General features: G+C 45.2%; 1 protein-coding gene across 1 annotated transcript; it reads left to right on the forward strand.

The window, feature by feature from the left end:
- Window positions 1–2,568: 2,568 nt before the first annotated feature.
- On the forward strand, window positions 2,569–28,036 carry PTPN18 (protein tyrosine phosphatase non-receptor type 18). The gene is given in 12 exon segments (XM_036298933.1): window positions 2,569–2,580; window positions 2,973–3,074; window positions 4,163–4,291; window positions 4,518–4,601; window positions 4,815–4,887; window positions 4,890–4,935; window positions 5,533–5,616; window positions 5,692–5,778; window positions 5,863–6,066; window positions 26,932–27,191; window positions 27,477–27,551; window positions 27,777–28,036. Coding segments are annotated over 12 exon segments (1,224 nt in total). The 3' UTR covers window positions 27,845–28,036.
- The last annotated feature ends 43,732 nt before the right edge of the window (window positions 28,037–71,768 follow it).

Below are 71,768 nucleotides of genomic sequence, written 5' to 3' on the forward strand. Positions count from 1 at the left end.
AGGGTCCCTCCCGAGTGCACAAATTTTTGTGCACCGGGCCTCTAGTTTATATATAAAAGCCTAAGTGACCAAATGACCGGTCAACCAGTCACTCTGACGCACACTGACCACCAGGGAAATGACGCTCAACGCAGATGATTGGGCTCCCTCCTGTCTGGATCGGTTATGCAGGGATAAGGCTGAAGCCAGCTATCTGACAAGTGGTCCTGGATTGTGAGAGGACACAGGTCAGGCCGAGGGACCCACTGGTGCACGAATCTCTGCACCAGGCCTCTAGTCTATAATAATAAACATGTAACATGCAAATCGACTGAACAGCCAGACAGCGGAACGACCAGACGAAGCTGGGGCTGCGAGGGCCTACTCTTGCACAAATTTTGTGCATCAGGCCTCTAGTATGTATGTAAGTTGTTTGGTTAATCTCTTCCCAGCCCCACTCCACCTTTCCCTCTGAGATTCATCAGTCTGTTCCATGTTTCCATACCACTCCTGGCCTGCAACGTTTCTGTTGAGAAATCAGCTGACAGTCATATAGGTGCTCACTTGTAGGTTTTTAAAATTCTCTCTTTATCTTCAGTCTTTGGCATTTTAATTATGATGTGTCTTGGTCCCTTTGGGTTCATCTTTTTTGGGACTCTCTATGCTTCCTGGACTTGTATGTCTATTTCTTTCACCAGGTAGGGGAAGTTTTCTGACATTTTTTCAAATAGGTTTTTGATTTCTTGCTCCCTCTCTTCTCCTCCCAGTATCCCCAGGATGTGAATGTTGGTACACTTGAAGTTGTCTCAGAGGTTCCTTACACTATTTTCATATTTTTGGATTCTTTTTTCTTTTTGCTCTTCCGGTTGGGTGTTTTTTGCTTTCTTATATTCCAAATCTTTGATTTGGTTCTTGGCTTCCTCTACTCTACCGTTGATCCTCTGTAAATTATTCTTTATATCAGTTAGTGTATACTTCATTTTTGACTGGTCCTTTCTTATATTGTTGATGTTCTCACTAAGTTCCTTAAAGTTCCTTTTAAGCATTGTTTTGAATGATGTATCTGGTAGTTTTCTTCCATTTCACTTAATTTTCTCTGGAGATTTATTCTGTTCTTTCATTTGTGACATGTTTCTTTGTCTCTGCATTTTGGCTGCATCCTTGTGTTTGTTTCTATGTATAGGTATATCTGCTATGTCTCCTGGTCTTAGTAGACTGGCCTTATGTAGTAGGTATCTTGTGGGGCCAGTGGCACAGTCTCCCTAAATCACCTGAGCCAGGTGCTCCAGGTATGTCCCTGGGTGGGTTGTGTGTGCCCTGTTCTAGTTGAGCCTTAATTGTTGTTGGATGCCGTAGACCAATTCCAGCATGTCATAATTTTAAGAGTTTCATCAAAAGGTTGATGAGACTTGGGGACTCATTTCCCCAAACCTGAATAGGAAACTGATTGTGGCTGCCAGACAGTTAAAGGGCATCTTAATCTACATGTTATTGCCTCTTACTGGCCAAACACCTGAACAGCCGTAGGCTATTCCCCAAACTGACAATGCTTCTGTACCCTTTGAAACCTTACCTTTGGAAGTATATTATCTCCACCTTGCCTTCGGGCAAATTGTGTGAATAAAAGCAAGGGTCCTAGGCAAGGAGGAACTCTTCAGTTCCTTTAGCTGAAGGTCCTCTGACTCCCAATGCCTTTCAAAATTATATCTCGTCTCCGGACTCTTTATTCTCTGGATTCCTATGTCATCTACGTGCAGCCCCTTTCCAGATCCCTGAACCCTTCTTGATGCTGGGACATGAACCCCGGCATAAATAGATGCCCGAAGTGGGACTTTCTGAACCCTGGAAGCAGCGGCCATTGTCATGTCAGTGGACTGTATCTTTTTAATTATGATATGTCTTGGTGTGGGCCTCTTTGGGTTCATCTCATTCATTATAGCAGAGGAGCTGTTGCATAGGGGCTGATCCCATGGAACAGGATTCATTTTAGCAGGGCTCTGGTGCCAGCTGAGCCTACCCTTTGGTGGTTTCATTTGTGAAGGTGGTTGGGTAGTGCTCTGATGTGGTCTGAATCAGGCCACTGGGTGTGTTGGTTCCAGGGCCTCTTGTGAGGGACCAAATTCAGCCATTGCCTTTGCTCTGCCTGGGGCCACTTGTTATGACCTACAAAGTGACCTATAGATGTTTGCCACTTGTTCTGGGCTTAGAGGTGTCTGGGAGAACCTAAGCTGTGAACTGAGGCTGCCTGCCACTAGTGCTAGGCTTGGAGCTGCTTAGCAAGAGGAAGGACAAGGTGTCTACATCAATGATAACTTTTTTTCCCTCAGAAGATTCCTTTATTAAAACTGAGTGACATTGATAAGGGGACAGTGCAAAAAATTTTGGTCCAGGAAAAAAACAATCCTTATATAATAAAAGCCCCGTATGCAAATTGTTCAACTGGGAGTTTGACTGCTCACTATGATATGCGCTGACCACCAGCGGGTGGTGCAGAACATGGCATGTGTCGGTGGCGCAGCGCTAGCAGCGAGCGGCAGTGGAGGCACTGCCAACCCTGATGGGCCCTGATAAGAGTGGGACCTTGGTGGGATGGTAGAGCAGGTGAGTGGGCAGCACCAGACCAAGGCAGGTGCGAGCAGGCTCCCGATCACCCCGCAGATGGCTACCTGCATTAGTGGCAGGGGGTGGGGCCACTGCCTGGCTCCCAAGCTCGGAGAGAGCCGGGTGGGGGGCCCTGCTCCGACTGATCATCCCACAGATACCAACCAGTGGCTGGAAGGCACTGATTGCCTGATTGGCCCCAGGCCCCAGGTTGTGATGGAGAACTGGGGGTGGGTGGCAGCGACCAACCTCCCGCGGTGCCCAGGTGGAGGGCTGCAACCTCTCGCCAGACTACCTGGGGGTGTGAGTCCCTGAGACGGAAGTGCGGTGAGAATGTGGGGTGTCCGCCAAGCTTGCTCTCACTCCCCCTGCTACCCTCCCCTGGGACACAGGGCTCATGCACTGGGGAAGCCCCCGTACCCCGGTACCGGTCGCCTGTGAAGAGCCAGGCTGTAGCTGCCAGGACTGCAGGGGGCTGGTCGGGCTCCCCATGGGTACGTGCAGAAGCTGGTCTGCGAGGCCGGCCGGGAGACAGCGCGCTGCCCATCTGGCTTCCGTGTGGCATGGCTGGATGGTCCAGAGGCCCATGCTGTGCCCGGGCCCGTGGTGTCCAGCCGCACTCACCACATCTCCGCATGGGGACTTGGGTGCTGTGACTCAGGCGGAGGGGTGCGTGCAGAGGCCCGGGTGCTGCTCAGGGCCCAGAGGTCAGCTGGGACCTGCTCTTCCATGCCAGACACTCACACTTTGATCACTGGGCAGGCCTAGGGACTGCACCTGTGCACAAATTTCGTGCACTGGTCCTCTAGTACAGTTAAAAAGTTATCTTCAACAGGACACTCTAGGAATGCTGAGCTGCTTTCTCATGGTTCCAGCCCCCAAGAACAGAGATTGTCCAGTCACCAGGGAGAAGCTTTCAAGGAAGGGGTGGAATAATAGCAGGAAGGGGAAGAGAGAGAGAATATTCTGCTGTCCCCAGTGTGGAACTGGCATGTGTTGTAAATGTTTCCCACCATGTCCCGCGTAGTTCAGGGTTCAGGATCTGGAAGAGGAGCCGCACACAAATGAAAGAAAAGACAAGATAATTTGGGAATATTGGGGGGCCAGGCGGGTAAGTCCAACTCAAGAGGAAGGACTTCCACCGGTGCTCAGGCTGTACCAATCTTTTATAGTCAGAGGTAAACAAGGCAATGGTCGCCATAGTTACACAGTTCTTGTGAGTTTCACCTGTTTTGCCCATAGTTACACTTCCTGCACTTTCCTCAGCCCATTAGCCTCGCAGATAAGATCCAGGGAGTGTTATAAGGTCAAGCCTAATTAAGCTAAGAGGACTGAGCCCTCTAAGCTGGGACTTGTTTGTGACTTTGCCAGCAGGTCAGTCCGAGGCTCAATCCTATATTGGTTCCCCACAGCATGGATACCAAGCTGGGGGATGTAATCGCAGGAGCCTGAGGAAGGGGTGGGGAAGCATGGGCTTTATCAGGTCTATGGGTTTAGAGCCCCTGCCCAACAGAATTCCCCTTGCTGTGTTGAGTATGCAAGCCTGGGATTCAGGGAAGGGGTAGACTTTGTGGGGTGACAGCATAATCTGGGTAGTGAACTTGGCCTTTACCAAGGCACAGATGGAAGTCCGGACTACATTGCCACACAGGGACCCCTGCCTCACACCTTGCTAAACTTCTGGTTCCTGAATTAGGAGTTTGGGGTTAAGGTCGGCTTTGGGGGTGGGTCAAGTGTGGCCCTCCTTTTGCCCTGTTCCCTTCTCTGTCCCCAGTCTAACCCAAATTACCTCCCTCTCCTGTTACACCTCTTGTTTAGATGATCATGAAAAACATGTATTTGATTTTTAATCAAAAATGCTTTATTTTCTGTAAATGTGTCTTTTGGCACTCATGATCTTTGTTCTCCTCCTTCTTCCCACCTGCCCACATCCTCAGATGAGAGAGATGTGGCTGAATGCAGATATCATGCTCAGGACCCTCCAGATCACCTTCCAGAAGGTACTAAAAGGGGAGGAAGAGGCTCCCACATGGAGAGAGCTGTTTCCTGTCTGTTTTCTCATCTGTAAAGTGGGCATTAACAGCAATACCCATCTCTTCAGTTATTATCTGTTGGATTTAAATGGAAGGTGTTTAGAACTGGCTCTGACATGTAGTAGGTGCCCAATAAATGCTTTCTTTTTTAAATTCTTTGCACCACTTTTCTGTGTTTTAAATATCTCATGTGTATAACAGCTGCAGTATGTGTTCTGGCCAAACAGAGGGCTCCACAGCTATCCTGACTGTATTTTCGCCATGGTGGAGGATCTTGTTACCTCCAGGGATCTGGCCCCAGCCCCCTCTGTGTCCACTGAAGGTTAAGGAAATTGGGGTCTGGTGGGACAGAGGGGACTGGGAATGGGGAAAGGAGGCTTGGAGAGAGTCTTGCAGTTTGAATGCCTATTTTTGAGTAACCTGAGACCACACTTGTTCATATTGTATCAACTGAAATTGTTAGCATTTATTGAAGGTCAACTGCCTACTGGGGAGTAAACTCAGGAGTTGATGCTCAATAGATGTAAGCAATTAAAGAGTTGTCTTATTTTTTAAAATATATTTTTTATTTCAGAGAGGAAGGGAGAGGGAGAGAGCGATAGAAACATTAATGATGAGAGAGAATCACTGATCGGCTGCCTCCTGCCTGCCCCACACTGGGGATTGAGTGTGGGGCAGGCAGGAGGCAGCCGATCAGTGATTCTCTGCAACCTGGACATGTGCCCTGACCAGGAATTGAACCATGATCTCCTGATTTAGAGGTCGACACTCAGCCAATGAGCCCGCCAGCCGGGCAAAAGTTTTCTTCTTTTAAACTAAAATCTGGGGGTTCTGAAAATCAAAAGGCCCCCAATCCCAAATGCCCACTTAAAAGGGATTGTGGGCATGCCTTAACTGGGCTCTGATTCTCGCGTTTTAGCATGGGATGTGGATAAACAGGTGTCCTTTGTACTATGGATTATGTGAAACAGTTGCTCCTGACCCAGGTACAATGAGGGCATACGTGTATGCCTGTGCAGTGCAGTCTCCTGCCTCTGAGGGCCTGCTTGCTCTTGTGTCTCATCTCTCTGGCCCCGAGGCTCCCACCTAACTTCAGCCTCTCAGACCTGGTCCTCCCAAAGTGGTAGCAGCAGCCTGCAGTTGTGCAGGCAGAGCGCAGGTACAAGCTCAGGCTTCTCCTTTCAAGGATGCATCCCTCCTTCTCATCTTCCCTTCTCAATGACTTCTTCCCCTGTCAGGAGTAATACAGTTTCCTGTACCATGCTGTGGTTCAGATGGTCTTCTCAGAACTCCAAAACTTGAGTCCCCATTCCCAGAACCTCCAGGCAGTACCAAGGCGCCCTTTCAATCCACCAACACCATCAGACCAAGATCCAGAGCACAGGTGCATGACCACCACCATCACACATCCAGCTTCTGGTCTCCTTTTAGGAGCAGGGACTAACTCACTATGATGTCTACCTTTGTCCTCCTACTTGCTCCCTTCCAGACTATCTCCTCTTCAGCTTACCCCACAGAGCCCACAGTGATTCCATCAGGAGCCTGGCCAGTTTTCTTGAAGCCTCAGGTCCTTCCCTCCTGTCTTTCCCCAGAATTGTGGCCCACTCTTTGATGATGCCATCTTCCTCCAGAGTTTTCTGGCTCTTCCTGCCATGCCTGCCTGGCCTACCTGGTGTTTTCCTCATGTACCTAGCTCCAGTCCCTCATTCTTCCTTTTCTAATTTCTCATGCTGGGAGACTAACCCTTTCCTCATCCTTGAAACACCAGACTCTTTCTTGCTGTTCAGTTCGCTAAATTGATTCATCCTTTCTTTGAATTGATCTCTGGGAATCCATGCCAATATGACTCCTTAATCCCAGAGAGCCCATTGCCCATGCCTCAAAGGCTTGCCCAGTGGTCCCATGTTAGCCCTTTCCAGCTTCCTCAGTCATTAATCAGCACATATTTCTTTCTTTTTTTAATTTTGTTTTATTTCTTTAAGTATTAAAAAGGGTATTACATATGTCTCCTACCCCTCCGCCCCCCTTGGCATTCCCCGGGTCTCCCCTACCACCCCAGTGCCTTATGTCCATTGGTTATGCTTATATGCATGCATACAAATCCTTCGATTGATCTCTTACCCCCCCTCCTGCCCCCCAACCCTCCCCAGCCTTCCCGCTGTAGTTTGACAGTCTGTTCGAGGCGGCTCTGCCTCTGTATCTATTTTTGTTCATAAGTTTATAATGGTCTTTATTATCCATAAATGAGTGAGATAATGTATTTTTCTTTCATTGACTGGCTTATTTCACTTAGCATAATGCTCTCCAGTTCCATCCATGCTGTTGCAAATGGTAAGAATTCCTTCTTTTTTACAGCAGCATAGTATTCCATTGTGTAGATATACCACAGTTTTTTAATCCATTCATCTGCTGATGAGCACGTAGGCTGTTTCCAGATCTTCGCTATGGTAAATTGTGCTGCTATGAACATAGGAATGCATATATCTTTTCTCTTTGGTGTTTCTGGTTTCTTGGGATATATTCCTAAAAGTGGGATCACTGGGTCAAATGGGACTTCCATTTTTAACTTTTTGAGGAAACTCCATACTGACTTCCATATTGGCTGCACCAGTCTGCATTCCCACCAGCAGTGCACAAGTGTTCCTTTTTCTCCACATCCTCTCCAGCACTTGTTGTTTGTTGATTTGTTGATGATAGCCATTCTGACAGGTGTGAGATGGTACCTCATTGTTGTTTTGATTTGCATCTCTCGGATGATTAGTGACTTTGAGCAAGTTTTCATATGTCTCTTGGCTTTCTGAATGTCCTCTTTTGAAAGTGTCTATTTTAAAGTCCTTTGCCCATTTTTTAAAAAAATATATTTTATTGATTTTTTTACAGAGAGGAGGGGAGAGGTATAGAGAGTTAGAAACATCGATGAGAGAGAAACATCGATCAGCTGCCTCTTGCACGCCCCCTACTGGGTATGTGCCCGCAACCAAGGTACATGCCCTTGACCGGAATCGAACCTGGGACCTTTGAGTCCGCAGGCCGATGCTCTATCTGCTGAGCCAAACCGGTTAGGGCCTTTGCCCATTTTTTGATTGGGTTGTTTATCTTCCTTTTGTTAAGTTGTATGAGTTCCCTATAAATGTTGGAGATTAAACCCTTATCGGTGATAACATTGGCAAATATGTTCTCCCATGTAGTAGGATTTCTTCTTGTTTTGTTGATGGTTTCTTTTGCTGTGCAGAGCTTTTTATTTTTTATTTTATTTTATTTTTTAAATATATTTTTTATTCATTAAGATATTACATATGTGTCCTTATCCCCACGTTGCCCCCTATACCCCCCCGTGCCCCCCCCCCCCCCCCCCCCCCGTTGTACGTGTCCATTGGTTAGGCCTATATGCTTGCATATAAGTCCTTTGGTTGATCTTTCTCCCTTACCCCCACCCTCCCCTACCTTCCCTCCAAGGCACGACAGTCCAATCAATGTCTCTCTGTCTCTGGATCAGTCCTTGTTCATCAGTTTATGTTGTTCATTATATTCCACAAATGAGTGAGATCATGTGGTATTTATCCTTCTCTGACTGGCTTATTTCACTTAGCATAATGCTCTCCAGTTCTATCCATGCTGTGGCAAATGGTAAGAGTTCCTTTTTCTACTTCCTCTTCTTAAAGAATACCTTTCAGCATTTCATATAATGCTGGTTTGGTGGTGATGAACTCCTTTAGCTTTTTCTTATCTGTGAAGCTCTTTATCTGACCTTCTATTCTGAATGATAGCTTTGCTGGATAAAGTAATCTTGGTTGTAGGTTCTTGGTATTCATCACTTTAAATATTTCTTGCCACTCTCTTCTGGCCTGCATGGTTTCTGTTGAGAAATCAGCTGACAGTCGTAAGGGTATTCCCTTGTAGGTAACTGAGTTTCTTTCTCTTGTTGCTTTTAAGATTCTCTCTTTGTCTTTTGCTCTTGGCACTTTAATTATGATGTGTCTTGGTGTGGTCCTCTTTGGGTTCCTTTTGTTTGAGGTTCTCTGTGCTTCCTGGACTTGTAAGTCTATTTCTTTGACTAGGGAGGGGAAGTTTTCTGTCATGATTTCTTCAAATAGGTTTTCAATATCTTGCCCTCTTGCTTCTTCTGGTACCCCTATAATTCTGATGTTGGTACGCTTGAAGTTGTCCCAGAGGCTCCTTACACTATCATCATATTTTTGGAATCTTTTTTCTTTTTTCTTTTTTGGTTAGGTATTTTTTGTTTCTTCGTATTTCAAATCTTTGACTTGATTCTTGGGATCCTCTTGTCTGCTGTTGGATCTCTGTTTATTATTCTTTATTTCAGTCAGTGTATGCTTAATTTCTAGTTGGTCTTTTTTCATATCCTCCACGGTCTCACTAAATTTATTGGCGGTTTCCAGAAAATTCTTGATAAACCTTATAAACGTGGTTTTGAAGTCTATATCCAGTCGTTTGCTTTCCTCCATTTCTGTCATTTGTGATCTGTTTCTTTGTCTCCGCATTTTTTATGCTTCCCTGTGTTGGTAGAGTGGCTTTTTGTGCTAGGTGTCCTGTAGGGCCCAGTGGCTCAGCCTCCCCAGTTACGTGAGGTGTACACTCTTGGTGCACCCCCTTGTGGGCTTTATGCACAGTCTTCTTGTAGTTATGCCTTGATTGTTGTAGGATCACTGGGAGGAATTGACCTCCAGGTCAATTGGCAGTGAGAATCAGCTGTGTCTGCAGTGGGAGCACTTCTGTGCTGAAGACACCCTTCTGGGGCAAGACTTGCTTCAGTGGGTCTTTGGTGCTCACTGAGTCTGCGCCCTGAGTGTGTCCCTTAGGGATCTGAGGAGTTGTAATCGGGATGGTCCCCCTCTGACCACTGGGTACACTGGCTATTGGATCTAAGGAGGTGCTAATTTAGCCTCTGTCTGAGGTTACCCAGCAGGAGCTATGAAGAGAACTGCAGATTCCCCTTCCTTTTTTGGAGTTTGGAGGTGCCCTGATGAGGCCCAGCTGTGAAGCAATGCAAGCTGCTGTGGGGCCTTGGGCCTTCCTTGGAAGTTCTGGGTCTGTCTGACCCAGCTGCAATTTGTTAGGTAATTTTCAGGTTTCAAAGGGCCACGGCCTTCATACGCAAAAGCCTCTGCCGCAGCCTGGGTGGGGCGGGGTCTCAGGGAATCAAAGGGCGGAGCAAGCAGCTATGGCAGATCCTCAGCCCTGCCCTAAGGGGCCCCGAGCCTCAGTGTCCCGGTAATTTAATTGCTGCAAGCACCTCTGAGGGAAAGCCGCACTCAAGTTCAGAGTTCTGCCTGATGCCAGAAAGTCCAGTTTCTCCCCGTATGAGTCCTGGGTCCCCAGAGACTTCCTGGAACCGGAGTTCAGAGCAGTCAGGAGCTTGTGACTCCCTCCTGATTCAAAAAGACAGCCGCGTCCTCAGGTACCAGCCCCTTTCCCCATGCGCTGGAGCCTCCGTACCTTTGCACTTTACTTCCGCAGCTCCTCTGAGTCTCAGTGTGCTTTTCTCTTTTCTTCTAGTTGTAGAATTTACACTCAGCCAACCTCCCTGTAGTTCTGGATGATGTCCGTTTTGTCTTTTCGTTGTATTTTTGAAGTTGTTGTGGGAGGCAGCAATTTCCAGGTGTTTACCTATGCCGCCATCTTAGTTTTTTCCAGAAGCATTTTATTTTATTTATTTTATTTTATTTTATTTTATTTTTATTTTTATTTTGAAAGAGGAAGAGTTTATTTATTTTTTTCATATTTTTTTGTTTGTTTGATTTATTGCTTAAAATACTACATATGTCTCCTTTTTCCCCCACTCTTGACAATCCCCTGGCCTCCCCTACACCCAGTGTCTTATGTCCATTGGTTATGCTTATATGCATGCATATAAGTCCTTCACTTGATCTCTTACCCCCCGCTTTTCCCCCCCTACCCTGCCCGGCCTTCCTGCTGCAGTTTGACTGTCTGTTTGAGGCAGCTCTGCCTCTGTATCTAATATTGCTCATAAGTTTATAATGGTCTTTAGTACTCATGAATGAGTGAGATCATGTGGTATTTTTCCTTCATTGACTGGCTTATTTCACTTAGCATAATGCTCTCCAGTTCCATCCATGCTGTTGCAAATGGTAAGAGTTCCTTCTTTTTTACAGCAGCATGGTATTGCATCATGTAGATGGACCACAGTTTTCTAATCCATTCATCTACTGATGGGCACTTAGGCTGTTTCCAGATCTTAGCTATGGTGAATTGTGCTGCTATGAACATAGGGGTGCATATATCCTTTCTGATTGGTATTTCTGGTTTCTTGGGATATATTCCTAGAAGTGGGATCACTGGGTCAAATGGGAGTTCCATTTCTAGTTTTTTGAGGAAGCTCCATACTGTCTTCCATAGTGGCTGCACCAGTCTGCATTCCCACCAACAGTGCACGAGTGTTCCTTTTTCTCCACATCCTCTCCAGCACTTGTCGTTTGTTGATTTGTTGATGATAGCCATTCTGACAGGTGTGAGATGGTACCTCATTGTTGTTTTGATTTGCATCTCTCGGATGATTAGTGACTTTGAGCATGTTTTCATGTCTCTTGGCTTTCTGAAAGTCCTCTTTTGAAAGGTGTCTATTTAGGTCCTTTGCCCATTTTTTGATTGGATTGTTTATCTTCCTTTTGTTAAGTTGTATGAGTTCCCTATAAATTTTGGAGATTATGCCCTTATCCGATATGACATTGGCATATATGTTTTCCCATGAAGTAGGCTTTCTTGTTGTTTTGTTGATGGTTTCTTTTGCTGTGCAGAAGCTTTTTATTTTAATGTAGTCCCATGTGTTTATTTCCTCTTTAGTTTCAAGTGCCCTAGGAGATGTATCAGTAAAGAAATTGCTTTGGCATATGTCTGAGATTTTGTTGCCTTTGATTCTTCTAGAATATTTATGGTTTCCTGTCGTACATTTAAGTCCTTTATCCATTTTGAGTTTATTTTTGTGTATGGTGTAAGTTGGTGGTCTAGTTTCATTTTCTTGCATGTATCTGTCCAATTTTCCCAACACCATTTATTGAAGAGACTATCTTGACTCCATTGTATGTTTTTGCCTCCTTTGTCAAATATTAATTGAGCATATTGGTTTGGGCCGATTTCTGGGCTCTCCATTCTATTCCATTGATCTCCATGTCTGTTCTTGTGCCAGTACCAGGCAGTTTTGAGAACAGTGGCTTTATAATACAGCATGACATCTGGTATTGAGATCCCACCTACTTTGTTCTTTCTCAAGATCGTCGCTGCTATTCGGGGACTTTTTTTATTCCAGATGAATTTTTGGAGAGTTCATTCTAGATCTGTGAAATATGCCTTTGGTATTTTAATGGGAAATGCGTTGAATTTATAGATTGCTTTCGGTAGTATGGACATTTTAATGATGTTGATTCTACCAATCCATGAACACGGTATGTTCTTCCATCTGTTTATGTCTTCCTCTATCTCTTTTTTCAACATCCTGTAGTTTTCTGAGTAGAGGTTTTTTACCTCTTTAGTTAAGTTTATTCCTAGGTAGCTTAATTTTTTTGGTGCGAGGGTAAATGGGATTGTCTTTTTAGTCTCTCTTTCTGAAAGTTCACTATTGGTGTATAGAAATGCCATACATTTCTTAGGGTTAATTTTGTATCCTGCTATATTGCCAAATTCATGCATGTATTAAGTCTAGTAGTTTTTTGATCGAGTCTTTTAGGGTTTTGTATGCATAATATCATGTCGTCTGCAAATAAGGACGGTTTTACTTCTTCTTTTCCAATTTGGATGCCTTTTATTTCTTCTTCTTGTCTAATTGCAGTGGCTAATACTCCCAGTATTATGTTGAACAGAAGTGGAGAGAGGGGGCATCCCTGTCTTGTTCCTGTTCTTAGGGGAAATGGTGTTAGTTTTTGTCCATTGAGTATGATGTTGGCTGTGAGCCTGTCATATATGGCTTTTATTATGTTGAGGTATGATCCTTTTACTCCCACCTTGCTTTGAGTTTTTATCAAAAATGGGTGTTGAATTTTGTCAAATGCTTTTTCTGCATCAATTGATATGACCATGTGGTTTTTTTCTTTCAATTTGTTTATGTGATGTATCACGTTTATTGATTTGCAGATATTGTACCATCCTTGCACCCCTGGGATAAATCCTACTTGGTCTTGGTGTATGATCTTTCTGATGTACTGCTGGATCCTATTTTCTAAGATTTTGTTGAGGATTTTGGCATCTATGTTCATGAGGGATATTGGCCTGTAATTCTCTTTCATTGTGTTGTCTTTACCTGGTTTTGGTATTAGGGTGATGCTGGCTTCATCGAATGAGCTTGGAAGTGTTCCTTCCTCTTGGATTTTTTGTAGTAGTCTGAGGAGGATAGGTTTTAGTTCTTCCTTGAATGTTTGGTAAAACTCCCCTGTGAAGCCATCGGGTCCTGGGCTTTTGTTTGCTGGAAGCTTTTTGATGACTGCTTCAATTTCTTCCATAGTTATTGGCCTATTGAGATTTTAAATTCTTTCTGATTGAGTTTTGGAATGTTGTATTTTTCTAGGAATTTGTCCATTTCCTCCAGGTTGTCTAGTTTGTTGGAGTAGAGTTGTCCATAGTATTTATTAACAATCATTTGTATTTCTGTGGGGTCTGTTGTTATTTCGCCTCTATCATTTCTTATTTCGTTTATTTGGGTCCTCTCTCTTTGTTTCTTGGTGAGCCTGGCTAGAGGTTTGTCAATCTTGTTTATCCTTTCAAAGAACCAGCTCTTGTTTTCATTTATTTTCTGTATTGTTTTTTTGGTCTCTATGTCATTTATTTCTGCTCTAATTTCCATTATGTCCTTCCTTCTGCTCACTCTGGGGTTTTCTTGTTGTTCTCTTTCTAATTCTTTGAGTTGTAGAGTTAGATGATTTACTACCATTTTTTGTTTTTTGAGATAGGCCTGTAGAGCTATAAACTTCCCTCTCAGGACTGCTTTCATTGTGTCCCATAGGTTTTGGATTGTTGTATTTTCATTGTCATTAGTTTCCAGGATGTTTTTAATTTCTTTGATCTCATTGGTAACCCAATCAATATGTAATAACATGGTATTCGGCTTCCAAGTGTTTGAGTATTTTGGGTTGTTTTTATTGTAGTTTATTTCTAATATTATGCCTTTGTGGTCTGAGAAGATGCTTGGTATGATTTCAATCTTCTTGAATTTGGGGAGACTTTGTTTGTGACCCAATATGTGGTCTATTTTTGAAGATGTCCCATGAGCACTTGTGAAGAGTGTATATTCCGTGGTTTTGGGGTGAAGTGTTCTGAAGATGTCTATTAAGTCCATCTGATCTAGTGAGTCATTTAGGATTGCTGTTTCTTTGCTGATTGTTTGTCTAGAGCAGCCATGGGCAAACTATGGCCCACGGGCTGGATCTGGCCCGTTTGAAATGAATAAAACTAAAAAAAAAAAAAAAAGACCATACCCTTTTATGTAATGATGTTTACTTTGAATTTATATTAGTTCACACAAACACTCCATCCATGCTTTTGTTCTGGCCCTCCGGTTCAGTTTAAGAACCCATGTGGCCCTCGAGTCAAAAAGTTTGCCCACCCCTGGTCTAGAGGATTTTTCCAGTGTTGTCAGTGGTGTATTAAAGTCCCCTACTGAGATTGTATTGTTGTCGATCTCTCCTTTGATATCTTCCAGGAGTTTTTTTTATGTATTTGGGTGCTCCTGCCTTGGGTGCATATATGTTTATCAGGGTTATATCTTCTTGTTGTATTGACCCCTTTAGTATTATGAAGTGGCCTTCCTTATCTCTTGTTATGGCCTTCACTTTGAGGTCTATTTTGTCCAATATAAGTATTGCTACCCCAGCTTTCTTTTCCTTTCCATTTGCCTGAAAGATATTTTTCCATCCCTTCACTTTCAGTCTGTGTGAGTCCCTTCTAATGAGGTGGGTCTCTTGTAGACAGCAAATATTTTTTTATCCATTCAGCCACTCTGTGTCTTTCGGTTAGAGCATTTAGTCCATTTACGTTTAAAGTTATTATTGAAAGGTACTTGTTTGTAGCCATTTCTTTTTTTGTGCGGCTGTTTTCTTTCTGAGCTTTTTATTTCTTCTTTTTACACCAGTCCCTTTAGCATTCCTTGCATTGCTGGCTTGGTGTTGATAAACTCCCTTAGCCTTTTTTTTGTCTGTGAAGCTTCTTATTTCCCCTTCAATTTTGAATGATAGCCTTGCTGGATACAGTATTCTTGGATTCAGACCTTTGCTTTGCATCACTTTGTAAATTTCTGTCCGTTCTTTTCTATCCTGGTGTGTTTCTGTTGAGAAATCATTTGTTAATCTAATGGGAGATCCCTTGTATGTAACTTTCCATCTCTCTCTTGCAGCCTGTAAGATTCTCTCTTTGTCCTGAACATTTGCCATGGTAATTATCATGTGTCTTGGTGTGGGTCTCTTCGGGTTCACCTGGTTTGGGACTCTCTGGGCTTGTGTGCCTTTTTTCTTCGCCCCCTCAGGGAAGTTTTCTGATATTATTTCTTCAAATAGGTTTTCTAATCCTTGTTCATCTTTCTGTTGTTCTGGCACCCCTATTATTCGTATGTTGTTTCTTTTCATGTTGTTCCAAAGCTCCCTTAGGTTCTCCTCCTGTCTTTTAACTTTTTTCTCCAATTGCAGTACATTTTGGGTGTGTTTTGCTTCCTTGTCTTCTCATTCACTAATTTGGTCCTCCACTTCTCCTAGTCTACTGTTGATACTTTCAGTGGTGTTTTTTATTGCAGCTGTATCGCTCTTCATTTCTTCTTGATTCTTACATAAGTTATTGAGTTTTTCATCTGTTTCTTCTTGCTTCTTGCATAAGTTGTTGATTTTTTCCTCCATTTGGTTTATGCACTCTAGGACCGTTATTCTGAATTCTTTTTCTGTCATTTTGAATGCCTCTGTATCACTTAGCTGCTTTTCTGGTGAGTCCTCCTTTTCTTTCCTTTGGGTGTTTCTTTGTCTACCCATGTTTGATCTCGCTGACATATCTAGATGTTGAGTCTTTCAGGGGCTGCTCCCTGGGTAGCAGTGGCTTCTCGGGCTGTGGTTGCTCCTCGGGCGGTTGCGGTAGCAGCTGCTCCTCAGTTGGCAGCAGCTCCTCTGGTGGGTGCTGTTCACAGCTGTGGTGGCTCTTCTGACTGGTTAGGGGAGGCTTCACGTATAGCTTCAGGCGAGACCTGACCTTTCCGTGAGAATCAGGACTCCACGTAGTCGCGCTGTCCCAGATCCGGTGTCTCCGGGTTTGCAGCTGATCTCTGGATGCTGGGTCTTTGGGACTACAGTATACGTTTCCAAAAAACAGCTACTCAAGATGGCATGGTCTCCGCGGCTGAGCTGGCGATTCGGGGGAGATTTCAGCCGCAGTCTCCAACTTTCAATCTGCTTTCTCAGGATTCCTCTGCCGTTCCCAGCTGCAAACTGCCTCTCAGCTGAATATCCTCTGCTTATTCGGGCTGTATGTTACCCGCTTTAGCTGCTCACCCTAACAGCTCCGGGACAAGGCACAGGACACGTCCATCTATACCTCCGCCATTTCTAAGTCTGTGCGCACAGCCCCCTCAGCCACAGGGACCCACCCAGAAGCTTTTTATTTTGATGTAGCCCCCTTGTTTATTTTCTCTTTAGTTTCCAGTGCCCTAGGAGCAGTATCAGTGAAGAAATTGCTTCGGCATATGTCCAAGGTTTTGTTGCCTTTGGAGCACATATTTCTTGATGCAGCCCACTTGCTGGGCCTCCTGTCCAGTTCTACAGACATGAAATTGACTCTCCTTTGCAGCAGAAATTACACACCCTTGTCCTTAAGACTGCTGTCCATTTTGAAGCTATCCTTTCCTCCTCTTTATTTATCTTATTTATTTTTTCTTAATCCTCACCCCAGGATATTTTTTTCATTGATTTTTAGAGATTTGAAGGAAGGGAGGGGTGGGGATGGGGGGCTAGAGAGAGAAACATCAACGTGAGAGAAACACATTGATTAGTTGCCTCCCGAACACACCCCAACCAGGGTGGTGAAACGGAATTTTTGGACTGGAAGCCGGATTCTTTGTCCGCTGGAGTTGAAAAATGAATCCACGACAGAGAATAGTATAGCAAAGGTGGAGATTTATTGAAGAACAAGTACATACTCCCATGTGGGGAGAGGGAAAGAGTCCCACAGAATGGACTCCCACGTGGTGAGGTGGAAAGAGTCCCACCGACTTCTTGTTTCCATGGATTATAAAGGCTGCAGGTCCTATGCCCTGATATCCCTCTGATTGGTCAATATTCCCTTTTGAATTGGTTACTATAGTAACTCCTGAGCTGAAATGTCAAACATCACATGAGACATGTGAGGTCCTCCTCTCATTGTCCTCCTATTCTCTCTGGGCTTTTTTCCTCCTTTATTTTGTAAATATAGACCTTTGGGGCTATTTCCAGTTCCCATGCCTTATGGAAATGTATTTGTTCCTGCTCCCTTGTCTTATGGAAATGTACCTGCAGCTGACTTCCTTGTGTTATGGAAATGTACCTTCTCCCAATCTGTATTCCTGTGTTTTTCCATGGACCCCAATTCTAAAAATTCCCTAAACCTGCCTATATTCCTATAAAATTCGTTTCAATCCCCCCTCCGATTAGGAAACCCCAAATGCCGTTGGGGACAGGAGATGCCACATCTTTCTGGCTGTTTCCTGCTGGTAATGGGGTCATAGCTTGGGGTGGCAGTCAGAACCCCATCAGAAGTGGGTGGTCTAAGGGTTCACGGAAGATGGATGTAATGGCCTCCATTTGCTGTTCCCTGTGGAGGACCATTTGTCGCTTTAGGGCTTCTAAATGGGAGGATATGAAACATACCAAAGGTTAAACAGGCAATGGTTAAAGATGAGTAATAAAAAACAGTATAAACCAAGGTCTGAGAAGGGGAGCTAGCTAATAGGGATGGCATTATATATATCTTTAACTAGAAGCCTGGTGCATGAATTCATGCATGGGTGGGTCCCTTGGCCTGGCTGGTGATCTGGACCAATCAGGGCTGTCTCTCACACCTATCGGGGCTTGGGGCCGATTGGGGCAGGCCCGTGGAAGGTTGGCTGGCTGGCCCACCCCAGTTGGCCCCGATCCAGGCGGCCGGCCGGCGGGAGTGGCCACCCCATCAGAGCCGATTGGGGCGGGCAGGCCCGGGGAAGGGACCACGGGAGGTTGGCCAGCCAGCCCATCCAGTCAGAGCAAATGGGGGTAGGTCTGGGGGGGGGGGGGGGAGGCTGCAGGCCAGCTAGGGGGAGGGGCTGTGGGAAGTTGGCTGGCCACAGGAGGTTGGCTGTGGGAGCACATTGACCACCAGGGGATAGCTCCTGCATTCAGCGTCTTCCCCCTGGTGGTCAGTGCGTGTCATAGCTACTGGCCAGTCATCCAGTCGTAATGGTCACTTAGGCTTTTATATATATATAGATTGGTGCCCAGACTTCTGGGGCAAGAGGCTATGAGGCCTTCCTTTTAGCTAAGCTGCTTGCAGTAGAGAGTGTTATTCATGGCACAGACTTTGCCCTGCCCAATCGAGGGCTTTTCTGTGAATAAAAATCTGTCAGGCTTACTTGGGGCTCCTTGGATGAGTAGGTAGTCCTCTGAGGAGCCAGATTGAGAGACCCCCAAGCCCCATCAGTCCTGTTGGGCAAGCTGGTCAGCAGCCCTGTCCCAAGGGACCTCAGTCTCCAGGGGCAGTCCAACTTCCAGTGGTTTCCTTGACAGGTAGAATAGGGCTTTAGGAGTTCACCATGTCCGTTGGGACAATTCCGGCCCATAAGTCCAATCTGTCTACAGTTGTAGCAGGTGACTGGGACTGGCCATTCGTATCTAGGCTCTGACTGGGGGCTCTTGCCTTGCCAAAGCGTGGCACAAGGAACCTTGGTTCTGGCCTGGCTTCCCCTGTTTCTCCTTTTTCCTTATTCTGGTCTCTTATAGAACTCAGAAGTGGTAACTTTCAGGAGATTTTTTTAAAGTACTTTTGGGACCAATAGCCAATTCTTGCAACCTCCTGATGTCTGGGATAGCCTGAGTGATAAATTTGTCCTTTAAAATTAGCTGTCCCAATTCTGAATCTGGGGTAATGTTGGTACACTTAACCAAAAGCCTTCTCGAGCCTTCCAAAAAAGGTTGAGGGGTTTTTGTTATCTCCTTGACTAATAGTGGTTAATTTAGAGTAGTTAACAGGCTTTGTTTTATTACATTTGAGGCCTTTTATAATACAGAACTGGCAATGCTTTATTTTCTAGTATATTTTGCTTTTCAGTGGCAGAGAGGGTCAGGTGTAATATGAGCATGATATACATTTGGTCTCTATATGAGAGATCAAATACTTGAATGAGGTTTTGGAAGACCTCAATATATTTGCCAGGGTCTTCTGAGAACTTTCCTAGATCACTTTTAATTTGTCTCATGTCCCGGGTAAGAAGGGGATCTAGGCTAAACTATGGCCATATCCTTCTTCTGTCTTGGGGTAAGCTAAGGTTGGCTCAGCCCTGGGTGGGGGTGCAGTCTCCGCCCTCTCTCTCAGTGGACTTGGGTTGTTATTGCCAGGAGCAAAGGATTAAATTTATAGTTTCCCACCTGCCTTTGACTTGGCCCCTAGAATAAAGAAAGCCTGGATATATGGGACTTCCAACTACTTCCCATTTTTCCTACTGAAAAGATTAAAACTTCCTTCTGGGGCTAGTTTTCACTATTTTCTAGTTGGCACTTGAGGCCAAACCTGAGGGCAGAGAGAGATTAGGTGGGTCAATATTATCCCAACTTTGAGGATGTATCCTAAGGGCTGTCTTTTAGGTAAAGTAGATAACATGCTTCCCATCTGAAAGAAGAAAGAAAAGAAAAGAAATTATACAAGGATGACCAGCATCCTTGTACCCACAAAGGACATCCTGCATCCACTGTGTACGCCTCTTTTATGGGGTTAGGGGCACATCCCCCTTCCAACCAAGGGTACCTTTGCCAGTGAGATGCCTCCTCTCCTGGCCAAGGGTGTATTTTGGAGTTAAGACCTCACACGTAAATCTGGAGTGAGTGGCCCTTACTGCGTACGGTCACAGTCAGGTGGAATAACCATACTTTACCACTGCACCCCAACTACCCAAGCTTACGCAGAGGTCATGGGTTCCTCCCTTGTCTCCTGGGGGAAGTGTGTATAAACCATGTCTTGCTCTGTGATTAAAAAGGGCCTGAACTGACCATAATGTTTTGAAGTACCCACTGAACTGGATAGGTTGAAGTACCTGCTAAACTGAATTTCCAAGGGGTCTACTCTAGGATGAGGACTTAAGAGAGTTTACACAGTATCCGGAACCCTGGTTCTGCCAGTATCCAGGAAAGTATAAACAGCTCTGATCCCTGCCCCTTGTATGCCCTCAGTATTAAAGGATTTATCCTCTGTCTGATTTTTGGGGAAAGGATGGAATCTCTTTCTGGCCTGATTTTATATTTTAAACTCCCTGTTTATTGGCTTGATTTTTAGTTTTTATTGACCCTTAATTTCTGTTGTTTTATTTCCAAACCTTAAAAATGCCATCTTAGCCGAAACCGGTTTGGCTCAGTGGATAGAGCGTCGGCTTGCGGACTGAAAGGTCCCAGGTTCGATTCCGGTCAAGGGCATGTACCTGGGTTGCGGGCACATCCCCAGTAGGAGATGTGCAGGAGGCAGCTGATCGATGTTCCTCTCTCATCGATGTTTCTAACTCTCTATCTCTCTCCCTTCCTCTCTGTAAAAAAATCAATAAAATATATTTTTTAAAAAAAATGCCATCTTAAAGATTTTTATCTCCTTTTAAACAGGGCAACCAACTTGGTTGCTCCCCTGAAAAACACCTGGGAGAGGGACATGCTAGTTGCCTTTGCAGGGAACAGTTTAGGTAAAAGGCACACGTTCTTAGTTTTTATTAATGGTGAATATTGGTGGAAAAGATTTTTATTTCCCCCTTTTTAAACTTAAATTTATCCCTGAATATTTTGTGTTCATCTGTATATTTTACTCAGGTATGTTAGAAAGGGGTTACTACCTTCTATATATCTAATAATTCTGTGAAGTTTTACAAATCCTTATTTAAAGATCTGACCTGCTTAGAAGCCTGCAATTTAGAGTAAGTTAGAGTCCTTTCCATGGGTTTTTCTAAAGACTTAAATGCACCAAAGTAAGGCAATGGCTGTCCAATGACAAAATTTAAAAGTGGCATGGTTATATATTTGTTTAAAATGCAATGGATAAAACCTTTACTTTATAATATCCTGAGACAACAACCTTCTAGTACACAAACAATTTGTATATAAAAAAATAACATGTGGCACATGGCTTATTGCCGACCATATATTAAGTATTGAAACCAATTTATAAATCCCAGTAAATGAAATATAAAATACCCAGAGTGTCATTGGCAGCTGCAGAGAATTATTACACTTGCCCTTTTTCCCTGACTGAAAGTTTCCGTTTTGAACTTGGCTTTAAATCTGTGTAAGTTCTTTTCTGAAGTAGACTGAAACCTTTATGACATTCAACGTATATGTATTTAAATAGAACATTGCTATTAATTTTTATTTGACCAAGTTTCCTCACGTAATTTCAAGTATATTGTATTGGTTTAATTTAGTTCAAAAATATTTCTTTATAGGGAGAGAGAATAAATCTTTGCATCACCTCAGGGCCCTTGGGATGTCACAAAGCTGTCTCATTAAATTCTTGAAATATTACACTTGGAAAAGCTGTCAAATATACCCAATTTAAAGATTATTAAAATTTAAACTGGCTTTAACATTAAAGATTTGGTCCAGACCACTCAATTAATTGTTGAATTAACAATTGTTGAATTAACAATTAATAAATTGTTCAGTGGTCCAGACCACTGACTTAATTCTTTTCAATCTGGCTAATAAATTGTTATATTTTAATAATTCCACAGTATACTTTGAATTGTAGAGAAAATGCTGGGAGGACATGATTACCTTCTGCCCATTCCCTTGCTGCCGTGCCCCCAAGGGGAACAGAAGCGGCTGCTCTTTAGCCAGCCTCAGTTCAGCTTAGGCCAGCCTCAGTTCACCCTTAGGCCAGTGGATAAGGGTGTCTCCAGCACAGGCATCATAGGCAGGCACGGACCACATGGTCCCCAATACCTATGCTGCCTACTGGATGTTTAATGGACATGATGCTGGGCGGGGCCCTGCCTCTTTTCTAAGCACCTGCACAGGTTTTGCCAGTGCTGTCTCTTATTCTGCCACTTTTAGAACCAAAAGCCGCTTGTCTGAGTAAAACTGCTCTTTTTTTTTTCTTTTTTTTTTTCCTTCTCCCACTTCGCTCCAGGCGGGGAAGACAATGGTTTGTCAACCATGGGTAGGCTACAACTTCAGCTAATGGTGTTTGTTTAAACTTCCCTGGGTTAACATATATGTAACCTTCACAAATTTTACACTTTGAAATTAGCCTTAGAATTTTAAAATCTTAACCCAATAAAATAACCTTTGGTTCTGAGTAACACAGAGCCTACACAGAGCACAGACAGAGGGCTTTCTATGTTCACAAAGACAGTGAAGAGCAAACTAAGCTAGCAAAGCAATCAGTAACCAAGGTACATCACAGACAAAGAGACTCTCAAGATTCAAACCCTGCCACATGTTCAGACTATCCACAAACAGCTGGGCCCCAGCAAGGTGGGACGTGCCCTACCTTTAAACATTGATTCAACCATCAATAGAAACATTCTTATACACAATATTTACAAGTTCGCACAATCCACTGACACTCGACAAAGCACTCCGTTAAAAAGCAATGTCTCGAAGGAAACCAAGATGGCAGCATAGGTAAACACCGGAAATTGCTGCCTCGCACAACCACTTCAAAAATACAACTAAAAGACAAAAAGGACACCATCCAGAACCACAGGAAGGCTGTCTGAGTGGAAATTCTACAACTAGAAGGTAAGAGAAAAGCACACTGAGACTCAGAGGAGGTGCAGAAGTAAAGTGCAGAGGTACAGAGGCGCACACAGAAAGGGCTGGCAACTGAGGACACGGTTATCTTTTTCAATCAGGAGGGAGACACAAGCTCCTGGCCCAGAACTCCAGTTCCGGGCGGGTCTCTGGGGACCCAGACTCATACGGGGAGAAACTGGACTGTCTGGCATCGGTTGGAACTTGAGGGCAGCTTTCTCTCAGAGGTGCTTACAGCGAATACTGAGGAACACTGAGACCCGGGGCCTCTTAGGGCATAACTGAGGATCAGCCATAGTTGTTTGCCCTGTTGATTCCCTGAGACCCCACCCAACGCGAGCTGTGCTCAGAGGCTTTTGCATATGAATGACCTGGCCCTTTGTAATCTAAAATTACCTCACAAACTGCAGCTGGGTCAGAGAGACCCAGAACATCCAAAAGAAGGCCCAAGGCCCCATAGCAGCTTGCATTGCTTCACAGCTGGGCCTCATCTGGGCACCTCCAAACCCCAAACAAAGAAGAGGAATCTGAAGATCTCTCCATAGCTCCTGCTGGGTAGCCTCAGGAAGAGGCTAAATTAGCACCTCCTTAGAGATCCAAGAGCCAGTGTACCCAGTGGTCAGAGTGGGACCATCCAATTACAACTCCTCAGATCCATAAGGGACACACTCAGGAGGCAGACTCAGCACCAAAGCCCCACTGAAGCAAGTCTTGCCCCAGAAGGGTGTCTCTAGCACAGAAGTTCTCCCACAGTAGACACAGCTGATTCTCACAGCCAATTGTCCTGGAGGTCAATTCCTCCCAGTGATACCTAAAACAATCAAGGCTTAAGTACAATAAGACTGTGCACATAGCCCACAAAGGGGTGCACCAAGAGTGTCCACCTCAGGTAATTGGGGAGGTTGAGCCACTGGGCCCTATAGGACACCTAGCACAGAAAGCCACTCTATCAACACAGGGAAGCAGCCAAAATGAGGAGACAAAAAAAGGGTCACAAATGACGGAAATGGAGGAAAGCAAACTACTGGATATAGAGTTCAAAACCACGGTTATAAGGTTTTTCAAGAATTTTCTAGAAACCGCTGATAAATTTAGGGAGACCCTCGATAAATCTAGTGAGATCCTCGAGGATATGAAAAAGGACCAACTAGAAATTAAGCATACACTGACTGAAATAAAGAATATTATACAGAGATCCAACAGCAGACTAGAGGATCCCAAGAATCAAGTCAAAGGTTTGAAATACAAAGAAGCAAAAAACATCGAACCGGAAAAACAAAAAGAAAAAAGAATCCAAAAATATGAAGATAGTGTAAGGAGTCTCTGGGACAACTTCAAGCGTACCAACATCCGAATTGTGGGGGTGCCAGAAAAAGAGAGAAAGCACGACATTTAAAACCTATTTGAAGAAATAATGACAGAAAACTTCCCCTACCTGGTGAAAGAAATGGACTTACAAGTCCAGGAAGCACAGAGAACCCCAAACAAAAGGAATCCAAAGAGGACCACACCAAGACACATCATAATTAAAATGCCAAGGGCAAAAGACAAAGAGAGAATCTTAAAAGCAGCAAGAGAAAAACAGTTACCTACAAGGGAGTACCCATAGGACTGTCAGCTGATTTCTCAATAGAAACTATGCAGGCCCGAAGGCAGTGGCAAGAAATATTCAAAGTGATGAATAGCAAGAACCTACAACCAAGATTACTTTACTCAGCAAAGCTATCATTCAGAATTGAAGGTCAGATAAAGAGCTTCACAGATAAAAAAAAAAAAGCTAAAGGAGTTCATCACCACCAAACTAGTATTATATGAAATGCTGAAAGGTATCCTTTAAGAAGAGGAAGAAGAAGAAAAAGGTAAAGATACAAATTATGAACAACAAATACACATTTATCAACAAGTAAATCTAAAAATCAGGTGAATAAATAATCTGATGAACAGAATAAACTGGTGATTATAATAGAATCAGGGGCATAGAAAGGGAGTGGACTGTCAATTCTCAGGGTGGGGGGGAAAGGGTGTGGGGGGTGCGGGAAGAGACTGGACAAAAATCGTACACCTATGGATGAGGACAGTGGGGGGGGGGGTGGTAAGGGCAGAGGGTGGGGTGGGAACCAGGTGGAGGCGAGCTATGGGGGGAAAGAAGAGGAACAACTGTAATAATCTGAACAATAAAGATTTAATTAAAAAAAAAAAAAAAGCAATGTCCCTTGCCCCTGGTTTGGGGAACTGATCCTCCCAGAACCTCAATATTTTTCCAATGGACTATTTTGACCATGTGGCTTGCCTGGTTGCCTCGCATATACTCCCCTTGTGTCATTTTCACCATTTTCTAAAGAAAAACCGTCTTGGGCCTATTCTATAGCATCCACGAAGAGATTGGGCTCAGGCCAAGAGGCCAACCAAAATCAGGTGGGGTGTGAACCCTTGAACTAGCCTTTCCCTCTACATGGGTATAGAGAGTCCCAGAAGCATCCCTAATTTGTGAGAAATGGCTCACCTATCCAAATTTCAAATGAGGGACTGGGAAATAAAAACATGGTGAAAATGAGACTTTTAAGAACACTCCTGAGAGTGTGCAACCATTTTACAGAATCACAATAAAGGTGAGAGGCTAACTTAACAGCTGTGCCTGGCTGTAATGCTGAATTCTCTAAAAGGCTAAAACTTCTACTGGGTGGTGGCAGAAGTGGCTAAGGGCTGTGATTAATTCCTATTATGCCTGATGGAAAGATCTAGAGTCACACTCGTATGCCAGGAGTGGGGAAACAGCTGGTCCCCCATTTCTTAACTCTCACCTAGAAGTTTTTCCCCCAGTACCCTTACTATAAAGGCCTGCACAAATGGAGACTGAGGAGTTAAGCTTAGTGGGATCTGGACTGCGGATGCAGTGGTTTTGGCTGGATACTATTTGAACTGACTGAGGTAGAAAGCAGAAGAAAAAGGCAGATGAAAGGAGCAGTGAAGGAAAGAGAGAAATGCCCGCTTTAAAGATGACAGCCAAGTTTAAGTGCTGGCAGGCATCCGTCAGTCTCCAAAGTTATACAAGAGACAGAAAAGGCAGAGGGACAGACTCTCTGGCTACTCACCATTCAACATGAAGAGGGTTGACTGACTTACTGAGAAATTCCTGGCCAACGCACCATTTGAAACAGAATTTTTGGACTGGAACCTGGATTCTTTGTCCACTGGAGTCGAAGAACAGAATGGACTCTTTCCCTCTCCCCTTGTGTGAGTCTGTACTTGTTCTTCAATAAATTTCCACCTTTGCTATACTGCCCTCTGTCTGTGGAATCATTCTTCGACTCTGGCAGACAAAGAATCTGGGTTCCAGTCCAAAAATTAAGTTTCAGTGGAGGCCAAACCTGCAAAACAAGTATGTGCCCTTGATCAGGAATCAAACCCATGACCCTTCAGTGCATGGGCCAACACTCTAACCACTGATCAACACTGGCAAGGTCCCCTTTTCTTTAGATGCCTCTTCCTCATTCTTTTATTAGATAAACAGTTACACATGTCAATTGTCTGGCACCAATTCATCTCCAACAGGAATCCCCAATTAAGGGTGTGGTGAAAAAGGAAACGTTTTTTCGTGCAGAACAGCTAAAGTGTGATATAGCACAGCTATGAGAATAGCACCACTGTGAGGCAGCCTTAGGGCCAGGCAGGCCTAGGGCCAGCCCCTCTGCAGCAGTCAGCTCCAGACTAGGGAGGGGGAGATGCAGTCTTGAGTTCCAGTGGAAAGGGAAAGATTCCTTTCAGAGCCAGAGGGGAGCTGGCTATATGGACAGAAGTCTCCACCTCTGGTCCCTAATTAGTCTGTTGTCATGCAAATTAGGACTTCAAATCCTCACAGTTTGGTCCAAAAGGCACAGTTCTGATGGGTCAGAACAGAGCTGCTCTGGTTGATTGTAGGTGCCACAACTCTGATTGGATGGGAAAAGCCTCAGTCCTATTGGTTGAAATAGGATTCCAGGAACTCCCTTATAAGGGCTTGCTCAGATAGCAGGAACACAGTTCAGTGCAGGCTTCTTCCTGAAGTGCAGTTTGCAGTAAGAGACCTCTGTGTAGAAATGCCTTCTAAGCACTTTGTTTTTTAAGTTTGAGCCACCAGGAGCCCTTCTTAGTTGGCATCTTCTTTCTCAGCGATCTCACACAGAAAAAACCACCCCTCAATACTAATACTTTGTGCCACTCACCTGCCAAACTGGCCTCCTCTCCATCCACTGACCTTGCCAGTGGCAATGGGGACAGGAAAGGAAAGCCCGTTACCCAGAGACCCCTCCCTCCTCCGCTCCTCTCCCCACAACTGTGGGCTGCCTGACTGCCTGAGGCGGGAAGGAAGCCTGCGGTTTGTGCACCAGGCCTCCCTCCCAAACCCTCCCTCCCCCAGGCGAGCTGTTTCACTTCCTCCCGAACTCCCCTCAGGCAGGAGTATCTCAGTGCCCCACAGCCTTCGCCATGGCTGATACATATGCGGTGGTGCAGAAGCGCAGGGCTACTTCTGGCCCCGGGTCAGGGTCTGGGGCATGCAGCACGGAGGGGGCACCGCTCTACAGCCATGTGACGCCAGGCACCCGCTGGCCGCAGGCACCCACAGAGGAGGGGGCACAACTGGGCGGTGGTGAGTTGACAGGCCGGGGGAGGGGTTGGGGAGGGCCGGCCCCATCTCCTCCTGGGGACCCCCACAGCTGGACCCTCTGCCCCAGGCAGATCTGGCCACCGCCTGGCTGCTGGTCACGACCGGAAGTGTCCCAGGCCAAACCACAGGGCCTGCACTGGGTGCGCTTCTCCGGAAGTCACCTTGTTTGAGCAGAGGTCTGGGACCTGCCCCCTCCTCCCTTCTCCCTCATTCCCACCCCCACCCTCTACGGGAGCCCATGCGTGAAGACTGGTTTCCTGCCTGCAGTTCCTGCTGACCCGAGCCCTGCTGGGCCTGGCACATACGAGGACGTGGCTGGTGGATCTCAGACCAGTGGTCTAGGTAAGTCAGACAAAGCCCAAGTTTCTGGGACTCTGCAGCTTTGGCTGAATTCCAGAAGTTTGGTGTTTTAAGGATGGCGGCATGGGGCTCTGGGCCTCGGAGTTCTGTGGATGGGGCTGCAGTGAACCAGGAGAGTCTGAAGGCTTGAAGATGGCTGTACCTAAGTTGCTTACCTCTCCACATCTTAACTTCTCCCTGAGACACATGGTGCCCTTCCTTTCCCAGGTTTCAACCTGCGCATTGGGAGGCCTAAAGGGCCCCGGGACCCTCCTGCGGAGTGGACCCGGGTGTGAATGCTGCGCCCAGCCTGCCTGCTACCCCACATGGGTGCCTGGACTGCTGAAGGTTGTGCTCTGCTTTGTGAAGTGTTGGGAATGGAAACACTGGGCCTGGATCAAAATAAAATTTCTCAGAGTGGGAAAAGTGGGGGTTTTGTCCCAGTAACTATAGCATTCAAGGCTTGAGGTGGTAGCTGGGAGATAATGATTGGTGAGACTGAACTGGGTAGTTCAAGAATGAACATTAGGGATGGGTTCAACCCCAAGGGCCCCCCAGTTGTGAAGGGGAGGATGAACAGATAGGCTTCTGGAGACTGCCCCCATCACCACATAATAGACCAGTTCATCTCAGTATCTAAGCCTCCCTTCCTCAGACATTCAGCTGTTGATACAGAAAGATGGATGGACCTTGAGAAAGACTATCCCCCACTATTCAGACAGATCCAAGCTAGGCATGACAATAGTCAAGTAGGCTTATTTTATTTTTTAATATATATTTTTATTGGTTTCAGAGAAGAAAGGAGAGGGAGAGAAAGACAGAAACATCAACGATGAGAGAATCATTGATCGGCTGCCTCCTGCATGCCCCCTACTGGGGATTGAGCCTGCAACCCTGGCATGTGCCCTTAACCAGAATTGAACCTGGGACCCTTCAGTCCACAAGCCAATGCTCTATCCACTTAGCCAAACCAGCTAGGGCAAGTAGGATGATTTTAAACAGGTGAAAAGATCTTCAGATGAGTAGAGAAGAGAGGGAGATCCCCAAGCTGGACAGGCAGATAGCCATACCAGTAGACTTTCAGAGGGACAGTTCACACAGCTGGATGGACACATAGGCATCCTCTTAGCTAGCCAGATATGCCCTCCCCCTGGTGGGCAGACAGACTCCCAGCTAGCTAGATGGATTCCCAGCCAAATAGACAACAGTCACATCGACCCTTCAATACACAGATACCCCAATCAGCCGGCTAGACTCACAACCAGGCAGATAGGTGGACCTCCAGACAGGTGAACAAACTCCACTAAGTCACCAACTACACAGAACCCACATTTTGGCAGACAAATTGCGGTACCTCCTGATGGGAAGACAATCAGGTCAACTCCCAGGCAGTCAACATGAGCATCATGAGCCAGACAGAATCCTTACTACCTCCCAGCTAGGCATACATTGTAGATCAGCAGATCCTTCAAACAGACTTCCTACTAGCCAGAGGGACCTCCAGCCCCTCAGAAAAATAGGACTCCAATGACCCTTAATTGGACAGATGGACTCCCATTTCTACAGTGAGACTATCCTCAGCCAGAGAGATAAGTGGACTTCAAGCCAATTGGTTAGTTAAATTCCAAACTAGACAGTCAACTCAAACCAGATGAATGGGTGGACCCTCATCTGGACAGATGACTGATCTCTAGTAAGTCAGATCCTATTTAGAAAGAGCCCAGCCAGAGAGAAAGACCCTCCCCAACCAGACTGTTTCCTTGCTGTTCACACAGACCCCTGGCCAGATAGATCCCCAACCCTTGAGTAGATGGACACATTGTCATCTTGGCAAACAAATCTGTATCCAGCAAGACAGATCTCTAGCCTTATAGACAAATAGACTGACCCAGACAGACATACCAGCTCCTAGCCAAACAGACTCATGAACCTCCAAGTAGATTGATTCAACTGGAAAAATGAGCTCCAGATAGACTGACTCCCAGCTTATAAGACCCTCAGACAAACCCCTATGTGTGTAGACATGCAAACCTCTGGCCAGAAAGACAACAGACACCCCTCCACCCCACCCCACTCCTCCATCTAGACAGGTAGACACTCAGGAAGCCAGACAAATCTTTATCTGTACACATAGATAGATGACTCACCCAGCCAGGAAACAGTTTCCCATCCAGATCTTTAAGCTGGCCAGCACTGCAGGTAAATAGAAAGACAAGAGTAAATATACTTGATGCTCTAAAATCCTGCTTCTGCTCTGTGAGATGTCCTTACCATGTGATCTTCCCAACACTGTCTATCTGACAATGCCATGTTCATCCAGGCAGACTCCCAGCTATCTCTCCCCAACACAGTACCCTGTCCAGGTTATTGAAAAGCTGTCCTGTGTCTGTGATGAGCATGGACCATTAAAGCCTTCACCTGCCACTTGCCCATACAGACCCACATAGCTAACACTAACTGTTTAGTATGTACATGGACTGAGTCAGTGATCTTCAGAACAACTTCACAATAAAGGTGACGAGAAAAATTCTGAGGTGTGCTAAATTAAATTACTGCAGGCAGGAGAGTGAGAGAAAAAACAAGAGTATTTAGCCAGCTGTGGGCTAACTAACAATAGAGTGCTCACATTCCTGAATGTACCTTGGAGCTTTGAATCAACTTCAGGGGGTTATCTGAAAAGAAGTAATGGACCACTAGACATCGCAACATACTGCTTATGCATGAACTTGCAGAACTTGTCCAGCACCAATCAAAAGTGGTAAATATTTCTTCCTTAAGGACTGTACATCTATTCTAGAACTGCCCCGTTCACCTTCTCCCACCGCCTTATCTGTAGCCAACATAAATTCTTTCAAAACAAGTTACATCTTTCTTCCCTGAAACATCCTATCTAATAAAAGAGAAACATGGTAATTGGTGTACGACTGCTACCCTTCCCATTGGCTAATCAGGGCAATATGCAAATTAACTTCTAGCCAAGATGGCGGGCGGCAGCCAGGCAGCTTGAAACTAACATGAGGCTTGCTTGCTTCAGTGACGGAGGACTCCAACGTTCCCCGCCTGCCGCTGCAGGCCTCTGAACTGAAACTCTAAGCAACTATGTAACAAATATAGAAGCTAAATAAAACCCCAGAAACCTGCTTTAGTCACTGGGCTTCAGCCAGCAGGATCACAACATTGTAAGCAAAGGCCAGAAACCTACTTTCAGCAGCGGAGGCCTAAGAGCTGGAGCCAAACCTCAAAGCTAAAGCTGGCCCAGAATAAAAAGAAAAAAAAAGAAAAAAAGGAGCAGTTGGGAGCTTCAGTCACCCCCAGCCTGAAAACAGCCCTCAGCCCCTCATCAAGACTGGCCAGGCACCCCAGTGGGGACCCCCACCCTGAAGGTTGTGTGACCAGCTGCAAACAGCCATCATCCCCTCACCCAGGCTGGCCAGGAACCCCAGGGGGACCCCCACCCTGATCCAGGACACCCTTCAGGGCAAACCAGCCAGCACCCACCCATGCACCAGGCCTCTACCCTATATAGTAAAAGGGTAATATGCCTCCCAGCACCGGGATCAGCGGAGCCGCGAGGCCTCCCGGCACCGGGATCAGGGTGACAGGGGGCAGCGCTCAAACCCCCTGATTGCCCTGCGGCTCTGTGTGTGACAGGGGGCGGGGCCACAACCTCCCTATCCACCCTGCTCTGTTCGTGACAGGGGAAGGCGCCCCAACCCCTGATCAGCCCTGCTCTGTGCCTGATAGGGGGGAGCTCCCCAACCCCCTGATTGCTCTGCGGCTCTGTGTGTGACAGGGTGCGGCGCCCCAACCCCCTGATCGGCCCTGCTCTGTGTGTGACAGGGTGCGGCGCCCCAACCCCCAACCCCCTCCACGGGCCCTGCTCTGTGTGTGACGAGGTAGAGCCATAACCTCCCCATCGGCCCTGCCTTGAGTGTGAGAGTGGCGGTGCCCCAACCCCCTGATCAGCCCTGCTCTGTGGGTGATAGAGGGCGGCGCCCTAAACCCCATGATGGACCCTGCTCTGTGCTTGACAGGGGGCAGCGCCTCAACCCCCTGATTGGCCCTGCTCTGTGCGTGACAGGGTACAGAGCCCCAACCCCCCTGATGGGCCCTGCTCTGTGCATGACAGGGGGCGGCGCCCAAACTCCCCAATTGGCCCTGCTCTGAGCCCAACCAGGGGCTGCACCTAGGGATTGGGCCTGCCCTCTGCCACCCAGGAGCAGGCCTAAGCCAGCAAGTCGTTATCTCCCGAGGGGTCCCAGACTGCGAGAGGGCACAGGCCGGGCTGAGGGACCCCACCCTCCTCCGAGTGCACAAATTTTTGTGCACCGGGCCTCTAGTCTATATATATAAAAAGCCAGTGACTATAATGCCATAATGGCCAGAATGACCGGTTGCTATGACGTCCACTGTGGCCAGCGAACCCACCTGATGGGGGGGCAGAGCCTGCAGCCCCTCTCCCCGGCTGGCCCTACCCCTGATCGGCCTCTCCCACCCCAATCGAGGTCAGGGCAGCTGGCCAAACCCCCCAAGGCCCTTCCTCCTTGCCCTCCCAGGTGCCCCATCCCTGATTTCCCCCCATCCCAATAGGGGGCAGGGCTGCCCAGCCAATCTCCTGAGCTCCTCCTCCCACCTGGCCCCACCCCAGATCGGCCCCCCAAACCCAATCAGGGGTGGGGCCGGCTGGCCCACCACCTACAGCCCCTCCCTACAGCTGGCCCTGCCTGCCCTCAATCAGCCACTCACCCCAATCGGGGGTGGGCCCACTGGCCAATCACCCTTGGCCCCTCCCCCCAGCCGGCCCTGCCCCAATCCACACTGATTGGGGCTGGGCTGTCCGGACCCCACCCGTGCATGAATTTGTGCACTGGGCCTCTAGTAATATATAAAAGAGTTCATCAACTCCAGGACAGAAGATATATTGTCTTCCCCCTCTAGCTATGCTGCTGGTGGTTTAGACTGCATGCTCCAGAACCTGTCCTTTTGGGGCTAACATTTGGCTCAATAAACCCTTTCTTTCAGAAAAGACTTCAGGCATAAAAGGTTTTCTTTAACGGAGATAATTTTCTTATCCCCACTTTATTTAGCCCAGGAAATTATTCTGATATTTCAAAAGTTTAATATCCTAGATGCAAAAAGACAATAGACAGACTCAGTTAAGGTAAAAATTGACCTCTGTCAAGGGAGATACTGGCCTAGGACATGACTACTCCCCATGACTCACTTTTAGTTAGGAAGTTTTAATTTCAGACCATCCTATGTGGTTAGGAAATTTCAGGGGGGTTGAGAGCTGGGAGCCAGGAACTGTAGACAAAGAACAAAATATGTATTATAGATCACAACATATCACATACCTAGCAATGTAAAAGAAGTATTTGACTTTAACCCAATCTTAGAAATTTCCCCACTTTACTTTCTCCCATCTCCCTAATCTACCACCAGTAAATTTAATGTAACCTTCCTTTTGCCTCCATCTTTCATTATAATGCATAAAATAAACTGCAAATCTGCCATTCTTTGGAGCATTGGGATTTTGCTTCCTGGCAATGGTCATCAGTTTGGCTCAAACTCATAAAATTTTTTACGGGTTTGGAAGTTTATGTCAATAATTCCCAGAACCTATAGCAGTGTCTGGCACTTAGTAAATGTTCAAGTTAATTTATCTCACACTATTTATTCATAGGCTTCCTAATCCTATCTAATAAAAGACAAACAGGGTAATTGACCGTACCTTCACTACACTTCCCATTGGCTAATCTGGACGATATGCAAATTAACTGCCAACAAAGATGGTGGTTAATTTGCATATGTAGGTGCAATGATGGGAGGCAAAAGGGGAAGGATGGAAGAACGGTGATCAGAAATCCAGGCAGCAGGCAAGAGCCGGGGCTGCCTTTGCCCATCCCCCAGCTGGTGATTGTGATTGGAAAGCTGGGCTGCAGGCAAGGTGGCACCCCTGGGACCCAGGAGCCGCTTGCCTGTGGCCCGTGATCCTGATCACGAAAGTCGAGGCATGCCTAAAGATTTTTTGTACATGTCCCACAGTCTAGAAGCAGAGTCAGAATCAAGAAGTGGAGTCTTACCTCAGTGCTGGGGTGTTTAAAAGTATCTAAAAATAGCAGTTCCATTGTGGAGTCCACCACCATGTTTGCCCTGACAGGAGGCATGCTGAGGACTTCCAGGGCAGCCCTATAACCTCCAGGCGGGGACAGCAGCTCTGGAGAGGGAAAAACTGCAGCACTTCCTGTGTCCAGAGCCCTAGCACCGCAAATCTTGGCCTATCTCCAGCACAGCAGAGAAAGGCTGAGAGAGGAGAGGTGGGTACAGTGGCTCCAGTGGTCCAAATCCTGTCATTGTCTGCATTACTTAGCCTCAGCGCCCTCCAGAGCAGCCTCAGTGCCAGTGCAGAGGAGACTTTGGAAAGGGTGGTGGTGAGGAGAATGCTTCTGACTCTGGATACCCAGTGAAACTGCTGTCAGGAGCCTTTCTAGGGTTGGCAGGAAAACGTGGCAATGAGTGAAGAATAATGTCTCAAAATGAGGAGGTTGGTTTTTTTTTTTTTCCGCATCAGCAAAATGTGAATATTACCTAACCCACAGACTTTGCAAGAATTAATTGAAATAAAATTCCAGAAATTGTATAATGGCTGGGCTGAAGTAGATAGGTTGGTTGAGCATGAGCGTGGTCCTGTGCATGGAAAGTTGCAGGTTCGATTCTAGGTCAGGGCACCTACCTGGGTTTCAAGTTGGATCCCTGGTTAGGGCTCCTAAGGAAGGCAACTGCAGGGATGTTTCTTACATTGATGTTTCTCTCTCTCTATCCCTCTCACTTCCACTCTTTCTAAAAATCAATGGAAAAATGAACTAATGCCATATCTACAAACGTGGATAATCTAAAAAAAAAAAAAAAAAAAGTGGGGGGGCCATAACTGGTTTGGCTCAGTGGATAGATCATCAGCCTGCAGACTGAAGGGTTCCAGGATCGATTCCAGTCAAGGGCATGTATCTTGGTTGCAGACACATCCCCAGTTGGGGATGTGCAGGAGGCAGCTGATTGGTGTTTCTCTCTCATTGATGTTCCTAACTCTCTATCCCTCTCCCTTCCTTTCCATTAAAAAAATTGATATATTTAGAAAAAAAAAAAAACGGGTAAAAGAGGTTGAATATGTACTGTATAATTTAAAGTATGTAAAAAAATATAACTTTTTAGGGGCATATATGTTATCTATACTAAAAAAGGGGTAATATGCTAATTAGACCAGACATCTTTCGGACATCCATCCAGACATCCTTCTGGACAAAGCCACTGTGTTGGGGGCCAAGGCAGAAGCTGTTACAGGCGATCAGGCTGGCAGAGGAGGGCACTTAGGGGCAACCAGGCCACCAGGGGAGGGCAGTTAGGGGTGACCAGGCTGGTAGGGGAGGGCAGTTAGGGGCTATTGGGCTGGCAGGCAGAGGCACTTAGGGGTGATAAGGCAGTCAGGGGAGCAGTTAGGGGTGATCCAGCTGAGAGGGCAGCAGTTGGGGTGATCAGGCTGGCAGACAGAGGTGCTTAGAGGTGATCAGGCAGGAAGGCAGAGAGGTTAGGGGCGATCAGGCAGAGGTGGTTAGGGGTGATCAGGCAGGCAGGGAAGCAGTTAGGGGCATCAGGTAGGCAGGCAGAGTGATTAGGGGCGATCAGGCAGGTAAACAGGTGAGCTGTTAGAAGCCAGAAGTCCTGGATTGCGAGAGGGGTCCAGATTGGAGATGGTGCAGGCTGGGCTGAGGGACCCCTCCTGTGCACGAATTTCATGCAGCGGGCCTCTAGTCTACACTAATAAAAGAGAAAGATGCAAATTGACCATACCCCTGAACGTTTCCCATTGGCTAATCAACAGGATATGCAAATTAACTGCCAACCAAGATGGTGGCCGGCAGCCAGGCAGCTGAAGCAAACAGGAGTCTTGCTTGCTCCAGTGACGGAGGAAGCCAAGGCTCCCGGCCTGCGGCAGCCCAGCTCTGAGCTCCGGATGCAACAATGTTGCAATTATAGAAGCTAAACAAAGCCCAGATAGCTGCTTTCAGCCGTCAGCGGGCTCAGAGCTTAGAGCGGCAGTGATGGCAACAGACTTTCAATTATAGAAGCTAAACAAAGCCCAGATAACCTGCTTTCAGCAGCCGAGGCCTCAAGCTGAAGCCGGCCTCAGAGCTAAAGCCAGCTCTCAGCTCCAGTGACAGCCATAGAAGGTAAATAAATCCCAGAATAAAAAAAAAAAGAAAAAAAAGGGGAGGTTGGGAGCTTCAGTCACCCACCAGCCTGAAAACGGCCCTCAGCCCCTCACCCAGACTGGCCAGGCACCCCAGTGGGGACCGCCCCCAGAAGCCTCAGCAGCTGGTCTTGCCTTGCAGCCTGGGAACCGCCCATCAGCAGGTCGGTGCTGCAAGGCAAGGCCCTCCCCCAGCAGCAGGTCTTGTCTTGAGGCCCGGGAACCGCCCATCAGCGGGTCCAAGCTGCAAGGCAAGGCCCACCCCCAGAAGCCCCTGCAGCAAGTCTTGCCTTGGGGCCCAGGATCTGCTCATCAGTGGGTCCAGGCTGCAAGGCAAGGCCTTCCCCCAGAAGCCCCAGCTACTTTGAAAATAGAAGGATTTCCTTTTGAACCAATCTGTTTAGATTCATGATTAGTAAAACAGTATGGAACTAATGAAATACAGTGATAGGAATTAGAAAGTGTGACACTGATGGTTCTGGGCATGTGAAGGGTGAGGGACAGAAGGGTACACACTGTCTTCCCTTCAGTTCTGCTGGAGAGATGAGCTCTGAGGGCCGGAGCTGCTCCATGCCCAGAGGAGGTGGGTGTCGTCAGTGGCTCTGTTACAGAACTTCTTGCCAAGCAGAGACCTTACCCGACCCACAGGAACCTTTTTACTCCAGAAAACAGAAACAGCCAGTTCCCAATGTGCATGGGAAAACCAGTGTACCCTCCTGTGCACAGTGTCCTGATGGAGTGACGGGGGAGATGGGCGAGGGGAGCAGTGCAGAGTTGTTAGGCAGCTGGAGTGGGAGTGGAAAGGCCATGAAATGTCCATAGTCCTGGCTGTGCCCACGGCCTGGGCAGCTTCTCCAGGCACTGGCTGAGGGATTAGGGCTGATTCTCTCAGGAAGGGAATATTCCATGGGTGAAAGATTTACAGGCTCAGGGTGGGCCATGTGTTAGTTTGGAGCAAGTCCCTCAGCATTCCTGCTGCCAAGCCCTCAAAGGAATGAGGCAGAGGCACCCCTCACCCCCAAGACCCCTTCGTGGACATTTTAGCATCTACGTGATTTTTAATCCCTTCAGGGAGACTTTCTATCCTGCAGTCCCATCCCACCCCACTGTTGCTGTTTGTCTGCCAGCTGGGTCGAGCATCAAGGCGAAAGGGGGTTAATACTCACTGAAAGACTACTGATCCCACCAGGAAACCAACCTATTTACTGTACTGTTGTAAATATCATACCCTTTATATCCTGTATATTGGCTTCTTTTAAATAAATTGAAATGTCTTAGAAAAAAAGAAGAAAAAAAGGCAAGGCAGGGTGGGACCCAGAAGACCCAGAAGCCACCTGATATGGAAGTAACTCTATCAGTAAGCACTCTGAAAGTCAGTGGCATAAATGCACCAATTAAAGGACAGATTATGAAGGTGAATCAAAAACAAAACCCACTTTAAATTTAAAGACACATATAGATTAAAAGTAAATGAATTAAGCTGCAGCCTGTTTTGCTCAGTGGATAGAGCATTAGCCCATGGACTGAAGGGTCCCAGGTTCGATTCCAGTCAAGGGCATGTACCTTAGTTGCTGGCTTGATCCCCAGTTCCTATCAAAGCATGTGCAGGAGGCAACCAATCAATGTGTCTCTCCCTTTCCCTTCACTCTCTCTAAAATTCAATGGAAAAATATCCTTGGGTGAAGATTAACAAAAACAAAGTAAATGGATTAAGTAACATTAAAGAGATGATAAGAAAAATATATTCCAAATTCTGTTAGTTGTATAATGGTTATGTTTAAATTATTAACACCTAAGAAATTGGGTGAAGGGTACATATAATATGCTGTAGTATTTTATAGGTTTTTTTTACATGTATGAGATTATTTCAAATTAAAATATTAAAAAAATTAAAAATTAATAAAATATTATTTGAAATGTATCTGCATTACATGAAAAATCTCCTAATTGCTTCTAACATAAGTTATTAAATTGCGCTAAAATTTACAAGGGTTCAATTAAAAAATATCTTAATTCTAAGTGATATAATAGAAAATATATAATAGTGCAGTTATAAGCACTTATCTGAAAATACAAATTTAAAGAAGTGAATTTATTTATTTCTTTATTTTTCTTTTTTTCCAGTTTTTTTTATTTCAAGAAAAACGACTTTAAATATAATAATGTTACATGCAATAAACCAATATTTCAAGAAAAACGATCTTAAATATAATAATGTTGCATGCAATAAACACCAATTATTCAAGAAAAATGATCTTACATATATATAATATTACATGCAATAAACATTAATATTTCAAGAACAAAAAGATTTTAAGTATAATAATATTACCAAAACTGTACTAACATAGTATATCACAAAAGTTGTAGGGAATATTAAAAATCTGCAAATAACAGGATTACTTCTATTATAGTCTAGTATATTTCTTTCCCCTCTGACTCCATTTTTGTTCATCAGTTTATGTTGTTCATTATATTCCACAAATGAGTAAGATCAAAAGATGTTTCTCTTTCTACCGACTGGATTATTTCACTTATCATGATGCTTTTAAAGTCTATTTTGTCGGATATGAGTATTGCTACTCTAGCTTTTTTTTCTTTTTTTTTTTCATTGCTTAAAGTATTACAAAGGGTATTACATATGTGTCCTTTTTTCCAGCCGCCCTTGACAGTCCCCTAGCCTCCCCTATCCCCCAGTGTCTTATGTCCATTGGTTATGCTTATATGCATGCATACAAGTCCTTTGGTTGATCTCTACCCACCTCCCTCCTGCCCCCCAACCCTGCCCGGCCTTCCCACTGCAGTTTGACAATCTGTTTGAGGCAGCTCTGCCTCTGTATCTATTATTGTTCAAAAGTTTATAATGGTCTCTATTATCCATGAATGAGTGAGATCATGTGGTATTTTTCCTTCATTGACTGGCTTCTTTCACTTAGCATAATGCTCTCCAGTTCCATCCATGCCATTGCAAATGGTAAGAGTTCCTTCCTTTTTACAGCAGCATAGTATTGCATCGTGTAGATGTACCACAGTTTTCTAATCCATTCATCTACTGATGGGCACTTAGGCTGTTTCCAGATCTTAGCTATGGTGAATTGTGCTGCTATGAACATAGGGGTGCATATATCCTTTCTGATTGGTGTTTCTGGTTTCTTGGGATATATTCCTAGAAGTGGGATCTCAGGGTCAAATGGGACTTCCATTTCTAGTTTTTTGAGGAAGCTCCATACTGTCTTCCATAGTGGCTGCACCAGTCTGCATTCCCACCAACAGTGCACGAGTGTTCCTTTTTCTCCACATCCTCTCCAGCACTTGTCGTTTGTTGATTTGTTGATGATAGCCATTCTGACAGGTGTGAGATGGTACCTCATTGTTGTTTTGATTTGCATCTCTCGGATGATTAGTAACTTTGAGCATGTTTTCATATGTCTCTTGGCTTTCCGAAAGTCCTCTTTTGAAAGGTGTCTATTTAGGTCCTTTGCCCATTTTTGGATTGGATTGTTTATCTTCCTTTTGTTAAGTTGTATGAGTTGCCTATAAATTTTGGAGATTAGGCCCTTATCAGATATGACATTGGCAAATATGTTTTCCCACACAGTGGGTTTTCTCCTTGTTTTGTTGATGGTTTCTTTTGCTGTGCAGAAGCTTTTTATTTTGATGTAGTCCCATTTGTTCATTTTCTCTTTAGTTTCAAGTGCCCTAGGAGCTGTATCAGTGAAGAAATTGCTTCGGCATATGTCTGAGATTTTGTTGCCTTTGGATTCTTCTAGAATTTTTATGGTTTCCTGTCGTACATTTAAGTCCTTTATCCATTTTGAGTTTATTTTTGTGTATGGTGTAAGTTGGTGTTCTAGTTTCATTTTCTTGCATATATCTGTCCAATTTTCCCAGCACCATTTATTGAAGAGACTATCTTGGCTCCATTGTATGTTCTTGCCTCCTTTGTCAAATATTAATTGAGCATATTGGTTTGGGCCGATTTCTGGGCTCTCTATTCTATTCCATTGATCTATATGTCTGTTCTTGTGCCAGTACCAGGCAGTTTTGAAAACAGTGGCTTTGTAATACATCTTGATATCTGGTATTGAGATCCCACCAACTTTGTTCTTTTTCAGGATTGCTGCAGCTATTTGGGGTCTTTTTTTTATTCCAGATGAATTTTTGGAGAGTTCGTTCTAGATCTGTGAAGTATGCCATTGGTATTTTAATGGGAAGTGCGTTGAATTTATAGATTGCTTTGGATAGTATGGACATTTTAATGATGTTGATTCTACCAATCCATGAACATGGTATGTTCTTCCATCTGTTTATTTCTTCCTCTATCTCTTTTTTCAATGTCCTGTAGTTTTCTGAGTAGAGGTCTTTTACCTCTTCAGTTAAGTTTATTCCTAGGTAGCTTAATTTTTTTGGTGCAATGGTAAATGGGATTGTTTTTATAATCTCTCTTTCTGAAAGGTCACTATTGGTGTATAGAAATGCCTCAGATTTCTTGGGGTTAATTTTGTGTCCTGCTACATTGCCAAATTCATGTATTAAGTCTAGTAGCTTTTTCATGGAGTCTCTACAGTTTTGTATGTATAATATCATGTCATCTGCAAATAAGGACAGTTTTACTTCCTCTTTTCCAATTTGGATGCCTTTTATTTCTTCTTCTTGCCTAATTGCAATGGCTAACACTTCCAGTACTATGCTGAACAGGAGTGGAGAGAGGGGGCATCCCTGTCTTGTTCCTTTTCTTAGGGGAAATGGTGTTAGTTTTTGTCCATTGAGTATGATGTTGGCTGTGAGCCTGTCATATATGGCTTTTATTATGTTGAGGTATGATCCTTTTACTCCCACCTTGCTTTGAGTTTTTATCAAAAATGGGTGTTGAATTTTGTCAAATGCTTTTTCTGCATCAATTGATATGACCATGTGGTTTTTTTCTTTCAATTTGTTTATGTGATGTATCACGTTTATTGATTTGCAGATATTGTACCATCCTTGCACCCCTGGGATAAATCCTACTTGGTCTTGGTGTATGATCTTTCTGATGTACTGCTGGATCCTATTTTCTAAGATTTTGTTGAGGATTTTGGCATCTATGTTCATGAGGGATATTGGCCTGTAATTCTCTTTCATTGTGTTGTCTTTACCTGGTTTTGGTATTAGGGTGATGCTGGCTTCATAGAATGAGCTTGGAAGTGTTCCTTCCTCTTGGATTTTTTGTAGTAGTCTGAGGAGGATAGGTTTTAGTTCTTCCTTGAATGTTTGGTAAAACTCCCCTGTGAAGCCATCGGGTCCTGGGCTTTTGTTTGCTGGAAGCTTTTTGATGACTGCTTCAATTTCTTCCATAGTTATTTGCCTGTTGAGATTTTTAGATTCTTCCTAATTGAGTTGTGGAATGTTGTATTTTTCTAGGAATTTGTCCATTTCCTCCAAGTTGTCTAGTTTGTTGGAGTAGAGCTGTCCATAATATTTTTTAACAATCCTTTGTATTTCTGTGGGGTCTGTTGTTATTTTGCCTCTATCATTTCTGATTTTGTTTATTTGGGTCCTCTCTCTTTGCTTCTTGGTGAGCCTGGCTAGAGGTTTGTCAATCTTGTTTATCCTTTCAAAGAACCAGCTCTTAGTTTCATTGATTTTCTGTATTGTTTTTTGGTCTCTATTTCATTTATTTCTGCTCTAATCTTTATTATGTCCTTCCTTCTGCTCACTCTGGGGTTTTTTTGTTGCTCTCTTTCTAATTCTTTGAGTTGTAAAGTTAGATGATATACTACCATTTTTTCTTGTTTTTTGAGATAGGCCTGTAGAGCTATAAACTTCCCTTTCAGGACTGCTTTCATTGTGTCCCATAGGTTTTGGATTGTTGTATTTTCATTGTCATTAGTTTCCAGGATGTTTTTAATTTCTTCTTTGATCTCATTGGTAACCCAATCAATATTTGATAACATGCTATTCAGCTTCCAGATGTTTGAGTATTTTGGGTTGTTTTTATTGTAGTTTATTTCTAATATTATGCCATCGTGGTCTGAGAAGATGCTTGGTATCATTTCAATCTTCTTGAATTTGGGGAGACTTTGCTTGTGACCCAATATATGGTCTATTTTTGAATATGTCTTATGAGCACTTGAGTAGAATGTATATTCCGTGGCTTTGGGGTGAAGTGTTCTGAAGATGTCTATTAAGTCCATCTGATCTAGTGAGTCATTTAGAATTGCTGTTTCTTTGCTGATTGTTTGTCTAGAGGACTTATCCAGTGCTGTCAGTGGTATTAAAGTCCCCTACTATGATTGTATTGTTGTTGATCTCTCCTTTGATATCTTCCAGGAGTTTTTTTTATGAATTTGGGTGCTCCTGCATTGGATGCATATGTTTACCAGGGTTATATCTTCTTGTTTTATTGATCCCTTTAGTATTATGAAGTGGCCTTCCTTATCTCTTGTTATGGCCTTCACTTTGAGGTCTATTTTGTCTGATATAAGTATTGCTACCCAAGCTTTTTTTTTCTTTCCATTTGCCTGAAAGATATTTTTCCCTCCTTTCACTTTCAGTCTGTGTGAGTCCCTTCTAATGAGGTGGGTCTCTTGTAGACAGGAGTTGTATGGGTCATGTTTTTTTATCCATTCAGCCTCTCGATGTCTTTCAGTTGGAGCATTTAGTCCATTTACGTTTAAAGTTATTATTGAAAGGTACTTGTTTGTAGCCATTTCTTTTTTTGTGTGGCTGTTTTCTTTCTGAGCTTTTTATTTCTTCTTTTTACACCAGTCCCTTTAGCATTCCTTGCATTGCTGGCTTGGTGGTGATAAACTCCCTTAGCCTTTTTTTTTTTCTGTGAAGCTTCTCATTTCCCCTTCAAGTTTGAATGATAGCCTTGCTGGATAGAGTATTCTTTTTTTTTTTTTTTTTTTTTTTTTTTAATTTAAATCTTTATTGTTCAGATTATTACATTTGTTCCTCTTTTTTCCCCCCCCCATAACTCCCCTCATCCCAGTTCCCGCCCCACCCTCCGCCCTCACTCCCCACCCACTGTCCTCATCCATAGGTGCACGATTTTTGTCCAGTCTCTTCCCGCATCTCCCACACCCCTTCCCCCCCAGGAATAGTCAGTCCATTCCCTTTCTATGTCCCTGATTCTATTATAATCACCAGTTCATTCTGTTCATCAGATTATTTATTCACTTGATTCTTAGATTCACTTGTTGATAGATGCATATTTGTTGTTCATAATTTGTATCTTTACCTTTTTCTTCCTCTTCCTCTTCTTAAAGGATACCTTTCAGCATTTCATATAATCCTGGTTTGGTGGTGATGAACTCCTTTAGCTTTTCCTTATCTGTGAAGCTCTTTATCTGACCTTCAATTCTGAATGATAGCTTTGCTGGATAAAGTAATCTTGGTTGTAGGTTCTTGGTATTCATCACTTTGAATATTTCTTGCCACTCCCTTCTGGCCTGCAAAGTTTCTGTTGAGAAATCAGCTGACAGTCGTATGGGTATTCCCTTGTAGGTAACTGAGTTTCTTTCTCTTGCTGTTTTTAAGATTCTCTCTTTATCTTTTGCTCTTGGCATTTTAATGATGATGTGTCTTGGTGTCGTCCTCTTTGGATTCCTTTTGTTTGGGGTTCTCCGCGCTTCTTGGACCTGTAAGTCCATTTCTTTCACCAGGTGGGGGAAGTTTTCTGTCATTATTTCTTCAAATAGGTTTTCAATATCTTGCTCTCTCTCATCTTCTGGCACCCCTATAATTCTGATGTTGGTACGCTTGAAGCTGTCCCAGAGGCTCCTTACTACACTATCCTCGCATTTTTGGATTCTTTTTTCATTTTGCTTTTCCGGTTGGGTGTTTTTTGCTTCCTCGCATTTCAAATCATTGACTTGATTCTTGCGCTCCTCTGGTCTGCTGTCGGGAGTCTGTATAATATTCGTTATTTCAGTCCGTGTATGCTTAATTTCTAGTTGGTTCCCCAATATAAGATCGAGGGTCTCATTAGTTTTCTTGTAGATCTCATTAAGTTTATCGGCGGCTTCTAAACAGTTCTTGAGAGACCTTAAAAGTGTGGTTCTGAACTCTATATCTTCCATTGACAATTTTGTCCTGTTTCTTTGTCTCCGCATTTTGTTATGCTTCCTTGGTGCACCCCCTAGTGGTCTTTGTTCGCAGTCTTATAGTTAAACCTTGTTGTAGCTAATACCAGGGAGGGTTTGACCTCCAGGCCAAGTGGCTATGAGAATCAGCTGTGTCAGCAGTGAGAGAACTTCTGTCCTCTAGGGAGGTGCTAATCTAGCCTTTGCCTGAGGCTATCCGGCAAATGCCTCTGTGCAGGGCTTGGGCGGGGCGGGTCGCACAGGATCAACAGGGAGAGCAGTTATGGCGGCTCTCAGTCCTGTCCCCAGGGGCTCTGCCTCTCCGAGTCCCAGCACCCACTGCAAAGCTCAGAGAGAAAGCTGCACTCGCTCTGACCGAAGCCAGACAGTCCCGCTTCTCCCGTTTGAGTCAGGGTCCCTAGAGACTCGCCCGTATCTGGAGCTCAGAGTCCGCGACTCCCTCCCGATTGAAAACGCCAACCACGCCCTCCGCCGCCAGCCCGCTCCGCGAACTCCGCACCTCAGAATTTGACCTCAGCACCGCGCCTCCTCTGAGTGTCCGCACGCGTTTCTCTTTCCTCCTAGTTGTAGGACTTCCACTCAGCCAGCGGTCCTGTGGTTCTGGGTGATGTCCCTTCCGTTTTTTGGTTTCACTTTTGAAGTAGTTGTTCAAAGCAGCAAACTCCGGCGTTAACCTATGCCGCCATCTTGGTTCTCCCTGGATAGAGTATTCTTGGATTCAGTCCTTTGCTTTGCATCACTTTGTAAATTTCCGTCGATTCTTTTCTGGCCTGATGTGTTTCTGCTGAGAAATCATTTGATAATCTAATGGGAGGTCCCTTGTATGTAACTTTACATCTCTCTCTTGCAGCCTGTAAGATTCTCTCTTTGTCCTGAACATTTGCCATGGTAATTATCATGTGTCTTGGTATGGGTCTTTTCGGGTTCACCTTGTTTGGGACTCTCTGGGCTTGTGTGACTTTTTTCCTCCCCAACTCAGGGAAGTTTTCTGATATTATTTCTTCAAATAGGTTTTCTAATCCTTGTTCATCGTTCTGTTGTTCTGGCACCCCTATTATTTGTATGTTGTTTCATTTCATGTTGTTCCAAAGCTCCCTTAGGCTCTCCTCCTGTCTTTTAACTTTTTTCTCCAATTGCAGTACATTTTGGGTGTGTTTTGCTTCCTTGTCTTCTCATTCACTAATTTGGTCCTCCACTTCTCCTAGTCTACTGTTGATACTTTCAATGGTGTTTTTTATTGCAGCTATATCACTCTTCATTTCTTCTTGAGTCTTACTTAAGTTGTTGATTTTTTCATCTGTTTCTTCTAGGTTCTTCCATATGTTATTGATTTTTCCATCTGTTTCTTCTAGCTTTTTGCATAGGTAGTTGACTTTTTCATCTGTTTCTTCTAGCTTCTTGCATAAGTTGTTGAGTTTTTCCTCCATCCGGTTTATGCACTCTAGGACCCTTATTCTGAATTCTTTTTCTGTCATGTTGCATGCCTCTGTATTACTTAGCTGCTTTTCTAGAGAGTCCTCCTTCTCTTTCCTTTCGGGGTTTCTTTGTCCACCCATGTTTGATCTCACTGACATATCTAGATGTTGAGTCATTCAGTGGCTGCTCCCTGGGTGACAGTGGCTCCTTGGTCTGTGGTTGCTCTTTGGGCGGTTACGGTAACAGCTGCTCCTCAGTTGGAAGCAGCTCCTCTGGTGGGTGCTGTTCACAGCTGTGGTGGCTCTTCTGGCTGGTGGGGGGAGGCTTCATGTACAGCTGCTGTTCCTCAGACAGAGGGTGTGGTGTTCAGGAGGCTGCTGTTGCTTGGATCTGCTGCGTTTATTTAAAGGCACAAAATACAACACAACAAGGCACCATGTACCAGGCACTAAACACAAATATATTCATGATATTAATAACCCCAAATAAAAGTGACCACCTGAATTAAGAGAATTAGGGGATGAGGAAGAAAGAAGAGAAAAAGATAAAAGAGAAAAAAGAAAAGAAAAGAAAAGTAGGGATGGAAAAAAAAGGAGTGCAAAATGAAATTGGGAAAAAGGAGGGAGAAAGAAAAGAAAAAAAAGAGCGAAAAGAGAGAATGAAGTAGAAGAGGGGAAGAGACTATGTATATGAGGAGAAAACTCCTACAGAAGCGCCACTAATCGCAACAAATTCCAGCAACAGCTCCCTGGAGATGAATGCAAACTTGAAACTTTCAATAATATCAAGAGAGGCAAGGGAAAACAGAAGCACAAAAATAACCAGGGGCGGGGCGGGTGGAGGGAGGGGAAAAACCAGCAGAAAAAAAGAAAAAGAAAAAGAAAAACAGCCTCACAACCAGTCCTAAAACACACACACACACACACACACACACACACACACACACAGACACAAAAATACCAAACAACAACAACAACAAAAAAAACAATATACTCAACAATCAAGCAAACAGCAACAAAACAATTGAAAGATAAAAGAAGAAAAAAAAATTTGGATAGTGAAGAAAGATAAGGGATATGTGTATAAGGATTTAGAGCAGTGGATTGGAAATAGGATATATAAGTAGGATGAAATTTTGACAGGAGGTAAACAGAAGGAATAGGGAAAATCTAAAGCAGGAATAGGGTAAGAAAAACAGGAAAACAAAAGGGGAAAAGTGAGGGAGAGGGTTTTAGCATAGAGGTAAAATTGAGGTAGGGAAAATTGATGCTAAAAGAACAATGAAAATAGAATGGAGAACACTAATCCCAAAATAAAATAAAGAGAAAATAAAATAGCACTTTAAAAAATGGTACAATGGTAGCAGTAATAATACTGGTTAAAAATAAAAATGTAGTAATTAAAAGGGTAAAATCTGGTGATGGAAAAAGAAGGAAAAAAATTGGTTTCTTAGTTAAAAGGTGAAAAAAGAAAAAAGAAAAATGAAAAAAGAAGAAAAAAAAATTTGCAGTAGTGAAGGTCCTTCGGTTCTTCTACTCGTCAGTCTGGCTCGCCTTAGTCCTGTCAGGTATTCAGGAGAGTGTTGAATTTCCCTGAGATACACTGTTCCTCCGTGTTGTAAACCACAGTCCTGATTTTAAAGCAGGCTGTATTTGTTTCCCAGACTGCCTTAATTTGTATTTAGCTAAGAGTCAGTTTGTGGCTCAGCCTCTGGGTGGCAGTGTTTTTGGGTTTGCCTCTGAGGCTATAGGGCCTCTCTGTCCAGTAGCTTGGGTTTATCATCTCTATTGCATTTAAAACTGGTGTGGGGAAGTCCACTGCCCAGAGCTGGTTCCTTAATAGTTACCCGCTCTGTGTTGTTGCTGGGATTGAAAATCCCTCTATAGGCCAGACCCTGTGAACTCCCAGGGACTGATCAAATTATTTTAATACTTGATCTCCTTCAGGATGGATCTGGGTGTGGCTGTGCTCCTTGCCTGGGGGCTAGGTGGAGGAGTCCCACCCTCTGGAGAGAATGGCTGCCCGGATCCTGGGCCCAGGGGTGTCTCAGCACTCAATTCGCTGCCACCTCTCCCGGCCCCCACCCTCCCCTCCCCCTCCCCAGATTCCACTCGTCTGCACCTTCTCCCTCTCTTCAGCACAGGTGAGTGTCTGTATCCGAAATGTCTTATGAACAGGATTCAGTGAAAACAAACAAATGCCGGCCGCGGAAATGGGGAAGGCTTAGTTTCTGTAAGCTCTTCTCTTACTGGCACTGCATGGTCTGGTCAGCTCTTCAGGCTTCCCCCTTTAGGCTCAGTCCTCCGTGATCACAGAACCCAGATCTCAAATTCCCTGGCACCAGGAATCCCTCGGATCTCCTTTCCCGAGTCAGGGGCTGTGCCTGTCCCAAGGGACTCAGCTGTCTGCCACGCGGTCTCCCTCTAACCCTCTGGGCTCAGAGGTCTGGCAAACTTTCCTGCCCAAATCCCTGGGTGTTTTTTTTTTACCTTTCCAGGGGAGTTCTGCCCTTCCCGGCTGCAAACCGTCTCACCAGCTGAGTAATTTCACCAGTTCGGGGTGGGTGTTATTAGTTTCAGCTGCTCACACCGATTGCTCTGGGACACGTCCAGGGACGCATCTGCCTATATTGCTGCCATCGTCCGTCTGTCCAAGAAGTGAATTTAAAGAAGGGATTAGCCAAAGAAAATATATGCACAACCCATGGACACAGACAACAGTATGGTGATGGCCATAGAGAAGTGGGGGGCAAGAGCTGGGTAGATGGGGCAAAAGGGGGGAAATAGGGACATCCTATATCCTATCTAATAATAGACAAACATGGTAATTAACCATACCTCCGACATGCTTCCCATTGGCTAATCAGGGCAATATGCAAATTAACTGCCAACCAAGATGGCGGCCGGAAGCTAGGCAGCTGAAGCGAACAGGAGGATTGCTTGATCCAGTGATGGAGGAAGCCAAGGTTCCGCGCCTGCCGCTGCCGGCCTCTGAGCTAGCACTCTAAGAAACAAAGTTGCAATTATAGAACCTAAACAAACCCCAGAAACCTGCATTTAGCCGCCAGAGCTGGAGCAAGCAGGACTGAAACAATGTTGCAATTATAGAACCCAAACAAACCCTAGATTCCTCCTTTCAGCAGCTGAGGCCTCAAGCTGGAGCCGGCCTCAGAGCTAAAGCTGGCTCTCAGCTCCAGTGACAGCCATAGAAGGTAAATAAATCCCAGAATAAAAGAAAAAAAGAAAAAAAGGAGAAGTTGGGAGTTTCAGTCTCCCGCCAGCCTGAAAACGGCCCTCAGCCCCTCATCCAGACTGGCCAGGCACCCCAGTGGGGACCCCCCACCCTGAAGGGGGTGTGACCAGCTGCAAACAGCCATCATCTCCTCACCCAGGCTGGCCAGGCACCCAAGTGGGACGCCCACCCTGATCCAGGACACCACTCAGGGCAAACCAGCTGGCCCCCACCAGTGCACCAGGCCTCTATCCTATATAGTAAAAGGGTAATATGCCTCCCAGCACCGGGATAGCGGAGCCGCGAAGCCTCCCGAACCCAGGATCAGCGGAGCCATGAGGCCTCACGCCCCAGGATCAGCAGAGCAGTGAGACCTGCTAGCACAGGGATCAGTTGAGCAGCGAGGCCTCATTGCCCCATGTCAAGCAGAGCCGCAAGGCCTCCCAGCACTGGGATCAGCGGAGCCGCGAGGCCTCCTGGCCCCTGGAGCAGCATGACAGGGGGCAGCGCCCAAACCCCCTGATCACCCTGCGGCTCTGTGTGTGACAGGGGGCGGGGCCACAACCTCCCTATCCTCCCTGCTCTGTTCGTGACAGGGGAAGGTGCCCCAGCCCCCTGATTGGCCCTGCTCTGTGCCTGATAGGGGGGAGCTCCCCAACCCCCTGATCGGCCGGCTCTGTATGTGACAGGGGTGGCACCACAACCCCCTGATCCGCCCTGCTCTGTGCGTGACAGGGATGGCGCCACAACCTCCCCATCGACCCTGCCTTGAGTGTGACAGGGGGCGGCACCCCAATCCCCCAATTGGCCCTACTCTGAGCGTGACTGGGGGTGGCATTGCAACCTCCCAATCCGCCCTGCTCTGTGCATGACAGGGGGAGGCACCCCACCTCCCCAATCGGCCCTGCTCTGAGCCCGACCAGGGGTTGCACTTAGGGATTGGGCCTGCCCTCTGCTACCCGGGAGCGGGCCTAAGCCAGCAGGTCATTATGTCCCGAGGGGTCCCAGACTGTGAGAGGGCACAAGTGGGGCTGAGGGACACCCCTCCCGCCAGTGCACAAATTTTTGTGCACCAGGCCTCTAGTAATAATAATAAAAGGCTAATATGCACATTGACTGAACGGCAGAATGACCGGTTGCTATGATGTGCACTGGCCAACAGGGGGCAGACGCTCAATGCAGGAGCTACCCCCTGGTGGTCAGTGCACTTCTGTATGGGGAGTGCCACTCAGCCAGAAGCTGGCTCATGGCTGGCCAGCGCAGTGGTGGTGACAGGAGCCTCTCCCACCTCCGTGGCAGCACTAAGAATGTCCAACTAATGGTTTAGACCTGATCCCTTGGGGGCCTAAGCCTTTAGTCGGACATCCCCAAGGGCTCCCTGGCTGCTAGAAGGATGTCTGACTGCAAGCTTAGGCCTGATCCCCTAGGGAGTGGGCGTAAGTCGACAGGTGGACATCCCCCAAGGGGTCCTGGACTGTGAATGGGCACAGGCTGGGCTGATGGACCACCCACCCCAAGTGCACAAATTTTTGTGCACCGGGCCTCTAGTCCTATCTAATAATAGACAAACATGGTAATTAACCATACCTCCGATACGCTTCCCATTGGCTAATCACAGCGATATGCAAATTAACTGCCAACCAGGATGGCAGCCGGCAGCCAGGCAGCTGAAGCGAACAGGAGGCTTGCTTGCTCCAGTAAAGGAGGAAGCCAAGGTTCCCCACCTGCCACTGCTGGGCTCTGAGATTGCACTCTAAGAAACAATGTTGCAATTATAGAAGCTAAACAAACCCCATGCTTTCAGCCAGCCGGCCGAGCTGGAGTTGCAACAGTGTTTCAATTATAGAATCCAAACAAACCCAGATACCTGCTTTCAGCAGCCGAGGTCTCAGAGCTGGTGCCGAGCCTCAGAGCTAAAGCCAGCTCTCTGCTCCAGTGACAACCATAGAAGGTAAATAAATCCCAGAATAAAAAAAAAAGAAAAAAAGGAGAGGTTGGGAGCTTCAGTCACCCGCCAGCCTGAAAATGGCCCTCAGCCCCTCACCCAGGCTGGCCAGGCACCCCAGTGGGGACCCCTACCCTGAAGGGGGTGTGACCAGCTGCAAACAGCCATCATCTCCTCACCCAGGCTGGCCAGGCACCCAAGCAGGACCCCCACCCTGATCTGGGACACCCTTCAGGGCAAAGCAGCCAGCCCCCACCCATGCACCAGGCCTCTATGCTATATAGTAAAAGGGTAATATGCCTCCCAGCACCGAGATCAGCGGAGCTGCGAGGCCTCCCAGCACCGGGCTCAGCGGAGCAGCGAGGCCTCCTAGCACCGGGATCAGCGGAGCAGCGAAGCTTCCTAGCACCGGGATCAGCTGAGAATCGAGGCCTCACTGCCCTGGTGTCAAGCAGAGCCACGAGGCCTCCCAGCACTAAGATGAGTGGATCCAGGAGGCCTCTTGGCCCCTGGAGCAGCATGACAAGGGGCAGTGCCCAAATCCCCTGATAGCCCTGCGGCAATGTGTGTGACAGGGGGCGGGGCCACAACCTCCCTATCTGCCCTGCTCTGTGTGTGGCAGGGGGCAGCGCCCAACCCCCTGATCCGCCCTGCTCTGTGCGTGACAGGGGTGGCGCCACAACCTCCCCATCAACCCTGCCTTGAGTGTGACAGGGGGCGGCACCCCAACCCCCCAATCGGCCCTACCCTGAGCGTGACTGGGGGTAGCATCGCAACCTTCGGATCCGCCCTGCTCTGTGCATGACAGGGGGCAGCGCCCCAACTCCCCAATCAGCCCTGCTCTGAGCCCGACCAGGGGCTGCACCTAGGGATTGGACCTGCCCTCTACCACCCAGGAGCAGGCCTAAGCCAGCAGGTCATTATGTCCCGAGGGGTCCCAGACTGTGAGAAGGCACAAGTGGGGCTGAGGGACACCCCCCCACCAGTGCACAAATTTTTGTACATCAGGCCTCTAGTCCTATATAATAAGAGAGGAATATGGTAATTAGCCATTACGCCCTGAGGTGTAAAGACCAACCGCATAACTACCAGATCACAGATCAGCAGAAAGATGGGCCAGTGAGGTACAAGCAGGCTGTGGAGAGCTACAGGAGGGGGCAGGGCAGCAAGCTATGGGGGCGGGGGGGAGGGGTCAGGGAGCTACAGGAGGGCAGGGCCATGGGCAGAGAGCTACAGGAGGGTGGCAGCAACCTACTGGCTACAAGCAGGTGGCAGAGAGCTACAGGACTGGGCAGGGCAGCAAGCAAGTGGGAGGCAGAGAGCTACAGGAGAGGGCAGGGCAACAAGCTATGAGGGTGGCGGGGGGAGCTGCAAGAGGGGGGGGCAGTGGACGGAGAGCTACAGGAGGACAGCAGCGACCTTCTGGTGCGTGGATTCGTTCTCAGGGCTACTAGTTTCAATAAAATACGATAACTTGTCTTACATGTTTCCTTAACCTTTCCATACTAGTTCTTTGCTTATGTTAATCATTGCCTTAGAATGACACAGCAACTTTCTTCTTAAGATACTTAATGTTGGGAGTGCAGTCCTTTGTGAGTCTTTTTGGTCCCTGAGCAGTTATAAGCAGCTAGGCAGTTAGGGACCGACTACTGGAGAGAAATGTAAAGGGGAGGTACAGCTGAACCCTGTGGGTGTGAGCAGAAACCAGTTTGTCAGCCACACCCTTTTCCATGTAAAAATCATAAGAACAAAGGGCACCTGAAGAGAAATTTTGGATAACATTCTGAAAGGAGTTTTTAAGGATAAAATAGGCAGATTTAGGAAATTTTAAGAATTAGGGGGTCCTTGGGAAAACCACAGGGCTGCAAAGCTGGGGGCTGCCAGAAGGTATACATTTACAGAATAAAGGGAAGGAAGCCACTCATTCAGAGAGGGAAGAGGAAGGCCAAAGGGAATAGAAAAACAATAAGGGAGAAGAGAAGGGAAACCTCATGTGGGGTTTCAGCTCTGAAGTTGCTATAGTGACCAATCAGAGGGGATAGCAAGACATAAAGAACTGCAGTCGTTATAAACCTTAGAAAAAGGGACTTAGTGGGACTCTCTCTGCCTCCTCACATGGGAGTTTGTGCTCGTTTCTCAATAAGTTTCCGTCTTTTCCTATACTACCTTTTGTCTGTGGTTTCATTCTTCTGACTCCACCTGGACAAGGACCCAGGAATCATCCCACCCAGAGGAACACCACAGGTTCCAGTTCAATTTTCGAGTTTCAATTCCTACACATTTCTGCTGGATGTAGTTGATAGAATAGGCAGTTAGACAGGCATGAGCAGACCAGGAATGATAGGCTAGGTAGAGAATGTCACCAGGGTAGAACATTCCAGGTGCCAAGCAATAGGCAAAATTTGGGAAAAAAGTTATAAAGGCTAAGAACTTACTGCCAGGGTGACTTTCTCCCCTAGATGTCTCTAGTCATGAGGTTTAGACTCCCTTAGATAAGGAACAAGGGGGCTAGAGAACAGCCTCAGATGACTCCCATACAAGCCCTTGCATAACCACTCCCTTAAGCATTAAGTTCCCAGAATAGTGAGGTTCTGACCTACATCAAATAATCGGGAACAAAGCCTCAGGTCTGTTGACTATAGAGATATAGTTCTGGTCCAACTAGAGATAACATCTAGGTCTCAGTTGTGTTTCAGCTCCAGGCCCAGAAAAGCAGCAAAACCAGATGCTGACATCAGGACCAGATGCAACGACTAATTAGCCCCTACTCTATTGCCAGTCAATCAGTAGACACCACAACCCTGAAAGGACACACCCTGGAAAGATGATGAATATTCTATTGAGATCCTCCCCTAAAATTCCCACCTTTGGAAAACAGATAAAAGCCCTTAAGACAAAGGACACAGTTCTTGTTTCTTGTTCTCTCTCTCTCTCTCTCTCTCTCTCTCTCTCTCTCTCTCTCTCTCTCTCTCTCGCCTGTGCCTTTCCTATTCTTCCCTTGGGTGTGTTATCTTTGCTTCCTTTCTCATAAGTTCCAAAGTCCCTTCTTTTGCCTCTGTAACTTATCTCCTGAGTCCTTGCAGACTAGTTGGCTCATTACTTCTACCTCCTTGATTTTCTAAATAAATTTCTTATGCCAGAGTTCTTGGCTCTGAATTCTTTCTTAACTGAACTCAAGAACTGAAGTCTAACTCTGCCCTCAATATAGGGAGTTGAATATTCCCCCCCCCCCACCCCACCCCAATGTCTCAATCTTAACTCTGGGATGTTGTAAAAGTGACCTGATTTGGAAAGAGGGTCTTTACAGGTGTATTAAGTTAATCACCTTGAGATCATTCTGGATTTAGGATGAGCCCAAAATACAATGATTTATGTCATAAGAGTGTTATGCCCAGAATTCAAGATCCCCAAGAAACCACGCCAGGGAGCCAGTCCGATGCAAAAGCAGAAGGTCCTTTATTGAGTTAGCTAACCCGACCCGGGCCTCCAGTCGATGCAGCGACCGGAAACCGAGTGCCACCCATGAGAAAATCAGGGCTTTAATAGTGAGGGGAGGGGAGCTGACTGTGGGCCCTGCCGATTGGCCAGGCCCCAGTCGGGTCTTCTTACACAGGATGTGGTCATCTCTATGGCGCGCACATCCCTTGCTTGTCATTGGTTAGTTCAAAGAAATCCCGGGCGTGGCCAGCAGGGGCCTGGGCTTCCGGGAAGAAGGCACTCTTCTGAGCACATGGCCTCTGCCCCAACATGGAGGATCCAGGGTAAGATGGAGGGCATAGCCCTCGCCCTTTCAAGAGAAAGGAGAGGAAATGAAATGCTTGTTCTTTCTGATGGCCTTCAGGCTAATAGCTTCTGCTATAGATATGTTAATTAACTAGAGAAATTCTGCCTGGAGCTTGAGCAGAGCAGCCTCTTTGTCAGTGAAGAGATAGGGAAATATGCACAAAGTAATCACTCTATAACCAGACTCAGATCAGTGGGGGTTGACCAGGAACAAAGAGAGTTAGAAATGAGAAACAAAATGGCAGCTGAATAGGTGGACGTGTCCTGTGCCTTCTCACAGAGCAGATAGAAGAAACAACTAAAGCAAATAACATCCAACTGGAATTGGTGAATTAAATACAGCTGGGAGGCAATCTGCAGCTGGAAAGGACAGAGGATGCCTGGAGAAAGCTAGGATCAGGGAACTGGGCTGGAGAGAGAGAGATGCCCAACTACTGGGACAAGAGGGCCAGAGGAACCTGTGCTGCACCAAGTCTGAGTCCCTTGGGGACACACATAACACTTGACTGTGGAAGGGGGTCCACGGGGCTGCTGGCAGCCAGGGAATCTAGATGTAAGTCCATTGCTGTGAAAGGCTGTGCCCAGAAAGGCAGTCTGAAGAACTGCCCTAGCCGCATGGTACCGGGGTTGGGGAGAGAAACTCAAAGCAGCACAGCTGTTTTGCCTTTATATTGTCCTTGCTTTTACTCACTAAACCCAGTTCATAGGACCTTTCAATTACAAACACTCACCAAGGCTGTGGTGAAGGTAGAGGGAAGTATTGTGGAGGCAGGGGAGAGGCTGTGCAGAAGAGCAGGACAAGGAGAGGTGACCAGGAATCTAGCACTGGGACATTCTGGTACCTCCAACCATAAGCAGCCATTTTTCTTCTAAAGAACCAGCCCCTCCCAGCACCCACAGGCAACTAGTGCAGCATACCCAGCCTTGAGCTTTGCAGAGGAAACAAAGAATCTGAATAGCCTCAGGGACTGGGTTGAAGCGTCCTTTGGTCCCTGAAACCAATACAGTAACACCACCACCTAAAGCAGCGTGGCCGGGGTGGATCCAGCCCGTTTGAAATGAATAAAACTAAAAAAAAAAAAAAAAGACCGTACCCTTTTATGTAATGATGTTTACTTTGAATTTATATTAGTTCACACAAACACTCCATCCATGCTTTTGTTCCGGCCCTCCCTTCCAGTTTAAGAACCCATTGTGGCCCTCGAGTCAAAAAGTTTGCCCAACCCTGAGTCCTAAAGCCTATGTCAGAAATAGATGCTTGTGTAAATATGACTGAAAGCAGGCAGAAAAATAAAGCAGGCAGATTGGTCCTGCCTACCCGCAATCAAGACTGTGGAGATGGACACAGAGAAACAGTAGATCGCTAGGAAATTTAACATGGTGTTGACTACCTAACAGGAAACTGAGAAGTGGCAGATGGAACAGTAGAGAGGGGTCTTAAACCAGCCCTTATGGGACATTAAAACTTGGCTGAAGCAAATGACACTTCACTTTGTATTTTTTATCTTTTACTTAAGAAAGGGAAAACATTTTTTTCTTTATTTTCTTTTTTTAACCTTTTTTCATTCCATTTTTATTTTTTTTATCATTATTTGACTTTATCTTGCTTTTTATTCTTTGACACCCTTTTCTTCCTCACCTCTCCCTTTTTCATCCTGTTTCTCTTCTATTCCCGCTTTAGATTTTCTCTATCCTTTCTTTTCACCCCTTGTTAAAAATTGATCTGCTTTATCTGCCTATTGATGTGTTATTATTGTTGTGCCCAGATTTCAAGATCCCCAAGAAATCCACACCAGGGAGCCAGCCAGTCCGATGCAAAACCAGAGGGTCCTTTATTGAGCTAGCTCCACTCCCCCTCCTGGCCGACACAGCGACTGGAAGCAGAGTGAAACCGCCGTGAGAGAAACAGGGTTTTAATAGGGGGTGGAGTGAGGGGAGGGGAGCTGACTGTGGGCCCTGCCGATTGGCCAGGCCCCAGTTGGGTCTTCTTACACAGGATGTGGTCATCTCTATGGTGCGCACGCCCCTTGATTGTCATTGGTTAGTTTAAAGAAATCCCGGGTGTAGCCAGCAGGGGCCTGGGCTTCCGGGAAGAAGGTACTCTCCTGAGCACATGGCAGCTGCCCCAACATGGAGGGTACGGGGCAAGATGGAGGGCATAGCCCTCGCCCTTTCATTCCCCCCTTGTCTTGGAACTTCCGGCTCAATCATGAGATGGAATGCATTTCTATTTCACCGTTGCTAGAGGCCCATAGTGAGCACACAGAACTATCAACTGAACTATCCCTATACGCTTAACAAATGGTCCGGTGGAAGGGAAAGAAACCATTTTGGCTTTAACAACTTCTATTGAAATAGGATTTTTCTTCTTAAAATTCCTCCATAGCTATCAAAAAAAGCCAAATCAAGATTACTTTATCTACTGTCCTGATGTTTGCATAAACACAACAAGAATGGTAACTGACTACCTTTGCTGGGATTTCATGGTTGAACCTTAATGTGCTCCGTAAGGCCAGGAAGCCAAGCCATCCAGCTGCCATCAGGCCTGCCTGCGGTATCTGCTGAGTTAGGTGAATCTTTCACCTGTAGCAACTCCACCTGAGCCCACGCTCCAGGCTTTAAGGCCCATCTCAGTAGCCCTCCTACTCATTGCAGCCCAGAGTGTGGGGGGGTTGTGCAGGGATGCAGAGGCATCTTTACTGCTCCCCTTCTACTCTTACCAACCGCCAGTGATGGTAGGGCATGGGCCTGATGCTTCAGCGCCAGCCATCTTCAGGGCTCCCAAGCAGGATACCAGGCTTTCTTCGTGGCATTTTTACTGGCTTCAAGTCCTTAGAGCTCAGACAGGGCTCTTTAAAACATGATACTCCAGTCAAAGTTTTCTGTTAATAAAACCACTATTAGGAACCAGTCTTATTGGATCTATGCAAAGAAAATGCATTGCCATGATTTACTTATCATTGCCAGATTTCGGAGGAATTACATAAGGAGAAAAACATATTGATCTACTCTAAGATTTTCTGACTTTCCTTGCCAATTCCTTTTCATGGATTTAAAACAAAACAGTAACTATTGGCATTAAACTTTCTTTCTATGCATAATCATGCCTTAGATCTTTTATTCTAAACAGGCCTTTCCCAGCTTTACTACCCCTGACATGGGCATGATTACGCAGGCCTGCAAGTAGTACACAGGATGCCAACTGTCAACTGTCTTTCAACAGAGACCAAAACCTGATGGGCACCCTTCCCTGCCCAGTTGGGCACCTGCCCTCTTGGCAGCTAGGCATCCTTTACTTTTGGGGGTCACCCCACACAGCTCCCTTCCAGGACAGCCAACATACATTCAAACCTGCAAAAGAATCAAAGGTCAATATAATATATCAATACAATGAAACATAATATTGGCATCATGGCCGCTTCAGGCAGCCAAATCTTCTGCTACTAAACCTGTGATTCTATAAATTGTCCTTGTCTCTTTGGAGCCATGTCCATGAAGATGCAGGCATTATCTAAGTGTATTACACAGTATTGTGGGGGCTCCTGGTGACAGGAGTGATCGCGAGTCATGTTACCAACATCAGGCAGGCCGAGCATGCCGTAGCTTGAGCTTGAGCGGGTTGCGTTGATCTCGATCGACGCTCCAGTTGGTGATGAAGTCTTTCCGGATCATGGATGGGTACGCTGACCGGACGTGAGTGTGATGGACCCAGGTCGCAACACCGTCTACCTTGAGAGTGGTGGGGGTTGTCAGCACCACAGTGTAGGGAGCCTTCCAACAAGGCTCTAGGGTCTCAGACGGTGCCTTCTGATGTAGATCCAATCTCCTGATCTGTGCTGATGAGGAGTTGGGTTTGGGCTGGTCTCCTAGATAGTGTGGAGGCGCAGCCAAATGTCCTCGTGCGCCCTCTGGAGCCCTCTCAAGGAAAGAGATAGTTAAAGAAAAGGGTTTTATAGGGGGTGGCCTGCCAAACATGATAGGAGAGCCATCCAGTCCCCGCCAGTCTCCGAGTCAGATTCCTTCTCTTTTGGAGAACTTCAAAGTCCTGATGGCTTCTCGGTAACCCTGTTTATTAGTTACAGCACTCTGCTTTCTTGCCTTTCTACCAGTTCCCTTTGTGGCAGAGCAGCAACCAGGCCTCTTTCAAGGGAGTGCGCTAGAAGTAGGTATCAGCCCCCCCTTGCTAGCAGCAACAGGTACCAAACCCTTTCAGTACATTTGACCAGTTTCATTCCCGCCGACCTTTACAGATTCTTTTTTTTATTGCTTAAAGTATTACAAAAAGTATTACATATGTCTCCTTTTTTCCCCCCCGCCCTTGACAATCCCCTGGCCTCCCCTACCCCCAGTGTCTTATGTCCATTGGTTATGCTTATATGCATGCATACAAGACCTTTGGTTGATCTCTTACCCACCCCCCTCCTGTTCTCCCACCCTCCCCGGCCTTCCTGCTGTAGTTTGACAGTCTGTTCGAGGCAGCTCTGCCTCTGTATCTATTTTTGTTCATAAGTTTATAATGGTCTTTATTATCCATAAATGAGTGAGATAATGTATTTTTCCTTCATTGACTGGCTTATTTCACTTAGCATAATGCTCTCCAGTTCCATCCATGCTGTTGCAAATGGTAAGAGTTCCTGCTTTTTTATAGCAGCATAGTATTCCATCGTGTAGATGTACCACAGTTTTTTAATCCAATCATCTACAGATGGGCACTTAGGCTGTTTCCAGATCTTAGCTATGGTGAATTGTGCTTCTATGAACATAGGGGTGCATATATCCTTTCGGATTGGTATTTCTGGTTTCCTGGGATATATTCCTAGAAGTGGGATCACAGGGTCAAATGGGAGTTCCATTTGTAGTTTTTTGAGGAAACTCCATACTGTCTTCCATAGTGGCTGCACCAGTCTGCATTCCCACCAGCAGTGCACAAGTGTTCCTTTTTCTCCACATCCTCTCCAGCACTTGTCGTTTGTTGATTTGTTGATGATAGCCATTCTGACAGGTGTGAGATGGTACCTCATTGTTGTTTTGATTTGCATCTCTCGGATGATTAGTGACTTTGAGCATGTTTTCATATGTCTCTTGGCTTTCTGAATGTCCCTTTTGAAAGGTGTCTATTTAGATCCTTTGCCCATTTTTTGATTGATTGTTTATCTTCCTTTTGTTAAGTTGTATGAGTTGCCTATAAATTTTGGAGATTAGGCCCTTATCAGATATGACATTGGCAAATATGTTTTCCCACGCAGTGGCTTTTCTCGTTGTTTTGTTGATGGTTTCTTTTGCTGTGCAGAAGCTTTTTATTTTGATGTAGTCCCATTTGTTTATTTTCTCTTTAGTTTCCAATGCCCTAGGAGCTGTATCGGTGAAGAAATTGCTTCGGCATATGTCTGAGATTTTGTTGCCTTTGGGTTTTTCTAGTATTTGTATGGTTTCCCATCGTATATTTAAGTCCTTTATCCATTTTGCATTTATTTTTGTGTATGGTGTAAGTTGGTGGTCCAGTTTCATTTTCTGGCATGTATCTGTCCAATTTTCCCAACACCATTTATTGAAGAGACTATCTTGACTCCATTGTATGTTCTTGCCTCCTTTGTCAAATATTAATTGAGCATATTGGTTGGGGCTGATTTCTGGGCTCTCTATTCTATTCCATTGATCTATATGTCTGTTCTTGTGCCAGTGCCAGGCAGATTTGAGAACAGTGTCTTTGTAATACATCTTGATATCTGGTATTGAGATCCCACCTACTTTGTTCTCCTTTCTCAATATTGCTGCAGCTATTTGGGGTCGTTTTTTATTCCAGATGAATTTTTGGAGAGTACGTTCTAGGTCTGTGAAATATGCCATTGGTATTTTAATGGGAAGTGCATTGAATTTATAGATTGCTTTAGGCAGAATGGACATTTTAATGATGTTGATTCTACCAATCCAAGAACATGGTATGTTCTTCCATCTCTTTATGTCTTCCTCTATCTCTTTTTTCATCGTCCTGTAGTTTTCTGAGAAGAGGTCTTTTACCTCTTTAGTTAAGTTTATTCCTAGGTAGCTTAATTTTTTGGTGCGATGGTAAATGGGATTGCTTTTTTAGTCTCTCTTTCTGCACATTCACTACTGGTGTATAGAAATGCCATAGATTTCTTGGCATTAATTTTGTATCCTGCTACATTGCCGAATTCTTTTATTAGGTCTAATAGTTTATTGATGGAGTCTTTAGGGTTTTTTAAGTATAATATCATGTCATCTGCAAATAAGGACAGTTTTACTTCTTCTTTTCCAATTTGGATGCCTTTTATTTCTTCTTCTTGTCTAATTGCAATGGCTAATACTTCCAGTACTATGTCGAACAGGAGTGGTGAGAGTGAGGGATGCCCACTGTCTTGTTCCTGTTCTTAGGGGAAATGGTGTTAGTTTTTGTCCATTGAGTGTGATGTTGGCTGTGGGTTTGTCATATATGGCTTTTATTATGTTGAGGTATGATCCTTCAATTCCCACCTTGCTGAGAGTTTTTATCAAAAATGGGTGTTGAATTTTGTCAAACGCTTTTTCTGCATCAATTGATATGACTATGTGGTTTTTTTCTTTCAATTTGTTTATGTGATGTATCACGTTTATTGTTTTGCGGATATTGTACCATCCTTGCATCCCTGGGATAAATCCTACTTGGTCTTGGTGTATGATCTTTCTGATGTACTGCTGGATCCTATTTTCTAAGATTTTGTTGAGGATTTTGGCATCTATGTTCATGAGGGATATTGGCCTGTAATTCTCTTTCATTGTGTTGTCTTTACCTGGTTTTGGTATTAGGGTGATGCTGGCTTCATAGAATGAGCTTGGAAGTGTTCCTTCCTCTTGGATTTTTTGTAGTAGTCTGAGGAGGATAGGTTTTAGTTCTTCCTTTAATGGTTGGTAAAACTCCCCTGTGAAGCCGTCTGGTCCTGGGCTTTTGTTTGCTGGAAGCTTTTTGATGACTGCTTCAATTTCTTCCATAGTTATTGGCCTATTGAGATTTTTAGATTCTTCCTGATCAAATTTTGGAAGGTTGTATTTTTCTAGGAATATGTCCATTTCCTCCAGGTTGTCTAGTTTGTTGGAGTAGAGTTGTCCATAGTATTTATTAATAATCATTTCTATTTCTGTGGGGTCTGTTGTTATTTCCCCTCTATCATTTCTGATTTTGTTGATTTGGGTCCTTTCTATTAGCTTCTTGGTGAGCCTGGCTAGAGGTTTGTCAATCTTGTTTATCCTTTCAGAGAACCAGCTCTTTGTTTCATTGATTTTCTGTATTGTTTTTTTGGTCTCTATGTCATTTATTTCTGCTCTATATTATCTCCTTCCTTCTGCTCACTCTGGGCTTTTCTTGTTGCTCTCTTTCTAATTCATTGAGCTGCAGATTTAGATGATTTACTACCATTTTTCTTGTTTGTTGAGATAGGCCTGTAGAGCTATAAACTTCCCTCTCAGGACTGCTTTCATTGCGTCGCAAAGGTTTTGGATTGTTGTGTTTTCATTGTCATTAGCTTCCAGGATGTTTTTAATTTCTTCTTTGATCTCATTGGTAACCCAATCAATATTTGATAACATGCTATTCAGCTTCCAATGTTTGAGTATATTGAGTTGTTTTTGTTGTAGTTTATTTCTAATATTATGGCCTTGTGGTCTGAGAAGATGCTTGGTATGATTTCAATCTTCTCGAATTTGGGGAGACTTTGTTTGTGACCCAATATGTGGTCTATTTTTGAAGATGTCCCATGAGCACTTGAAGTGAACGTATATTTTGTGGCTTTGGGGTGAAGTGTTCTGAAGATGTCAGTTAAGTCCATCTGATCTAGTGAGTCATTTAGGATTGCTGTTTCTGTGCTGTTTTTTGGTCTAGCGGATTTATCCAGTGATGTCAGTGGTGTATTAAAGTCCCCTACTATGATTGTATTGTTGTTGATCTCTCCCCTGATATCTTCCAGGAGTTTTCTTATGTATGTGGGTGCTCCTGCATTGGGTGCATATATGTTTATCAGGGTTATATCCTCTTGTTGTATTGATCCCTTTAGTATTATGAAGTGGCCTTTCTTATCTCTTGTTATGGCCTTCACTTTAAGGTCTATTTTGTCTGATATAAGTATTGCTACCCCAGCTTTTTTTTTCATTTCCATTTGCCTGAAAGACATTTTTTCTTTCTGGGCTTTTTAGTTCTTCTTTTTACACCAGTCCCTTTATCATTTCTTGCATTGCTGGCTTGGTGGTGATAAACTCCCTTAGCCTTTTTTTGTCTGTGAAGCTTCTTATTTCCCCTTCAATTTTGAATGATAGCCTTGCTGGATAGAGTATTCTTGGATTCAGTCCTTTGCTTTGCATCACTTTGTAAATTTCTGTCCATTCTTTTCTGGCCTGATGTGTATCTGTTGAGAAATCATTTGATAATCTGATGGGGGTTCCTTTGTAGGTAACTCTCTGTTTCTCTCTTGCAGCCTTTAAGATTCTGTCTTTGCCTTGTACATTTGCCATCGTTATTATGATGTGTCTTGGTGTGGGTCTTTTGGGGTTCATCTTGCCTGGGACTCTCTGTACTTGTGTAACTTTTTTCTTCCCCATATCAGGGAAGTTTTCTGACATTATTTCTTCAAATAGATTTTCTAATCCTTGCTGCTCTTCTTGTCCTTCTTGCAGCCCTATTATGCGTATGTTACTTTGTTTCATGTTGTCCCGAAGCTCCCTTAGGCTCTCTTCCTGCTTTTTAATTCTTTTCTCCAGTTGCTGTTCAGATTGAGCTTGTTTCTCTGCCTTATCTTCTAATTCACTAATTCGGTCCTCTGCTTCTTCTAGTCTGCTGTTGAAACTTTCCATGGTGTTTTTGATTGTAGCTATATCACTTTTCATTTCTTCCTGATTCTTGCATAGGTTGTTGATTTTCTCATCCATCCGGTGAATGAATTGTACAATCATTATTCTGAATTCTTTTTCTGTCATGTTGCATGCTTCAACTTCATTAATGTCCTTTCTTGGTGACTCCTCATTGTCTTTTCTCTGGGTGTTGTTTCGTCTCTTCATTCTGAGTATCTCCCGATGGTTCAAACGTCGAGTTGCGTGGGCCTGGGCCGTGTGCAGTGGGAGCCTCCCACCACCCTAGTGTCACTGAAGAGCTCTGACACTAAGATGTGTGGTTGTTGTGGGTTGGTGGGAACCAGGCTCACTCAGAGTCAGTGTTGTCAGTGCTCAATGTGGCCTCGTGCGCGCCCTTAGAATCAGGGACCCTGCCTGCACCATGCTGAAACAGAGACCCCCCTGAAGCGTGTTGAAAACCAGAGCCCCCTAGCGTGCGCCAGGAGTCAGAGTTCCCCAGAATCCAGTATCAGAGTTTCTGTTGCTTTGCGCGACCTTGCCTTGAGAATCAGGGTCCCTGTGTGCCCTTGCACCAGGAATTGGAGTCACTGGCTCTTAGTATGAATGCACAGGAAATCAGGATCTCAGGCGCAGGTGAAAAGAAACACAGTCAAGTCACTGGTGCTTGGTGCTGCCACCTGCCCAGAGAATCGGGGTCCCTGGGCCTGTGATATGTGGGACAAATTCCCGGTGTTCGCGCAATTGCTCCCAGCCCAGGGCTCAGAAGCCGGCAGTGCGCCTAGGCTCAGTTCCTGGGGTTCGAGCGTTTGCTCCCAGCCCAGGGCTCAGAAGCCGGCAGTGTGCGTAGGATCAGTTCTAAGGTGCTCGCGCACTTCCAGGCTAAAGTTCCTGGAGCGCTGAGACCCCGGCAAGGGGTGGGTCTATCAGTTAGTTACTCTGGCGCTGCCTGCAAGCCTGCAGGAAGGGGGGATGGGCTCTGTTACTCACGGATCTGCCGCGGGGATTTCTGAACTTTTGGTGTCCGCAGGTCTGTAGCTGTGGTCACAGGTCTCTGTCCCCGGTGGCTACAGGGTCCTGGTATGCGTCTGAGATCAGACTGGGTGGTGCTGAGGATCGTAGTCTCAAGCAGCTCTGTTTCCCAAGATGGCGTGGTCGCTGTGCCTGTGCTGGCCGCCCAGGAGTGTCCGCGCAGGGAGCGGGACTCCGCCGCCTAAGACTGCCCGGTTTAGCAGCCCCTTAGAAGACCTGCAGAATCCAACTGTCCCTAGCTCATACACACACACCACACGCGTCCACACACTCCTCTATCACTTCCTTGCGCTCTCACACTCTCTCCCTCCCTACCTTCCTGCTGGTCGCCATTTTGGAAGTCCCACCTTTACAGATTCTAAGGCCCATTGTTTTCCTTTAACCAGCAAGCTAAATGACACTGGCCTGTATTATTTAATTCAGCACAGGCAGGGGAAAGGGCCCATGAAATCTCTGCCCTGAGGAACTGTGAGCCCCACCCTTAAATGTCCCAATCAGACTAGAAAAGCCACAAATACCTTTTAAATCTACCCCAGAATTCCAAAATCCCAAACCCAGCATAGCAAATCAAAGTTCCCAGCAAACAAACAGACAAATGTTTGCTAGTTAGGCGGGCCGATTCCACCTCTGACAGAGAGCAAGTGCTGTTGAGGAAAGATCCCAGTGTCCACTCAAGGCGCTTTGCTATTGGTCAGAGCACTTAGCCTTAAAGAAATAAAGCATGTGGTGTTTTTCCCACAGACTTCCACACTTACATGAATAAATAATTATACCCAAGTAGACATACAAACATCAAATAAACATTTACACTTACACCCTTTTAGTGAACGAGTACCTTTACAGTCTTGGGATCTTGAGCAGACAGGAACAGATGTGGAGGCCTCCCTTTCTCACATTCCAGGACAGGATTTTTGACCTATGTCTTATCCAGATAGAAACGGTACTCATATTGAACAAGGAAATCAAGACTAAATAGACATGATAACTAGATACATTCCCCATTAAGAACTTTGAGGTGCATGCTACATTTATACCACAAAATACCAACAAATCAGTTTCAGTTGTGTCGAGATACAAAACAAGTCCCTGAACAGAGGCAGTAGAAAACTGCCTAGGAATGCTTCTTTTCGACCTTTCTAAAAGATAGGCCAGATTCGAACCCTTAGCCAGTCCGAGTTTTGACTTTCCTCCGGAAGTCCCAGAGACGGTGAATACCATCTAGAAGCCATTCCTCCAGATACAGGACAAGTCCCTTAGAGATTCTTGATAATCTATATCAGTAATCCATTCACACAATAAAGAGGAAGGAAAGAACCATTCAATGTCCTTCAAGAGGATTTCGGCGAAATAACAAAATCGACAGATTAAACACATTGGAAAACTAAGGCCAGAAGTACCCTCTGACGTTTCAGGGGTACCAAGGAAGGAGAAGTTAGGCCATGTCTAGCCCTTTTCACAATCCACCATCAGTGACCAGTCCCAGCTCACTGGTCTATCATCCATTTAACATTTCTTTTTCCTTCCATCACACCAAGGCCATGCTTTCCAGATAGCTATAATTCTTAGCATTAATTTTTAGGTGATTAGCAATATATTCAATAACTTTTTAAGAGACATAGAAATTTCACTAAACAATTTTAAACAACAAAGATATATATATTTAAGCAATAAGGACAGATCAATTTACAGAAGCAGAGACAGCATACAATTTAAACCACAGCTTTGGGTAACATAGGTTATACTTAGGCATGTCCTGGGTCTCCAGAACACTGAACTGGAGCCCTTTAAGATCAGTATGAAACCAGTTTCTACCTGAAATAATTGTACTTTACTTTAGAAATTGGATTACTGCTATCCTGACATAGCTGCTAAATTTCAAAATGGTCACAATTTTTCTGCTGGGGAATTCAAGAAGCAAATCTATAGCTATTCACATGTAAACTTGACTATCAACTTCCTGGTGGTACTTGCCTCAGGGCGGGAAATTTCAAAAGCGCTACTTTAAGTTGCCTTGGGAAACCAGCCTGTATTTCTTTGTCAGGTTCATCTCTGCCATTTTTAAGGCCAAAATAGCCTCGGGTTTTTATTCTGTACACAGCAAAAGGTCAAGTTCAGCTTAAAACTATGCACACTCGTTTTTAAACTGGCCTTTTCCCTTTACATGTGCACAGAAATCCTGGATGCCTTTATGAATTTGTAAAAGCTTTTCAATTCTTTATCTACAAGCCTTTTAAGAAATATGAGCTCTATTGTTGGCCTTTATAAAGCCACTGCTCAAAACATTGGTTTATCATATCACTAAAATTATATTAAGACTGTGATTGATAATTTATTAAGCATTAAAGATATCTTCTTAAAAATAGTATTAAATAAATCTGAGAGGCAGGCACACTTCCTGCTCCATCTGCATTTCCTTAGTAAAGCTCCACCTTAAAACTCCACCCCTGAAATCCCATCCTGCCTCAGTGAGCAGACATTCCTTTTGTGATTGACTAAGTCAGAGGGAGGGGCCTCTGTTGTTCCAAGATGGCGGCCCCAGGGGCACGGCATGCCATGGCGGCCAACATGGTGGCTGCCAAGTCAGGCAGCTCAACATTGTGGCTGTCTAAATTGTTCTCTGACAGAAAAGATGATTTCCTCATTCTCACAATAAACAAGGGAAGAGCAAACCAAAATCCCTAAAAGATAGATGGCCAACATTATATTGCAGAACTTTAAACCATGTTTTTTCTGCCTAAGGACTACTGGTGGAAAGCTGATTTCAAAGGAGCCACCTTTTGGCCGCTTGACCTTTTCTGGGAAGGTCGGCTAGCAAAATGTGTGGCCATTTAAATGCAAACTAACATTCCTAAGATGGCTGCTGGCGGGAATTGGATTACCTTCCTGCTAGGGGAAGGGCGTGTCTACCCCTCCCTCCACTAAAAAAGGTGTAGCTTTAAACTTTTTAACGGCAAGAAAAAAGACCTTAAACTTTCAGAGCTTTAAATATTAGGTAGCAAATTAAATACTTAGCATTTTTCAAATCAGTACTTTTACATTTAAGGATACATTTCAAATAAAATATAAGGCATTTTCAATTAATAGATTAACTTCTATCATCTAGACTTCATACTAGGCATATTCAGATAGCCACACAAAGGAGGGGAAAAGGCAGGCCGCCTCCCTCCACATTCACACACTTTTACCAGACATTCATTCAGAGTTTAAACAATAACAACTTCCCAACTCCTGAGGGAGCTCTAAAGCCTCCCCCAAGCTTCTTGAAATGATCCATCACAATACCCAAAGGAGCAGTCTGGGTCCATCATAATGTCCATCCAGCAAGTCCACAAAATAAAACGGAAACACAAACAACTAAAGGGCCCCCCAAAAAAGTACAGCCTTCCAACTCCATGGAAGCAGAAACCAAAAGCTAGACGCTGGCTGTGCGCCAACCAGTGGGTGCGACCGGCCTGTCTCAGATTGAGGGGGTTTCTACAGACCTTCCAACTCCGCAGAAGCAAAGCTACACCCCTTCAGATGGAGGATCGAGGAGTCCCCCGACTCCTTCCGCCCTTGATCCCCCTGTGCGTCCACTTTAGATCATGCGGGTGATTACGATTACAGATTTCAGAAGTGAGCTCACACAGGACAGATACAAAACACACAACGACACAAACACCTACCGCGGTCAGTCAGGCCCTCCGGACTGGGGGTCCCTCGATGGTGTTGGGGATCCCGGCGAGCCCCCAAATGCTGTGCCCAGATTTCAAGATCCCCAAGAAATCCACACCAGAGAGCCAGCCAGTCCAATGCAAAAGCAGAGGGTCCTTTATTGAGCTAGCTCCACTCCCCCTCTTGGCCAAAGCAGCGACTGGAAGCAGAGTGAAACCGCCGTGAGAGAAACAGGGTTTTAATAGGGGGTGGAGTGAGGGGAGGGGAGCTGACTGTGGGCCCTGCCGATTGGCCAGGCCCCAGTCGGGTCTTCTTACACAGGATATGGTCATCTCTATGGCGCGCATGTCCCTTGATTGTCATTGGTTAGTTTAAAGAAATCCCGGGCGTGGCCAGCAGGGGCCTGGGCTTCTGGGAAGAAAGTACTCTCCTGAGCACATGGCGGCTGCCCCAACATGGAGGGTACAGGGCAAGATGGAGGGCATAGCCCTCGCCCTTTCAATTATTAGTGTAGTCTCTGTTGGCTTACTCATATATCCAATTTCCTCTCCCTGCTACAAGTCCCTATACCTTCCTCTTTTCTTTGCTAGCCAAATTTTTTTTCTTTTTTTTTAAATTAAATCTTTTTGTTCAGATTATTACATTTGTTCCTCTTTTTCCCCCCATAACTCCCCTCCTCCCAGTTCCCACCCCACCCTCCACCCTCACTCCCCACCCACTGTCCTCATCCATAGGTGCACGATATTTGTCCAGTCTCTTCCCGCATCTCCCACACCCTTTTCCCCCCCAAGAATAGTCAGTCCATTCCCTTTCTATGTCCCTGATTCTATTATGATCACCAGATTATTTGTTCACTTGATTCTTAGATTCACTTGTTGATAGATGCATGTTTGTTGTTCATAATTTGTATCTTTACCTTTTTCTTCTTCTTCCTCTTAAAGGATACCTTTCAGCATTTCATATAATACTGGTTTGGTGGTGATGAAATCCTTTAGCTTTTCCTTATCTGTGAAGCTCTTTATCTGACCTTCAGTTCTGAATGATAGCTTTGCTGGATAAAGTAATCTTGGTTGTAGGTTCTTGGTATTCATCACTTTGAATATTTCTTGCCATTCCCTTCTGGCCTGCAAAGTTTCTGTTGAGAAATCAGCTGACAGTCGTATGGGTATTCCCTTGTAGGTAACTGTGTTTCTTTCTCTTGCTGCTTTTAAGATTCTCTCTTTGTCTTTTGCCCTTGGCATTTTAATTATGATGTGTCTTGGTGTGGTCCTCTTTGGATTCCTTTTGTTTGGGGTTCTCTGCGCTTCCTGGACCTGTAAGTCTATTTCTTTCACCAGGTGGGGGAAGTTTTCTGTCATTATTTCTTCAAATAGGTTTTCAATATCTTGCTCTCTCTCATCTTCTGGCACCCCTATAATTCTGATGTTGGTACGCTTGAAGCTGTCCAGAGGCTCCTTACACTATTTTCGTATTCTTTTTCATTTTGCTTTTCCAGTTGGGTTTTTTGCTTCTTCGCATTTCGAATCTTTGACTTGATTCTTGCACTCCTCTGGCCTGCTGTTGGGTGTCTGTATAATATTCTTTATTTCAGTCAGTGTATGCTTAATTTCTAGTTGGTTCTTTATCACAACATCGAGGGTCTCATTAGATTTCTTGTGGATCTCACTACATTTATCGGCAGTTTTCTAGAAAATTATTGAAAGACCTTAAAATTGTGGTTTTTAGCTCTATATCCTCCATTTTTGTCATGTTTCTTTGTCTCCACATTTTTATGCTTTCTTGGTGCACCCCCTAGTGGTCTTTGTGCGCAGTCTTGTTGTAGTTAAGCCTTAATTGTTGTCAGCAATGCTGGGGGTGATTTGACCTCCAGGCCAACTGGCTATGAGAGTCAGCTGTGTCTGCAGTGGGAGAACTTCTGTGCTGGATCTCTAGGGTGGTGCTAATCTAGCGTTGCCTGAGGCTATCGGGCAAATGGCTCTGCACAGGGCTTGGGGGGGCAGGTCCCCGGGGATCTACAGGGCAGGTGGAGCGAGCAGTTATGGCCTGCTCTCAGTTCCGTCCCTAGGGGCTCTGCCTCACAGAGTCCCAGCAACCGCTGCAAACCTTGGAGAGAAAGCTGCCTTCGAGTTCCGACCGAAGCCAGACAGTCACGCTTCTCCCGTTTGAGTCTGGGTCCCTAGAGACTAGCCCGGATCTGGAGCTCAGAGTCTGAAACTCCCTCCTGATTGAAAACAACAACCGCAACCCTCCACCGCCAGCCCGCTCTGCACGCACTCCGCACCTTAGTATTTCACTTCAGCACTGCGCCTCCTCTGAGTCTGGTATGATATTCTCTTTCCTCCTAGTTGTAGAATTTCCACTCAGCTAGCCTTCCTGTGGTTCTGGATGATGTCCGTTCCGTCTTTTAGTTGTATTTTTGATTGGTTGTTCGAGGGCAGCAATCTCCGGCATTAACCTATGCCGCCATCTTGGATTCTCCCCAAATTTTTTAAAAAAATATATATTTATGATTTTTTACAGAGAGGAAGGGTGAGGGATAGAGAGTTCTCTCAATGAGAGAGAAACATCAATCAGCTGCTTCCTGCACACCCCCACTACCAAGGTACATGCCCTTGACTGGAATCGAACCGGGGACCCTTCAGTCCATAGGCCAATGCTCTATCCACTGAGCCAAACAGGTTAGGTCCACTAGCCAAATTTTTGATGCTTTTGTTTTTCCTATCCTCTCTTGCTCTCTTCCTCTCCTAATTGCTTAATTAGTTCACTCACTAAACTCAAGCCAATATGCTCTCTCCTCTCCTTTCTAAAAATAGATGAGTATATAGATAGATAGATTAAAGAAAAAATTATTTTTGTCCTCTTATTTTTTATTTATTGATTATTTTGTTTTTTATGTTTTCTTCTTATCCACTCATTCTCTTTCTACCTCCTCTATACTGATTGTGGCCTATTCATTCAATTCCTTACCTAAGTTCTGCCTCTACAGATTCTGTCCCCCTGTTTTTATAGGTGTCTGTTGTTTGGCATTTTTGATTTATTTGTTTGTTTTTGTGGAGTTTTCTCCCCAAATATGTGTATTTTTCCCCTTCTTTTATATTCTTTTTCTTTTCTGTCTTACCTCTTTTTCTTTTCTCTCTTACCTTTTTTCTTTTCTCAATATCATTTTTACTTTCTCTTCTCTCTCCTAAGTTTTCTTTTCTCATGGTAGTGACCACAAGCCAGACACAGTAAGAGGATACTCCATCCACAGACAGGACAAGAACACTCAAGGACCCAACTACATCAAGAGAACCCAAATATCCCAAGTAAGGGGCATTCCTAGAATACCCAGCCCAGAAGAACTGAGAGATTTCACCAATGGGTCCCACAAAACATCTAGTATATAAATAAACTCAAAAAAATATGGGTGACATAGAAGTTTGAACTAATACATAGAAACAACCACAAAATAACAGCAAAAATGGGAGACAGAGAAACAGCACCCATACAGAAGAAAAAGAGGAATCACCAGAAAGGAAATAAACGAAGTGGAGGCTAGCAATTTGCTAGAGAAAGAATTCAGAGCAATGGTCATAAGGACCCAGAAAAGGATAGAAGACAATTCAACAACATTGTAGGAATCAAGACGAAATGATAAAGAACCAGGAGGAAATGAAGAATGACATGGCTGCAATAAAGAACACAATGGAAAGTATCAACAGTAGATTGGAAGAGGCTGACAACTGCATCAGTGGGATAGAAGATAGGATAGAAAAAACAAACACCCAAGCAGAGCAGCAACTGAAAAAAAAAAAACTTAAAAAGCAGGAGGAAAATGAGATAAGGGAGTTTTGGGACAACATAAAATGAAACAATATCTGCATAATAGGGGTGCCAGAAGGAGAGGAAACTGAGCAAGGAATAGAAAACCTGTTTGAAGAAATAATGACAGAAAACTTCCCTGATATAGGGAAGAAAAACTCATACAAGTCCAAGAAGCACACAGAATCCAAAAC

Source organism: Myotis myotis, unplaced genomic scaffold (genome assembly GCF_014108235.1).
Source record: "Myotis myotis isolate mMyoMyo1 unplaced genomic scaffold, mMyoMyo1.p scaffold_m19_p_3, whole genome shotgun sequence".
Classification (NCBI taxonomy): domain Eukaryota; kingdom Metazoa; phylum Chordata; class Mammalia; order Chiroptera; family Vespertilionidae; genus Myotis; species Myotis myotis.